The 72089-nt window shown below is 32.9% G+C and overlaps 6 protein-coding genes and 1 long non-coding RNA gene across 10 annotated transcripts; 4 read left to right on the top strand and 3 right to left on the bottom strand.

Annotated features, from left to right (window-relative positions):
* Positions 1–3900: 3900 nt before the first annotated feature.
* Positions 3901–8417, top strand: LOC146954636 (uncharacterized). The gene is made up of 3 exons (XR_015014303.1): positions 3901–4217; positions 6449–6499; positions 7682–8417. It is a non-coding gene; the product is annotated as an uncharacterized LOC146954636 (long non-coding RNA).
* Positions 8418–10189: 1772 nt separating this feature from the next.
* Positions 10190–13545, bottom strand: FSD2 (Fe superoxide dismutase 2). Of its 2 annotated transcripts, none has more exons than XM_085717403.1 (9): positions 13394–13545; positions 13244–13329; positions 12949–13023; positions 11964–12152; positions 11705–11876; positions 11459–11580; positions 10892–10918; positions 10762–10785; positions 10190–10659 (listed from the first exon to the last, which is right to left on the bottom strand). In XM_085717403.1, exons 1-9 carry the CDS (start codon positions 13497–13499, stop codon positions 10456–10458), a joined length of 1005 nt encoding a protein of 334 aa, XP_085573529.1. In that variant the 5' UTR covers positions 13500–13545; the 3' UTR covers positions 10190–10455. The 2 variants fall into 2 exon arrangements, with proteins under 2 accessions (XP_085573529.1, XP_085573535.1); XM_085717409.1 differs by having other exon boundaries at positions 13244–13305; positions 13433–13545.
* Positions 13546–15858: 2313 nt separating this feature from the next.
* On the bottom strand, positions 15859–19300 carry LOC146954634 (Transcriptional coactivator/pterin dehydratase). Its single transcript, XM_085717395.1, has 3 exons — positions 18872–19300; positions 16893–17085; positions 15859–16139 (listed from the first exon to the last, which is right to left on the bottom strand). The coding sequence occupies exons 1-3, from the start codon at positions 19214–19216 to the stop codon at positions 16048–16050; spliced, it is 630 nt and encodes a 209-aa protein (XP_085573521.1). The 5' UTR covers positions 19217–19300; the 3' UTR covers positions 15859–16047.
* A 1028-nt stretch (positions 19301–20328) lies between these two features.
* LOC146954633 (uncharacterized) lies at positions 20329–22768 on the top strand. Its single transcript, XM_085717387.1, has 2 exons — positions 20329–20504; positions 22317–22768. The coding sequence occupies exons 1-2, from the start codon at positions 20432–20434 to the stop codon at positions 22532–22534; spliced, it is 291 nt and encodes a 96-aa protein (XP_085573513.1). The 5' UTR covers positions 20329–20431; the 3' UTR covers positions 22535–22768.
* Positions 22769–26742: 3974 nt separating this feature from the next.
* Positions 26743–30613, bottom strand: LOC146954632 (histone-lysine N-methyltransferase, H3 lysine-9 specific SUVH5-like). Its single transcript, XM_085717383.1, has 4 exons — positions 30507–30613; positions 28420–29845; positions 28057–28330; positions 26743–27092 (listed from the first exon to the last, which is right to left on the bottom strand). The coding sequence occupies exons 2-3, from the start codon at positions 29828–29830 to the stop codon at positions 28059–28061; spliced, it is 1683 nt and encodes a 560-aa protein (XP_085573509.1). The 5' UTR covers positions 29831–29845; positions 30507–30613; the 3' UTR covers positions 26743–27092; positions 28057–28058.
* A 12886-nt stretch (positions 30614–43499) lies between these two features.
* Positions 43500–51877, top strand: KUOX1 (KAR-UP oxidoreductase 1). Its single transcript, XM_085717363.1, has 4 exons — positions 43500–43785; positions 44751–44955; positions 49878–49920; positions 51137–51877. The coding sequence occupies exons 1-4, from the start codon at positions 43552–43554 to the stop codon at positions 51717–51719; spliced, it is 1065 nt and encodes a 354-aa protein (XP_085573489.1). The 5' UTR covers positions 43500–43551; the 3' UTR covers positions 51720–51877.
* Positions 45187–49137, top strand: LOC146954631 (uncharacterized). Of its 3 annotated transcripts, none has more exons than XM_085717371.1 (4): positions 45187–45326; positions 47594–47952; positions 48046–48650; positions 48733–49137. In XM_085717371.1, exons 2-3 carry the CDS (start codon positions 47602–47604, stop codon positions 48646–48648), a joined length of 954 nt encoding a protein of 317 aa, XP_085573497.1. In that variant the 5' UTR covers positions 45187–45326; positions 47594–47601; the 3' UTR covers positions 48649–48650; positions 48733–49137. The 3 variants fall into 3 exon arrangements, with proteins under 3 accessions (XP_085573497.1, XP_085573504.1, XP_085573493.1); XM_085717378.1 differs by having other exon boundaries at positions 45191–45326; positions 47600–47952; XM_085717367.1 differs by lacking the exon at positions 45187–45326 and having other exon boundaries at positions 47584–47952.
* Positions 51878–72089: the final 20212 nt, after the last annotated feature.

Below are 72089 nucleotides of genomic sequence, written 5' to 3'. Positions count from 1 at the left end.
ATAATTTTATTGCTTCTGAAAAAATGATTCTCCTGCACAGATATTATATAACATCTTTATTCTTCTTCTTTGGTCAATTTTTCATATAGATTGCAACAAACAAATTAAGTCAAAGTATGAAACCCTTCATAATTAGGGGAAAGTAGTAAATCCACGGATAGTATTTATAGGATTGGTTAGATCGATGGAATTGTAGATGTGGAAATTGAATTATTGATGAGCTCCCTTCTATTGGTTGAATTTTAGCCATGATTGAATAATTAAAAGCAATTGCAAATTTGATTGTTTGATGTAAAATCAATCAATTTTATTGTTGAGATAATACGTTGTTCTTCAACGAGTTTGGTAAAATAAAAAACCTTTTAAAGTTGAATTGAATTGGTTGTTAGTTTTAGATAAACAAGAAATCATATGTTGTGTGGTTGAGATCAATGAAAAGAGAAATCGTTAGATTGTTGTTCTTTTAGACTTCGTTCTGTTAAAGCAGATCGAGCAGAAAAATGAGGGTGCAGCGTTAAGGAAAGCTCATGTGAGATAAACCATTGGATTAATGGAAATAGACAGTTAAGATTGGGTGTCAACGAATTCGTTAACACCTGGTGTCAACGGATCCTGACTATATATATATATATATATATATATATATATATATATATATATATATATATATATATATATATATATATATATATATATATATTCAGAATTTTTTATTTACTATGGAGAAAAGAGAGTAAAAATTGTAAAATCCAAAAATAAGATGTACTACAAAACTATATTTTAGTTTAAATAAAACAGAAAAATATTTTTGTTATTTTTTGAATAAGATAAGGGAATAAAATATAGCTAAACTAAAAATATGCAACGAAAATAAATCTAACCTAGAAACTAGAGTAATAAAAATGACCGTAATCTAAAATAGAGAAAGTAACCAATTTGACCTAAGATTGAGGAAAAACAAATTTAAACCTAATCTAATAAAAACAAATTCTAACCTAATAAATAGGAAAAAATAAAAAAAATAATGAATTTAAAAAGATTTACTTCCTAAAAAGACAAAACAAACTAAACTAACCCCTATTTCTTCTCTAGAAAAATCACTACCATAGTAACCAAGAAAGATAAAATATGAAGAAAATTTTAAAAAAACAATAAAAGAAAAACTTACACTTACCTAGACCTAATCATAATTTATAGAAATACATATTACCTTTCCAAAATATCAACAATCCCCGACAACGGCGCCAAAAACTTGATGAACAAAATTGACAAGTGCACCAAATCGTAATAAATAATAAGGTAATAAGTTTATCGTTCTTCATAGGGATTGTCATTCAACTTAGTAATTAATACAACTTATTTTAAAAGTGAAAGTGAATAAAAGTGAATAGAATTGCATGGTTGAAATGCCCTTCCCAATGCAAGATTAGGTTTTCGTCGGTGATTAGGGTTTCCTTGAATCACCTTTTCGTATTTATTGGAATTATCTTTTAAGAAACCAAACTATTTATGCGGTGCATCATTAATTTAATAAAACCTAACAGTAAAACTCACACTAGTTTCTTTTTATAACTTGTGTACGACCAACCGAGGTCGTGTACTACATTTTTCTAAAGAAAGGAAATCCCCATTATAAGAAGTAGTAATTAGAAAAGCCAATGAACTGATAAAATTTTGGGTTGTCAGTGCCTACTTTAATCCTACAGATAAATCCCCAAGGTTACACTCATAGTTAACCCATTGACAAAGCATTAATGAACGAGGTATTTACCGGTGTTTTTGGTAAACAAGAAGGGATGGTTTTGATTATTACAACCAGGATCAAACCAGAAATCATAGGACATGTTGTGCAAAGTTTTTCCAGAAAGTGAGTGACTGTTCATCAAATTCATAGGTTGGTTTATGAACAAGACGTATCCGTACGGTGTCTTCCGACAAAAAAGGGTAAAATAAAAGAAAACGCAATAAATGCAAGTAAAAAACTAAAAGTTTAAAATACAGAAACTTAAAGAAATGGTATATTGCATTACATTAAAATAAAGGTGGTTCGACAAATCAGATAATATACATTATGTATTCATCTTTTCTCTAGACGTCGGTACTTCGATTGCTTAGAATTTCTATAAATGATTTGTGACATGTTTTCCATATGGAAAACTACTATTTATATACATAGTAAAATAACTGAAAAAAGGCTAACTACCACAATCAGCACTTCTTCCATCGAAAACCGCTTGTCCCCCACGTCTTCACTAAGGAAACCACTAGTTTTTGAATTCAAATTCTTTCCGCTTCGACGGTAGCCTCTTGGCTTCGACCAACTTTACGCTCTGACTCGTGTCTTGTCAAACTTCAAGGTTTTAGACTCTTTCATACGCTAAGTCCAGACTCTGTCGAAATCCTCATGTTGAAGATAAAGACTTTGATTCCTAAAAAGTCAAAAAAGTCAACAAATGTTGACTGCATTAATTGAGTCTGTCGAAATTATAGGCTAACACGGGCATAATCTAATTTAAATCTCAACACAATAAAAGCAAGAACTAAATGAAAACTTTATTAGTAAATTCAATAAATAAGAAGGGGTTCGTCGTAATAGTTTTAGTTGCTCATGGAAACAAACATCATTAGAACACAATAGAAAAACATACCCTAGAGAGAACAAAAGAAGGAGAAATCCTGCCTTGAAACTCTGATGGTTGACCCTTGCCTTCACTGTCAGATGTTTCTGAATGAATAAAATAGTGTGCAAGGGTCTCTATTTACAACATTAGGTTACTTAGGGATTAAGAGAAAAAAAACTGGGCTTTATTCGCCGATCCAACTTGAAAAACAAGCAAAAAAATGGTTTTTACCCACATTCAGGCGCACGAGCGCATAAAATAGGGCGCACGGGCGTCTGAGGCATCCCCTCAGGTGCGATTTCTTGTGTTTTTGTCTCTTTTTCGATCGTTCTTCCTTCAGAAAACTCCTAGGAAGTCGAAATGAATTTTCTTCAGTTTGTATTGTCTTCAACAACCTTCTAAGAACCCTTGATATTCAATTATTCATCCTTGATCCTTCACGTGATGTCTTGATTTGTTGATTTACATGATTCCTCACTACAAAACACTTAAAACACCTATAGAGTTGCATTATCTAGGATAAAACTGAATTACAACGACTAGAGGGAAAACAATAAAATATTTTCCCCACCATTGACAACTCCTAGAGAAACCTTGAATCGATTAAAAATCAATTTTCATGAGTCAAACACCCGAGAGGTCGAATGAATTGATTAAAAATACACATTGCATATTGTGAATCTAAACATCACAACATTTCTAACAACACACTTGAGTGGAGTATGTGATCTAAACTGAACGGGTGCTTTACCAAACTAATGATATCACGCAACACATAGCTACTTAATCAAAAAGATAGAACAACTTTCACCCCCTCCTAGAATATCTCAGCTCCGGCGATAAAGAGCGTCAATTATGTTATAATTAGGTAACATTTTTCTCCTTTATATTTTCCCCAGATTTTATCCTTTATGTTATAAAATGTCAATATTGTATCGTTTTTATGACATTTTTTTTCAATGAAATATATATTTCTATGTTTGTATGATGAATATTTGAGTTTGTTTAATAGTTTGATGAATTTTGTATAAGTTTTGTTTTTTAGTGTTTGATTTGTTTATAAAATAAGATAACAATGTTGACATTTTATAACATAAAAAATTTCATTGAAGAAAAAAATATAAAGGATGAAAAATGTTACTTTATTATGACATAAAAAATTAAATCGAAAAAAAAAGACAAAAGTATTTCTTGAAATTAAGTTTAGGACGAATTGTGCTATTCTATTTTTATTTTTTTTGACAAATCTTAGTTTTTTCCTTTAAAAAAATTAAGATATGTCAAAAAAAAAAACTAAGATGTTGAAGTACTAAAATCTACTAGAATTCCTTAAAAAAAAAACTACTAGAATGGAAATAATAAATAAAAAAATATATATTCCTTTCCGGTAAAAATAAAAAATATTCCTTTCTTCTTTCGATTTTCAGCCTATATATATGCCTAGTGCGGTCACTCCAACAAACGCATCAAGAATTAGAGAAGAACTCTACCCCTAAAATTCCTCCTCCTTCTTCATATGTTACCTCTTTATTATTTGAAAGAGCACCACCACCGCTTCAACTACTGTATCCAATTGGTCCCATTCATCTCCAAAGGGTAAGAATTCTTCTTCGTTTAAATCATCATTTCATGTTTAAAAACATTAAATCCCTAATTTTATTTGAATCATTTGGATGGATACAAATGTTATACGGTTTTAAAATTTGCACACCACTCGGTTTATGTTTCAACATAAAAAAAGAGATAATTTCTATTTGAATACCAAATAACGATCTCAACCATATAATTAAGATCAGATGATAGTCTTGTTGTAGTGACAAAAAAATTATTGTAAACGATCTCAACCATATATTTAAGATCAGATATGCCTAGCCTGTTGTAACATCCTCTTATAACGGTAAGAAAACCTATATGTAAGATCAGATAATCCTGGTCTGTTATAACAATAAGAAATCCAAATCTCATAGATAGAGTAAGAAATCCAAATCTCATATATAGATTGGGTTTTGTTGCTGTAGAAATAATTTTGTTACAGTATCACGTTGTTTTGCATTTTTGCTATTAACCATGAATCAGACGATTTAGATTAACGTGATTAGAAAATTGTTATAAACGATCTCAGCCATATATTTATGATCGAACAGTCCTGGTATGTCTGTAATATCAAAAAACCCAAATTGCCTAGATGGATTGGGATTTATTGTTGTAGCAAAATATTACAGTTTCTATTTTTCATCTTGGCTATTAATTACAGATCAGACGGTTCACATGAACGCGATTTCAAAATTAGTATAAATGATCTTGACCATATATTTAAGATCAGACGGTCCTAATCTGTTACAGTGTCATACTGTAATAGCAGAAAATCTAAATCCTAGCCTAGATATTGCTTCTATTAATCCTATCATTCCTTCCTATTCTATAGGTACTTACTTCCTACCCTAGCCACTGCACTACTTTTTTTTTTTTTAAATTAGTTTTTATGATTAAGTGTGTTTGTGTGTACATATATAATTCAAATTATATTAAGTACTAGCCCGATTTGTGGGACTATATATAGAAAACGAATTTTATTAAAATCAAGAATTGGTAAAGGCAATAATTTCGGCAATAAAAATTGCTAAACTTATATGGGCAATAATTTCGGCATTGCTTGTCATTTACTTCACATTATGAAAATGGGAATAGGTGATTAGAAAATCATCAAATTTTAAATATATGACAAGATCAACTTAATTTAATTTTTTACAAAAATATGGCAAGATCAATTGACTCAGATGTCAAATATAATAAATGATACTTATGATCATTTTTAACTTTAATATGTATAATTGTATTATAAATTTCACCAAAATTATTATTATTCTTTACTGCAACATTGTATGACAAATCCGTTGGATTGATTAGTTTTTTGAAATCTATTGTTAAATGTTGTTAAATAGATTCTCTCAAAAAAAAAATTTGTTAAATAGATAATTATTTAAAGTATCTCAAAACTTATCATATCATATCATATGATCGCAGTGTATTATAGTTTATAGAATAGAATAATAAAAAAATAAAGTAATTAATTTTGTTTGAAGGAAAAAATAAATAAATTAATATACATGAAAATTGAAAGTTGTCTTCCTTTTCTTTGATAATTTATTTTTTTAAAATGTGTAGTTTATTTTACGATTGTTAGATGAAAGGTAATCATGTAAACTCATTTTAAAATTTAAATGTATGTGATTGCCTTTTCCTCTACAAACCAATTTTTGTCACACTACCAAAAAAAAGATATTTCACTACCAAAAAAAAAACCAATTTTTGTCAAATACAAACCAATTTTTTTTTTGAGAGCAAATACAAACCAATTTTTTAAAATGTATGTATATTAATATGTGATATGTAAATCAAACATAATAATTATAGAAAAGAAGTGAATATAAAGCACGTGAAAATCCCTTCCTATTTTAACTTCAATTCAAAAATATATTTACATGAATTTAATTGAAGTTGATTTACCAAAAAAAAAAAATTGAAGTTGTGTTGAGTTATTCGATTCAAAACTTACTGGGTTTTTATTGATTGATTTGATCTCTTTCTTCCTTTGTATATGTTATAGTAATATGTGTATAACAATAATTAAATAAACCAGTGACTATAAATTTATTTTCCTAAATTCGAAGTTTGGCAAACTGGACTGATGCTTAGGGTGCTGGTGATCTTGAAAGATTAAAAAAAATGTTATGAAGACGTGAGGGTGAATTAAAATCAACGTAAAGTTTCAATGTTCTGCTTTTGTTTAAAGAGTCATAACTTAGTTATGTGATTCCTTTCTTTAGGTGTTTGGTATGGAGCTATTTTCGATATACAAAGATAATCCACAATTTAAGGTAACTTGACAACTTTGTTATATTTAGGATCATCATGTCCTTATTTTGTTTTATTAATTTTCACATTTTCAATTTGAGTTCCTACATAGCAAAAAATTAGTAAAAAAATCATAATTATTTTTTATTCGAATGGTATTTGTACAGTTTTGAAAATTTAGCTAAAACTAGTAATAAAATTTACTATAAAATTTAATCCCTAAGTTCAATGGACAAAAATAAAAAACACATAGGTTGCATAAAAAATACAAGGATCACATCATTTCATATTAGTAGGGAGATACATGCAGTAAAATCAAATTTTGTTATGAGAACACTTTTGTTTTGGTAAATCTAAATATTTCAGTCATGTCAAAAGCTTTATAAGTTCACTTATGTGTGTTGCATGAACGGAATATATTAATTAGCAATTCTTGTTATTTATTGGGAAAAAAACTTTTTTTTGTGTGTTTCATATGAAATGCAACTGGATCTCAACAGCTTTATAAAGTAGTTCCATTAATGAATCAACTGGATCTCTACAAGGATTTCCAGGAGGAATTGGTGAAAATAGCAGGGAAATGAAATGCAACATCAATTATTTCTGGTGCCGCATATCTTCTTGTTGTTGGTCTGGTGATTTTCCACATAATTATTTCATAAATCCATTCCTCCACAACCAGTATACACCTTATCAATTCTTATACATTCTTATGTAAGACTACACTAATTTCATTTAGACATGTCCTTCTCAACCTTGTCATCTTGCCTAAGAAAACATTTAAATTATGATTGGTTAGAAGGGAAGGGAAGGGAAGAGAATGAGAAAGATTGGTTTAAACCTAATTTTTGGGAGGGGAGACTCAAAATCTCTCTTGGGCTAATCACAGATATCCTTTAAAGGTATATAAATTTGGAGAGAAGATAATATCCATGTTATTAATTGTGGATAATAGCAGTTTATTTAAATTCCGCAATGCAACAATGTTATAGCACCACTATATAATAATAGCTTGTACTATATTGATTATCATGGAACAATGGTGATTTGTTCAAATTATAATTCACAATAGTGGATAATATTTGTTTAAAATTTTGATTGAAACATCCTTAATATAATGTTAAATATTAGAAATGTGGAAAAAAGTAAAATATTTCCCTTAATATTTAGATTTTAATTTGAATTTCTTTGCGTTTATGTGACAGAATTTATACGCACTAGGAGCAAGGAAGATTGGGATAACAACGTTTAGGAAATATGGAATACTTAAGTCTTTGTTGACTTTGTTTTTTCTTTTTATGATTGTGGTATTCTATGTAACCAATGGAGAACCTCTAGTTCCAGCATTTTTCATGTTAGGAGACTTGATTGTGGATGTTAGCAACAACAACAACAACGCATTTTTCATATTCAGAGACTCGATTGTGGATGTTGGAAACAACAATAACAACATACAGAGTGTTGTTAAAGCAAACTTCTTTCCATTGGAAGAGACTTTGTGACACATAATCCAACCGGAAGAATGTCCAATGGAAAGCTTGCTGTAGACTATGCTTGTGATTTTTCTGCACCCTCAAAATCTACATTGTCAATTTATTTTATTTCAAATTGAAAATTTCAGTCGACTTTAAATTATCAGTTGTTGCAGGCTAGTAAGATTAAGATAGTTTAATGGTCTGAAGGCGATTGTATTATAAAGTCAGCTATAAGGATCCTAGTTTTTTCGGTCTAGTAAATGATCTTTTTTTACGGTCGAATTCGCTGGATTTATGTAACACCCATAATGAGGTTGTCTAGAATTTTCATACTAGCGTTAAAATTTCGTACTGGATATATTAAATTACAATACAAATAGAAAGTGACGGATAAGTAGCGCAGAAAGTCTTGTACATCACCATAAGATACAGATCCGTGATACATAAAATTACAACATATGCTTAAGTACGAGTAAACTACTGAAGGGTACACAATACATAATGTAAGACCCCGATATTTTTTAAACATTATATATGTTATTTTAGTCATTTTGTTAATTCATGATTTATTCAAACTTATTTCATGTGTAGAGAATTTAAGAAAAATGCAACACTCTCCTTTTATATAAGTCAAAAGTTTACTTACTTTATATGTGAAATATAACCTATCGGCATTTACTTTGTCAATTGGAGTTTTATTCTAGTCATTTTATTTATCTATTTGTTTTCAACCAACTTGGAGTAAGAATGATAAAGTAATTTTTATGAGTTTATTCTATCTTAATTATTTGACTATATATATCATTTTACTAATGAAGAGATAATTATATACTACATAATCATTGGTGAATTATTACATAATCATTGTTGAATTAGGAATATAGGTGTGACAAACGTAAATGCTGGATGCCACATTATATGTAGTAATTATTACATAATCATTGGTGAATTAGGAATATGGGTGTGACAAACGTAAATGCTTGATGCCACATTATTTGAATTAATTAAATTTGGGACTATTAGTAAGGTATAATATGAGTATTAGGAACAAGGACTAGGAAAACTTCATTGTCCTTTAATTCTCTTGATTCTTTATTTCTAGTCAAAGTTTACCAATATCTTTCCATCTGGTAAGCCACGACAATTTGTTAAGAATCAAAGTAATTATTTGCTTTTAATTTCTATCATAATCCATGAAGAGCTAGTGAATGTGTTTCCTTTTCCTTGCCTAAATAAGCGATGATTGACCCTTGTAATTGTATTATGCATTTTCAATTTCATATGCGTTTCAAGGAAAATAATATTTCTGTCTTAATTATTTATAAATGCGCCTATTATTTGCGTTTAAGCTTGTAGCGTTCTTCTCATCTACTTTCAGCATCTTTAAATTCTTTTTAAACAATCCATGCTGCATGAAAAATTAGGCCTCGCATGGCTCTCCCTTTCTTATCATATATTCAGATAGCAAATGTACGATCATGCAGTGATGTATATATTTATTCAGTTGATATTTATCAATTATATTGTCATTAATAGATATATTGTAATTTTTGAAAAACAAATAATCTAAAGAACATAAATATTGCTCTTCACTTACTCTAGTATCCACCAAACCTTAGCAACACTTTTCTGTTGTCAATGAAGTAAACTAGCAGAAGAGATGATGAAAAGGAAAAAGAGTTAGCTGAACATTTTTCTGTTGTCACATGTCAATGCATTTCTCACAAAAATTATTTCAAGATATTAAGCGACAAACATGTAGATCTTTGTGAAACTCTTACAGGGAAAACCATAACCTCAAGGTTGAATATCACATCACATTTTCTTTCATGTCGTTTCGTTCCCTGTTTTGTTAATAATAATAAAAAAAAAATCTAGCCATTTAAATTCAATTTTAAAAGCGAAATCTTATGACTAAGCCTCTGTTTGTGTTTTCCTAAACCAAAGGCACAACCAAACACTCTAAAAGAGTAAACTAATTACTTTATCGTCAAATGGCCAATTTGGTCAAAAGAAATCGTCAACGGGTCAATTTAATCAAAGAATTCATTAAAGGGTCAAATAGATAAATGGCCGATATTATGCTCAACTGAGTAAGATACTCTTTTCCAGAGAAATACAAGTTTTTTTTTACCAACATGGTGTTGAGAGGGTTAATAACACGACTCTCCTATGAAAAGAATTTGAGTTGATTCCTATCGTGTGTGAAAGAAGAAGAAGAAAAAAACTAGAATGTCATTATTGCAGGATAAGACTTCATATCATTATTGCAGGTTTGAACTATGAAGCATTAGTTTATTTAGAATAAAACGATGACCATTGAGAGCAAAATTTGCAGCTTGAAGCCGCTAAACCTGCTTGAGTTCGCAAAAATAAAAGGAAACACAACTTTTAAATTTATCCTGATAACATCAAAATATTGTACATACCTAACTGGTGCAAAATATAGTGCCATAACCATTTTGAACTCTATACTCTAGACCAAAAAAAACTCATTCTGTATTCTAGTCAGTATCACTATCTGCAAATATCTCCGGAGCAGGTTCAGCTTCTCCGGTTGTTGATTTTTCTTCTTCCTCTCTTCTTTTCCTCTCCTCCTCTTTCTCCCTCTCCGCAATTACAGCCTTAGCTTTCTCAAGTCTTGAGCTGACTGCTTCCCAAGACACAAGTTTATCCATGAACACTGATATATACTCAGGACGCCGATTCTGCGAAAATAACAGCTTATATTTATTAGTTTGTTTAATTGTTAATTAAACAAAACTCTCAAATATAGTGATCATTGTAGAATTCTGTGAACCACATCTCACCTGATAGTCAAGGTAGTAAGCATGCTGTATAAAAGTGAAATGTACATATCACAAAGTCAGTAATTTGGTATTGATGAAATAATAGTTTTAAATTCATTGAATCATTAACAGAAAAGTTTGATAAATATACCTCCCATACATCAATGGTAAGGAGTGGCTGCAAAAAAAATAAAATGAAATCACATTAGAAACTTCTATTGTTATCAAATAGAGACTCAAATCATGAATCGGAAGACCTATTTACCAAATCACAAATCAAATCTTATTTGAATCTTAAGCTACATTACCAATATAATCATGACATTTAGTATAAACAAGTGAGATAACAAATTCAAGCTTCAACTCATAAACCATATGACAAAAGAAAAATAACTGGCTAAACAAAGTTGACATATAAAAGTGGCTAACTGTACTAGGTTTAGATAGTGATCCATTAGAATGAATTAGGATTTAATAGTGAATCGGGATTCTTCATACTGAATCAGGATACAAAATGAGACTCATCCAAAATATATACACTCTAGAGATTAGTATAAATTGAGTTCATGTTTGCATCAAATTGAGATAAGACTCGTATGTATTATGAGATACTGGTAACCATTCTATCCTACCCCGGCATTCATGTTTCAAAACATTTAAAAACTAAATAAGCATGATGATTGATTATGTGACAATATAACTAGTCCTTACTACTTACATGATGATGGTTCCAAACAAGGGGGTTCACAGCATTAGGACTCTTCAGCACGACTAGCTTTTTGTCCTCCTCAGTTGCAAGAGGATTTACTGCATTTCCAACATCAAGTCTGCTTTCCTTATCTGTATTTCATAGATGACAAATAGAAAAAGAAAACAGGGCAAAGAGCGCTTTCTGAGTTAGATATACCAAAGAGAACAAAAATGCCAAAAAGTGAGCATATGGTGGAAAGGGTAAATTACGCACATGCGAGCCATGCCCATCCTGAACCAAATTGTGTTGAAGCAGCAAGCTTGAACTGTTCAACGAATTTTTCAAATGAACCAAAGTCTCTTTCAATCAGTTTTAGAAGTTCCCCAGATGGCTTTCCACCACCACCAGGTTTCATAGACTCCCAGAAGAAATCATGGTTCCATACCTGAAATAAATTGATCAAGAATTCAAGATTACTAAGCTATGGTTCAGAAACATGAATTAGACTTTATGTGTATAAGTATATGCATGCCTGTGCTGCATTGTTGAAAGCTGGAAGAATGTCGCCATTATTGTACGACATAATTATGGTTTCTTCTAGTGACTTCCCATCTAGATCTGTTCCTTCAATTTGCTTGTTCAAGTTGTCTACATAAGCTCTGTGGTGCTTTCCCCAATGGTACTCAAACGTATTCTGGCTCATAATTGGCTCCAAAGCATTCTGAGAATTTTCATCATCGAAATATAGGTTAATCATGCATTATCCGTCGAACGTCAACATAACAACAGCATGTGCATGACAAATGTTTAGGTGATTCCAATTAATATATGAATCTTTCTTGTTTAACCAGTTAAGGTTTCCCAACGAAGTAAACCGGAAACTAATAATATCACTCAAACGACAAAGACCCAAAGTGATATTATTTAATAATAGCTAGAGCATATTTTAAGAGAAAAATCATCATAATAAGTGTTGTCAACCAGGGATCGTGGAAAATAGAGGTTTGTTCAAACTCCGATATGCTACAGCAATGTAGCGCCAGGGTAGTGGGTGCATGACAACACTTTATACCAAAAAAGCAAATCGTGGAACAATAGCTATTTGTTCAAATTCCGTTATGTTATAGCATTATAGCATAGCTATAGCTAGTACTTGACAACACTGTTCAGTGCTCATTATAATGATAAACCATTTCAATGCTACTAAGATGATTCGGATCAAGACTTCAGGGTACTAGTTGGGTAAGTTTTTAAGTTAAATATAGGTTTCGCGGTAAGCTCCAAAAGTTTTAGTTATCTCAATATGTTTTAACATGGATTCCATCATTTCACCAATTCGAACTAAATAACGAGCTAATAAATCTCTTTCTTTTCGCCAGTGTCTAATGATGAAAGATTACAAACCAGAGTTTGGCAAAAAGTGAAGTTTGAAAATGGTAAAGCCAATTCCATTGGCATGATTCATAAGAAGCATAACAAACAGATAAACAGAATATTGGACAGAATTTAGATGTTACCAGCGGATATGGCGGTGGCTTCAGCTCAAACTTTGCAGTGATTTGTGTGCCTCCAGCTTTCCTTATGCATTTTCCCTGCAATATCAGTATGTTAACTTCTAAAGTTGACATGTTTTCCAATTAGTGAAACGAAGCGAAAGGTCTAATACAATTCGAAGCGAAAGATGTAATATAATTCGTTCGGGTTTGAAACCAGACCTCCTACTACTTAAACCCTTGGAACAAAACTAAAAACTTTAAAAACAAATAAATAAATAAATAACTCCATTTGTTAAGAGTTGGAGAAGCAAAGAACCTGTTTTTTAGAGAATTTGAAGGTGGTGGCAGAAGATGAACCAAGATTTTGGAAGCCTGCAACTGCAAAACAAGAAGAATCAGAGAAAGAAGATGCGAGAGAGAGAGAGAGAGAGAGAGAGAGAGAGAGAGAGAGAGAGAGAGAGAGAGAGAGAGAGAGAGAGAGAGAGAGAGGTTTTGAGCAACAAACCATTGGGAAGAAAAGAGGAAGATGACATGTGAGTAGAAGAGGTTGCGGAAGGCGATAACAATTTCATCTTTTTCCACCCTCTTTGCTTCTGCTTATGCTTCTATTGAGTGAGTGAGTGAGTGAGTGAAGAGTTTCAAATTTAACTTGAGCTACTTTACGTACCACTGTACTTTGAATGTGATAGTATTGTTTCTTTCGATTAAATTAGTGTGAGAGCATTCTAGTACAAATGAAACCATAATGTCGACATCGTTTACATTTCTTTTTGTTAATCTAGTATATGCGTAAATTAGGGCCGTTTGTTATAGATTCTAAATAGATTTTTTTGGAAATTTACTCAAAAAATAGTATAAGTTATTTCAAACTCATTTGTTATAAGTTAAAAAAGATATTTTGATATTTACTAACCTAAATATTCATTGTTCGAGATTTTACATAGTAAAAATCGTTTATTTTTTCAAAATGATATATTTCAAAAATGATTTTTATGAAAAGCTATTTGAAATGGATTTATTTTAGAGATTTTTTCAAAATTTTAGTATTCAAAAAATTTATAGCAAAATGATGAAATATCTAAAATGACATTTTAAGATAAGCTATTCAAACCGATTTTTTATTTGAAGCTTTCCTTAAAAATTTCCTTGTTAAAAAAACTTTAACAAAAACATATTACATTACAAAAATCTATTTTTAAAAAAGCTATAACAAACGGGGCCTTAATCTTTTTTTTGGTGATCGTCTGGGTTTGAACATCGGACATTACATATATTATGCATTATCCTTACCAACTGAGCTAAGTTCACGAGTACTGCATAAATTAATCTTTGAATAACCGATATGAGTGACAAAACTCTTCCTTTAATTTATTTGTTATATTGGAAGAACCTCTAGATAAGTTAAGTTGAAAGATATCTTTTTTTACAAAGTTGAAAGATATCTTTTAATATCTCGTTTTAGTTTTGTTCAAAAAATATCTCCTTTTAGTATTTCACAAATGAAAAATATGATATTAAAGGCAAATCGTTTGGAACCCAATTTAATTTTACAGGTGGAACAATTATTAATTAGACTTTACAAAGAATTAAATCTAAGTTATTTGATGTAATTTTAATTTATTTTTTTTTGTTTTTCATTGATTTTCTCCGTTAACGCATGTTGTACATTTGCTTTTATTTTTTTATTTGAAAAAATATTTAATCAAATTTTAAATAAATTATCATATTCTTCCTTCAAAAAAATAAGTTATCATATTCTAATATATTATCCGTGAGATTTATTGTGGTGTCTTTCAAAATGTCTACACGCTATGAAAAGTTTGTCCGAAAGCATCTCATTTGTTCAGTTCTACTAATTTACTTTTTTAAAAGACGAAATATTGTAAGACCCTAATCCAACCACAAGAATACAATGATTAGAGTAAGAAAATGAAATTACAAATAACTACAAAGTACAAAACGTGAAGAAACAGACAAAAAAACCTGAAAAATCTCAAAGCCACCAACGTTGATGCCTAACAAACCAACATATGATCACTCTCTAACTAAAAAATCTCCCAGAAGAAGGCAACACTTTCCACTGTCTAAAACTCATTTGGCCAAAAACCAAACCAAAACCATGAACATGGAAAATTGGGTAGAGCTAGCAACAAAATCACCCAAAACACCAATCCGTCATCATCCACAACGGCTACAAACCAGAAAAACAACGCTATACCAGTTCAGCCTCGAACAAAAACAACTCCTTTACCCGGTCTGCTAGAAGCATTGCCCCGTAAGTGAAGCCAGTTGCTCTCGCATGTAACCAATTCCACAAACGCATTTTTGACTGTTCTAAAATAGCTTCAACCGAAATAGATTTACCTTGGAATATCCCTAGGTATCTTACTTTTTAAATAGACCAAATGCTCCCAAACTCGGTGAAACTTGACACTATCGAGAATCAGAGAATAACCTTCATTGATTTTGAACCATAGTGATCTTGCACAATAATTCCACTTTCAGTTTTCAGTTATTTGTTTTATTTTGCCTCTGTATATTCAGTTCAAAATTATGCGACTAAATTATTAAATATTTAAATGGGGATTTAAGAGTAACATATTTAGATATTTAGATAAAAGGAGGGATCAGATATCTTATATGGGCTATAACAAAGAAGGATTTGTTTAAGAAACACAAAATAAAAGAGAATTACCTGCAGTAAATTCTGCAAAAACTGTTTCTAGGGTAACAGTTTAGTTAGCACGGTGTAGTTTGAAATGTCCCTTTTTATTCCAATGATGTAATTCCCAATTAAATGTAAATGAAACTGATCTTGTATGTTAAAGGAAGTGATGGTGTATGCAGAAATCCAGGCCATTTTCACACATAAATAAAATCATAATGATTAGTTCTTAGTTCAAAGTAACTTCATGTAGAAGTGTTGAAATGTATATAAATGGCTGGTATACAATATTTTTCTGATGCTGAGAATCATTATACTTAACAGACTTCAGGTAGAAGTAAGAACACTTGAAATGAGAACAAAGAATAATACATTTCATCAAATAACACAAATTAGTGGTAACTCTTTGTTGAACAAAAATTCATAACAAAATACTTTATGGAGCTCATGGAGCATTAAGCCCAAGCTCTTTTCCTTGGGACAAGATCTGATGTCTGTATTGCATCTATCTTTGCAGCTACAATGAAATCATTCATACTTAATCCACCTGCAAAATATCGAACCCTTTCAAATGTCATGCTTTAAAAATCAAGATGAGAACTTATTTGTAGGAACTAGAGCCTAGATGTGCCTATGAGGAGCCCTGCCACTAGAGTGGTGCCTAGTGTTCTCAAACTCTAGTGCTAACTCATAAACTGCCTAGTTTACGTTTTTGGGTGTGAATTTAGTGTCAATTCGTAAACTCGTTTTTACTGAAATCAGAGCTTGCACCGAGTTTGGTGCCTACATAATCTCCATTAGGGAAGGAGGAAAGAGGAATGATAAAGGGTTGTTCCATGATAGTGTGTTAAACCCTCTACAGAGAACTTGCAATCAATAGCAACTAAAATCAAAATTACTCAATGATATTAAATGTATTAGGTACTCCCTCTGCGAGATTATACAAATATCTTTTTTTTGTAACCATATTCTTGGTCCAAAGTATATGCCGGCTTGCAGATGATTATAATCAAAATTAGTGTGGTCTTCTGTCTCGACTACGTTTTTTCCACTCACAAGGCACAAACATGAGACTTTGCTCAAGGGATCTAAGTCTAGTTCTACTCGGACCAACAATTGGTAATACAAGTGTTTTTTAAGGTTTGCATATAAAATAAGTGTCTTTTAAGGTTGCTTTGCAAACATGGTTAATGTAATATTGAAATTTTAAAAGTATAAATAAACAAAATGTCTTTAAAAAAACTAATAACTAAGAATGATAGGAGGGAGAAGATAAGAAGGGTACTGGTGTAAGGCTTACCAATGGATGTTGTCCATAGTTCTGCTCTGACTTGATTTGGTTGTTCTATGTGGATATTGGGGAAATGTCCTGCAGTCTCTACAACTGTAGAGATTCTGTTAATGAGTTCAACTCCGCATTTAAAATCTCTCAATTTCCACAAGCATCGAAGTTTAAGTACTCCTTCATCGTTCACAAGTCTCCAACCCAAAACCTACATAAATGAAAAGAAAAACGTTTAAGAAGCTAGACAGTGTAAAATGGATTTCTATGAAATTTGCAGGGTAAAAATGTGTTGTAAATAGCTTCTAATGGTTGTAGCTTGTTTTAAATATGTATATCTGATTTGACTATCATGTCAAATAAACTCTACAAACAAAGAATTAAGTTAGAAAAGTGTGATTATTATGTATTAGCAACTAATGAATAGATGACAATAACGAAGGAAGATAAACATCTAAATAGTTTAGTTAAAAATAAAAAAATAATAGGAAAGACACTTCTTTTATTTTTTTGCTAATAAGGAAAGACACTATTTCAAGCATACATGCTCAATCTGAATCATAAAACAATTAAATAAACTCAAAGTTTTCAAATTTGAGGTGTCTAAACTAAATCTTATATCAAAACTTGTTAATGTATCAAGCAAATATCCTTCGGTGAACAGACTTTATCCGAAAATGGTAATAGTAACAAAAAAAATCCTGAACACTTTATATCATGTTATTTTCCAAATGAAAATACGGGTTCAACATTGTGTACAGCCTGAAAGCAATATCTTTGCAGTTATAAAAAGGTTACTTTTAAAGTTAATCAACAAAACCAAAACTGATAATCAAATGTGCATCTGAGGCAGAAAATTGATACACTTAACTGGTTCATCTTTCAATGTTTCAATATACGCACAAAATAAAATTTTCAGAGCAGAGTAGCATAAAAATGGTTGACTCGTTGATTTTGATCATAAACATTACATTCACCAGATTTTATGCACCATTCAAATGTTCAGCATATAAATTCAAAGCCCTTAGTGGTTCCTAGTTCATATCACTTTTTCTCAAGCAATCTATATGATGTACTTATACTCTATTGAATGGCATAGCATATACATCTTCATGGCATTAAAATTTCTTTGACATGGGACTAGTGTTTGATCCTCGTCGTCTTCTTTCTCTTCATAATCAAATTAACATTTTGGTCGAGGATCATTGACTCATGTTCAGGAAGTATATATTCTAAGCTTACATTTTCCACGTTTGGTAAAAGTTAAGATGAAAGGAAGTGACTCGATTCCAAGGTCACGGCTTTGAAGAGTACTCACAGATTACTTACAAAGGGGATTGCTCCTAGCGAGAATTGAACCTATGTCTTATAACATTTTTCTTTTATAGACAAATGTTAGTGGTTGATTTGTTACAGGGAGTGAGAATCGTTAGTAACAGATATCGAAACCTGAACCTCCTAATAGTACTCCTTCTGTGTTCCAACTCATACCACCAAACTAATTTTTCTGGGACCTAGTCTTTATAGCTTATATGCCAAGTGCTTTGATCCTTACTTGCTCCATCAACCTTGGTGGTTTTCAGCTACAACTATATTACCTTCCAACATGGAGAATGTAATCTCAGTGTTAAAGAGTCTCTAATCGGACAAAAGATGGCATGAACATGTGTTTATAAATGGGGGCAATCCTCACCTGACAGACCCATTTTATTGGGTTGTGGTAGGCCCGACCACGATTCTAAAACAGAGTAAATCAAAACCTGATTCAAACATCCTCATCTCTCATTTCGTAACAAAGCAATAATTTGTTATTATAAGTTATAACTTTATAACTGTCTAAAAAAGTGGCATTGACTCACTTTGTTACCAAATATTCTAACACTAACACGCGTGGTTACATTCAATCACATCCATTTTTCAAATTATTACAAGTGTCTACGTATCAATGTCGTGTGCTTTGTCCGTGTAAATAGTTGCTTAGAGAGAGTGTATGTTACCTTTCTTATAAGCTGGTTAGCATCATCTTGAGAAAGGGGGGACTGTAAAGGTGAAATGGGGGTACACTCCTGTTGAGAAAGAGAAAGAGCAGAGATATTTGGGATAAGGATTTTGTGTTCGGTGTTATAACTACCTATAACTTTCTCTCCGAATTGACTTTCCAACTCAGCTGGGAAAGGGTCTCTTGCTCCAAAATCCCCCAAGAAATCGTTGTTAAAAGACCGAAGTGGAGAGAACCCGTTTGGAGTACGGTTCTGAAAATTGAATGAAGGATTGAGTTTGGTGGTGGTGAGATTTATCTGTAACACAGGGAAGGATAATAATACAAGCTTGGTTGTAGCCATTGATTTTATTATACACTAACTACTGGATAGTGTATACTTCTTCCTCTGTGTTGCTTGGTGTTTGTTTATTGGGTTGTGTGGATTGAGAAGTTCAATGGAATAGGGTGTAGTGTTGTGTTGTTTGTGTGGATTGGATTTGCTTGGTGGTCAATAATAGCCTCTGGTGGTAATAGTGTGGTGGAAGAAGAATTACATGGGTCTTTTTTGTTAGAGCTACAAAATAATATAGGGGTGGTGACGGTTACTGTTTATCAAATATTTTGTGTGAGCTCTAAATACTAGGCTATTTGATAAAAAAAAGAAAGTGACAATGAGTTTTACCATCCGAAGATTTATCGTCCAATGAACTAAGACAAAAACACAAGTTTTAAAATAATTTTACTAATTCACTATACAAACTTTAATCCTCTTGTGTCGTAAACGTATTTCAATTGGTAACTTTCGTTGATATTATGTATAGAGGTTGAGGTTCAAATACTGAATTTCTCACTTCTTTATATTTAAAATATGTGAATTTAACCGCAATGTTATTTGACAAAAAAAAATTAATCCTCTTAAATGGAAAAGACTCTTTAAACTTTAATATATTATTTGTGGTGGCTTTGATTTGCTAAAAAAATATAAGGCTAGATGTGGCAACTTTTTTATTTACTTTGTTTGATTTACAAATTGATTATAGAACTCGAGAAACCATAAAATAATATTTTGTCGAGAGTACATATTATAAAAATACCAAAATACTTTTTTTTTATTTTCGTAATATTCAGTATTTAAAGTTTTGCAAATTAAACGAAACTTTGATTTAACAAAAACTCTCAATCATCACACATAACAACTAAATTAAATTGGGATTAAAAGGTCAACGTGATGGTTGAGATAAAAGAGTTAAAGAGTGAAACAACAAGAGTGGTCTCGAAATATAGCAATAAATAAATAAATTATCTCATCTTGTCCGTCAAAATAAAAGTTGTCCAACCTTACAATTTTAAAGTGGAAATTCATAAAAAAAAAAAATAAAAAAAATTAACATTGAAAATCATAATTTGCCCCTTAGTCTTACATTAATTCCCATTAAAAAAATCTTACATTAACTCAAATATTCAATTTGTTTTATTCGGAAACATTTTGTTAAGCTTGGCGAAACTAGGGTTGTTTGAGAAGAGAAACACAAATTTCTTTCGAAGGCGACAGAATCGAATCGAATTTGCGATAACGATGGCATTGAACAACGGTCTCAGATCTGCAGCGAAGCTAATTGCTTCTTCTGAATCCTCCATCTCCAAATCAGGTCAAATCCCTCACCTTTTCTTTCATGTTCAATCCGATTACTTTTGAGGAAGAATTTCTGATTTGTTTTTACTTTCAATTTCGGTTATATTAGGGTTTTTATTTGGGGGAAATGTTGAAAGAGATTTGATTTATTAATAAATGGAGGGTTAGAGTTAAATCTGATGTTTTAAATTGCGATTAGGTTGTGGTTTTGTTTATATTGTGGTTATTGAATGAAATTATTATGAACAATTGTTGATAAATGTGTTATTTGGCTCCGTCGTGAGTGTAATTGCATAACGATGTTGTTGAAGGATGTTTCCTCGAATCTTTGTTAGTAGACTATTCTAGTGACTGTTAGGTTTTTTTTATCTAAATGGATGAGAAGTGTTTGAGTTTGGTTCTTGTTGATTTGCTGTAGTTTTGATTCCTAATAACACCAACCTTAGAGGGCTTTTGTTTTGAAATCGGTGTGGAAGTGAAGGAGTCGGACGAATATGAAGGGGAAAAGAAGACAAAAAAATGTGACATTAATATAGCTTTGTTTCATTCTGTTAGGAATTGTTAAGATGATTCATATCCTCAAGTTATTGAGGGGATTGAAACATTCAAATGCATAAGTGAATAGCTTTGGAATAATCTTTCATCTTCTCCTTATTGCTGTCCATGTTTTCGCTGGATTTAAATGTTGCAATTTGAGTTTCATTTTTGCTTTCGTTATTTGACAATTGAACATATGGATGTGTCATTCCTGTGATTGAGTTTCATTTAGTTGAGGCTTCATTGTTGTTATTATGGACATAAATAAATTAAGGTAGGAATTTGGGTTTAATTAGGTCATTATCTGGTATTTTACCATAGTATCATTGATAACATTCACTGAACTCTAGTTTTATTTATGAATTACATGGGACATATCTTGTTAGAATGACCTTTTTATGTGAGAGTTAGAGGATTCCTGGTAGCCATTGGATTAACAATTAACGGCTTAGATTAAATGGTCATTTTATTAACCTCACATGACACTTATCTTCACAATTTTTTCTTTTCCTCCTGTTGCCATTGCCATCTTGGATCAAAATGTACAAAATACCATCCTCACGCAATCTCACAGACATTCCTTGGATGTTTCGCATGAATCAATCTTCATTTTCAAGTATTTATATATAATAATTATTGTATTTCATTTTTTAAACAAAAAACATAAGAACAACTATTCAATGGGTTCAGAATTAAACTCTTGGAAGGGTAGAAGTTAGAGAGTGAGAAAAAATGCATCAATGGTGGGGGCTTATATAAAGCTTAAACTCCATGATTTTTTTTTCTTTCAAATAAACTAAACCAAGATGTGAATGTGCGTGAGAGAGTTGTATGCTTGGCATCTTCGTTAGTGGCATAGTTGGTTGTGGTGGTGAAATCCCCATCAAGCGAGCAACAGGGTTCCTCTCCAACTACTGTTGAGGCTCCAAAACCAGCATCCCCATTTCAATGGTGTGGCATCGGCTGGAAAACATTCTATGCTGGTTGTGGGTGCGAAAGCTAACAATATCGCCATTGGTGGTAGGTGTGGCCCATGGGAGGGGATGAATCAGTTTCAGGGGTAAATGTTAACACAGTCCTTGATTGGGCATACAAAATATTGGCGCGTGAGGTTATGAAAATTACGCATTAATCTAAGCCATCTATTTTAATCCAATGGCTAACTAGAACCTCTTTCATTTCCACGTAAAAAAAGTCATTCTCAATAGATGTCTCTTGTTTTAAGATGATTAGGAAAATCATTGTGTAGTTTTCTACTTTCTAACAAGAAGACATTGTTATGTTGTGACAGTGAGTAGAGGTTTTCATTCAACTGGCGTGAAGAGGATGGGAGGTGGACATGGCCATAGCGAACCAGAGTATATGCATGCATATCACATGTACAACTTGGACAAGATGAAGTATCAGGGTTTGAAAATGTCTCTTGCTGTGTTCACAGCTTTCAGCATTGGTGTTGCAGTTCCTGTGTATGCAGTCATTTTCCAGCAAAAGAAGACAGCATCTGGCTGATTCATCTTAAACTCCATTTGTAACAATAATCAGATGGATTTGGGGATCCTAGACTAGCATATTGGTTTTGGTGATTATTGTGTCGTATTACTTTGAACTTTGTTCATGTTTAATTTTCATATGGATTTTCCATATATCTCTTGTAATAATCATTTTCTCTGTAATGTCAAATATCTGTGCTTGGACATTTTTATGTCTTGAAAGGAAATATAGACTTGGAATGTCCTGTTTTCAGGTGGTGGTTCTTCAGTAGTTTTGATCAAGTTGGTTATTGCAGGTTTGCAATCAACCCCTCTGATTTGTTTCTTTCCATATTAATGCAATATGATTCCAAAGAGTACCAAAACTTACAGACTAATCAGTTCTCAGTTCTTACTGGTTTGTCACTGTGTTAGGTTGTGTTCATTGTTTAGGATAAAATATAAATACTAGTCGAGGGAAAACATATTTTATTTTACGTAGTGTATTTTATGTCAAATAATACATGAAAATGAAGATTAAAAAAGTTTTGAATGTAGTAAATTTAACAACCAAAATAAAGTGTTTTTAAAACAAATGAGCTCAACTATGTGATTTAATTAACTGAATTAACTATGAGCTCACAACTTTTAGAGATATAAGGAAATAGCTCGTTCTAACACCACACATTAATACAAGAAGCAACACGTTGATATATTACTGGTGATTTGATTTAATGGGAGGAGCAAGTTTATTTATTTAATTTTTTTTTTAATGGGTCTTTTTTTGGATAAGCAAAGTTAAATAAAAACGAATGACAAATCATATGCTTTAACCCAAAACATGAGAACTTAAGGAACAGTTTGATAGAATTAGACAGGGTATAATAAATTATAAATTTATCATATTCATATCTCTTGTTTGATGTACCAATTAGACATGATACTTTAATCATATTATCCTTGCCTTTGTACTCTCTCTTCACCTTCTCCCTCCAATCTCTTATCTCTAATTTTTGTGATAATTGAGTTTACAGGGGTAATTTGCGATAATTGGATGATTATATACAATAATTGAATGCAAGGGTAATTTGTGATAATTGAATACAAGGGATGGGATGGATCAGTGTATCAATGGTACTGCATCAGTCTTTCAATGGTAATGCTATACGGTGCGATCTGATGAATGATTCTAGAATGCCTAAGAGCATATTTAATGGGATGAACTAAAATGGATAAGCCAAGTTATTTTTTTAGAGAAATGATATTTGAACGTCCATTTTGCGACAACTTTTGCTACAACTTTCTCTCATCATATTATTTTTTACTTTATCTCTCTATTGCTTTGATTTTCGTGCAAATACCTATTCTTTCTTTACAAATTATGGTTGTCCCCACTCCCCATAAGTTGTCAATTAAAGGTTGTTCAAATAACACTCCTCTTAATTTAAATATTGATGAAATTGAAATTTTCTGATTAAACTAGGCATTAATGATGAATTTTTCTATAAATCGTAATTTCAGCAAAGCTCTAGTTAAGAGGCAGCTCTCAACTTCCATTTTCAGGTTCATGATTTACATCCTCTCCCTGACTCATTTTCTGCTACTGCTATGCTTTTTCCATTTTTTCGGTATTCCCCTACCTCTGCGTCTCTGCCCTAGCCATAAATTTACACACACAAATGATGACATGGGGAAACTGACAACAAGATACTTTACCCGAATCCAAGGTAGAAAAAGGGGGAAGGGATTTGGTTATAATCCAATAGGTAACTAGGGCCTAGGGGAGAAGGAGTTCAGTCATTAACCAAGCAAGAGAACCAAAAAATTCAAGAGACAAAACAAGGGAGAGGGGAGAGGTGGTTGGTTGGTGGTCCAGTTCAATTCAATGCATACAATAGATACAAGTACTACTAGATATTTAAGATCAAAATCACAAACAATTGTGTAATCGACCGTAAGAAGTTTAACTAATTATTGTTAACTTGTGTCAACATGACACATGTTAAGAAGTCCAAAAGATAAAATATTTTTTAAAATTTGGTGCATTCAATTCATTAAAAAGTTAAAAGTTAAATGTAAAGTGCAAGTTTCAATAAATTATTTCTATATTTGATTCATATTAACGTGTACCTTGAGGGCACAAGTTATCATTTTCCTTTAATTTTAGAGTCTTGTTAACAAGTGCCCTTAGGACACTTGTTAAAGATTCAAAAAATAGAAATAATTGATAACTTTTATGCAGAAAAAGTTACTTTTTGATGTTTTAATGTGTTGAATGCATAAATTTCAAGACAAAAATTCCATTTTAAACCTCTTATCAAGTGCCCTAAAGGCACTTGTTAACATTTTCCTTAATTTTAATGTCTAAAAGTGAAATGTGTGATAACTTCATTGGTCTTGACTTGGTTTTTTTATAATGCTAGTAACACTCATTTTAACACATTTGATTTAACAACTACTCCCTCCGGTCCTTATTATAAGAAACAATTGACTTTTTTGGTTCATAGAATAATTAGTGTATCTTGTTATAAATATAGACTAGATACATCACTTACACAATGAACCTAAAAAGTCAACTTTTTCTTATAATAAGGACCGGAGGGAGTACTCTTTTATTAAATGAAGAGGAGTGATATTTGTACAACCAATTTTGTACAACTTTCGTAACAACTACTTTTCTCCTCTTTTTATTGAACAAAAACAATGGAGAGAGAAAAAAGAAGAGAGAGAATAAAAACACATGTGAGTATGAGAGAGAGAGTTGTTTCAAAAGTTGTCAAAAAGTAAATGTACAAATATCATTTCTCTTAAATTAATGAAGAAATTAGAGTGAACATAAAAAAAAAATAGAGTGAAAATTTATTTGGTCCCACACGAAAATATGAAACTTACTTGGATCCTATTAACAAGTGCCGCCGTGGAAACGAGAAAGAAAAACCTACTTTTAGTCTCTTAATCAGTAATCAGACCAAAAATGGTTAACCTACCTGTTCTTTTTTAAGGGATTGAAAATGACATTTTTCCCCTAATAGTTTAAGTGTCTATTTGGATAAACAACTTAATTGTATATTATAACAAAACACTTATCATGATAAACATTTATGTATATGTTTAGAATTATAATACAATTTATACCTTAATTTTGATTTTAATCATATGAATTAGCTCTTCATTGGTAAAACATAATATTCACTAAGGTTTTGTTTGCGAGTTTAGAGAGGAAAGAAGGAAAGGGGTTTGAAAAAAATGAAGGAGCAAGTGAAAGAAATAGAGAACATTGAGAGGGGAGGGTTTTCGGGGATTAACTTTTCTTCATAATACAAAACTTTTCTCATTTAGATGAAATAAAATGTTGTATGGGAGAGTTTATATGAATTCTTCAAATTTAATCTATTTTATTACAATATTTTTAATATTAAATATATATGAATCATTAATTTATCATTCTCTAAAAAATACTTTTGCAAAAAAATGTGAAATATTTCTCCATTTTTCTCTATATTTCTCACCCTCCAAAACCTTTCTTTCCTCTCCTCTCCTCTCCAAACTCCCAAACAAAGCCTAAACATCCATCATGATAGACACTTACTCAAGTGTCTATTTTATCAATTACTCCCTCCGTCCCAATTTATCTGAGCCCTTGGCTCATTTCACACAGATTAAGAAAAATATATAAAGGGGAAAGTGGAATATATTGTATTGGGAATGATAAAAGTAGTACTCCCTCCGTCCCGGAATAACTGACCCATTTTCTAAAAAAAAGTGTCCCAAAATAACTGACCCATTTCAATTTTCAATACAACTTTCATCATTCCCAATACAATATAACACTAAATAATACTACTTTTATCATTCCCAATACAATATATTCCACTTTCCCCTTTATTTATACACTTTTCTTAATCTGCGTGAAAAACCAAAGTAGGTCAATTATACCGGGACGGAGGTAGTATTATTTAGTGTTATATTGTATTGGGAATGATGAAAGTTGTATTGAAAATTGAAATGACTCAGTTATTTTGGGACACTTTTTTTTAGAAAATGGGTCAGATATTCCGGGACGGAGAGAGTATGTGCTAATTAGCTCTACAATTGTTTTTTAAGGAACGAATTAAAATTTACAAACCAAGTAAAATTAATAATTTTTCCTAACCATTATTGTTCACAATAAAAATTTTCCTAACCATTCAATCAAATGAAAGTGTTTTCGCAAATAATTTCCTACTTCCCTAAACTGTGCAATCAGACTTGTGACATTAAAAACCTAGGCATTGATCGAATATGTTTACTAGTAGGATTATACCAACTACTAAGGTATTATTAACGAGCACTTACCACTTTGAGCCCTTAACGGAGCACCCGTTAATATTTCCCTTATACTAATTATAATCTTTTTTGAGGGGTACTAATTATAATCCTATTACATAACAGTTAGACCCTGCCAACATTAAAACCCCAGCCCGTGTTAATCATAATCCATAAACAAATAAATAAAAATATGACTACAGTAATTAGACATTTAAATCAGCATTATATACACTCTAATCGCTGGTCCTTAAAATCCAAATTCTTCAGTAAGCGCACATCATACCGTTACCCTGAAAAATAACAATGATGAAACATAAATGTCAATATATAATCAAGGCTTGAATTTCGTTTTATTAATTACTACCAATATTAATATTTAATGACAGCTATGAATGCTATTAAAGAAAATAGTATATAAATACATTTAAGTTACAAGATCTACAAAAGTCAATGCTATTAAAGAAAATATATAAATATAATTTAAGTTACAAAATCTACTCAAATCAATGTGAATAATTTTATTTTTTTTAAGAATGTGAATAATATTACTATAAATATATACTATAATATCAAGAATGTCATGGTATCAGAGCCTATCGGGTCCATCGTTGGGCTGAAGCGTGAGGGGGTGTGTTAGTGGCCAACACTCGGTGGGATTTAGTCCCACATCGGATAGATAAGATTCCTGAGAAGAGTTTATAAAGAGGAGGCACTTCTCAATGTACAAGCCAGTTTTGTAAGTTTTGTAAGGATGAGTTATGTCTTGATTTTCATTACATACGCGACGCTCCATCTATCCATCTATTATACTATTATACAACTATAGGGATGATATTATACTATTATACAACTATAGGGATGAACGGGTACCCATTTTATAGGGATATACAACTATAGGGATGAACACTATAATGGGTACCCATTTTATAGGGATGAACACTATAATGGGTACCCATTTTTTTTACGTTTATATAGCTTCTAAAAACCCAAGAAGAGGGTTGGGGTTTGAGTAGAAATCCTGGTTCAAAAAGAATAAAATATTAATTTAACAAATTAACTACTAACATTTATCCTAAGATGTCATGTTAAGTATAAAAACAGGGTTGAGTCTCATTGGTCTATTAGTGTATTTAAACTTGAGTCAAATTACTGATTTAAATATGTTCATATGGAATAGATCTTTAAATTTATCCTAAGCTAAAATAAGTCAAAAAGAAGCACTTCATATATATTTAAACAATTCAAAATCAATACCTTCAAATGTAGATTTGTCCATTGCATTCCAATGAACCACAGTAGCAAATTTTACTCAAAACCTTGATGTTCACCTTGCAGCAATTGTAATCATAACTCAGCTCTCTACCTGCGGGTATGTCCTTTGTAGCAAACAACATTTTGTGGGGTAAACTCTTATCACTGTGATCATACATAACATCTTTCACAACTAGGTTAGGAGAACAACTATGATTTATAAACCTTCCAATGTTTCCATGTCGCGTTGCATCAATGAAGACCTTGCCAGAAGCACCTACAAAATGCATAAAACATCAATCAAATGAAGTACAAAACACAAACTGACAAAGATATTAAATATTCATCATCAACGAAAAACATTACCTATATTAATTGTATACTCATCAACATGTAGATTTGATCCAACTTTTTTGTTGTTGAGATGAACAACTTCTCCAATGAGCTCACACACAAAGCTTCCGGATGGAATGAAAGAGCGTGTTCGAACACCCCACCCCTTCAATTTTGTTTTGAAGATTTCAAGTTGGAACTGAATACCGGATTGACTCACTCGGCTGATGCAAGACGAGGAACACAAGCAAGAAGGGCCACACTCATATATAAAGGATGATTTCATTTGGGAAACAAGTTTTCTGTTACCATCATAGGCTAATGTCCCGCCATTCTTAGCTATGCAAACACATTCAAGACAATCAACACATGCATTCTTACAATTACATCCACCACCTAGTATTGAACGATTCGTCTTTGGATAAGTCATATTGACTAGGTAACCGAAGGGTTTAGGTATCTCCACATAGCTTATAGGTGTCACCACCCGAATAGGGAACTTTTCTTTGCCCTCCGAAATATCATTGATTCGAACAACATCCTTGGAGAGAACAAGACCTCTAGACATTTGTCTTTTTCGGAAAGTTTTGGTTTCCATAACATCTCGAGGAAAAACATTCTTTGGGAGAACATGGCCTTCAGAATTGTGTCTCTTCTGGAAAGTTCCCAAAACATCTCGAGGGGAAACACTAGCCGGTTGGTCCTGAATTTTCTTAAGCACAAACTTGAAAACAAGTTTTCCAAATTGTCCTCTTACTCGAGTCACATTGTCCACAAAATACAACCCATCATATATGTATGAATAAGAAACATTGTTGCTCAACTCTTCCATCACTTCAGATTTTTCAGAAACCTGCAATATAACCCTAACAGGACTCCCCGCATTCATACTATTCCACAAAGCAAGATTTCCGCGCGCCAATTTCTGATCATGAGGCGCGACACCGTCCCTTATATTAGGGTTACCACCATGACCTTCATAAAGCAAACAACCAGAAGACTTCATAACATTCGCATATCTATGAGTTACAACAATGCTGGTTGCCAAAGAACCCTCCCCTTTACCCAAATAATCGATACCACATGAGTGTTGTTGATGGAGACCGATTACAATAAGTTCGGCCCTATATTGAAATTGGTCACCAACTTCAATTCCATCTACATGCCCTATTCTCTTTCCGGTGTTTTCCCATTGACGTTTCGCCTTCATAAACCTTGTAGCTTCGGCTAAAGCCCTTAATTTTGCTTTCAATTTTACAGGTTGGTTTGACTTGTATTCACAATAGAGTTTGTGTGATAAGTCCCTAAAAATTGTTAATGCTTTATTCACCTTTCTCCGTTTCAAAACAGTGTCACTACTTATCTTGTCAGAAGATGAAAGGTTCTCAGTATATGACCATTCTTCACGCTTTCTCCCAAAAGATTTTGAACTTTGCATCTTCATCAGCAAATAAAACACCTTAAAAAAAACAAAATATTCATCATTAATACTATAAATCAAGGCACATTAAAGTGTTGACCCAAGAAAGTTTCAATTTTTAATACCTGAAGAACAAAAAATCAATTAAAACCAATCATTTATCATTATTATGGTGAAACAAGAAAAGGGGTTATAGATTAACATATAAAGAATCATAAAAACTAAAACTTTTTGAAAAATATTAAAAGATCAGAAAAACTACTTCATACATGGTAAGAACATTATTCAAGAAACAAACTTTACCAGTGAGTCAAAAATCACATTCACAAAAGGGGTTAAACAAAAGCATATAAAGAATCATAAAAACTAAAACTTTTGGAGAAATGTTGAAAGATCAGAGAAACTACTCATGCATAGTAACAACATTATTCAAGAACAAAACTTCTCCGTTAAGTAGTTGAAAGAGTGAGTCAAAATCAGAAACTATGCATATTTTCACAAAAGGGTTTCAACATTAGCATATAAAGAAACATAAAAACTAAAACTTTAGGAGAAACAGTGAAACAAACAGTAAAAAGATTAGACAAAACTACTTGAACATTGTAAGAGCATTATTGAAGAAAGAACCAAACATTTTCATGGAGTAATAAAAATCAGAAACTATGCATAAACTTAGTGAGAAGAAGAGGAAAAGACAAACCTTGTTTGTTGAGAGAGAGAGAGAGAGAGAGAGAGAGACTCTGGACTATAGAGTCAGACCAAAATGACAGAAAAACTACTCAGTGAACTGAAGAGTGTGGTTTGTGTAGTGGGAGAGTGGGAGAGGCGGTTTTATATATATAGGGAAATAAAATATATCAATTTTTTACGGTTTCTTTTTTTTTTTGTTTTTAAAAATGGGGCATGACTTTTTTTGTACTCCCTCCGTTTCAAAATGAGTGTCATTTTAGGTGTTTACACACATATTAAGAAATGCAATGATTAAAATAAAGAGAATGGTTATTTTACCAAATTATCCTTATTAACAATTGGTTAGTTTTAAAAGTAATACCTTGGAAGTAGTGTGTTGAGTATTAATTGGAGGGTAGAATTGAAAAGAAAAAGTTATTATTGCATTGGAAACTGAAAATGACATTCATTTTGAAACAAATTTTTTTGGCTAAAGCGACACTCATTTTGAAACGGAGGGAGTATGAGATTGGGTCTTGTTAACGAGTGTCCCGGGGCACTCTTTAAGCATTCTCAAATAAGCAATTATTCTTTAAAAAAGTTAAATATTTCGATTTTCTATACATTGATTACACACATTTTGATAAACACTTACTCCCTCCGTCCCGCAATAGATGACCCATTTGAAAATTTGCAATTTTGATCTAACGTACTTTGACCATATTTTTTTACTAATATACAAAGATAAATAATATCATATAAGATGTCGTTAGATTCGTCTCGATGAGTATTTTCAAAATATCAAATTTTCATAATTTTTTCTAACATATTATTCAAGATGTTTAAGCTCAAAATTATGCATTGAGATGCGTAATATGGTCAACTGTGTCATATATTATTGGATGGAGGGAGTACTACTTATGGTCCTTAAAGAGTGCCCCAGAGGCACTCGTTAACATTTCCCTATTTATAGGTGTAGAGTATGATTTTTATTTGATTTTAAAACGTGAGAATCTTTTAAAATATTTTTATTTGCCAAAGAATTGTGATGAAACTTAATCACTGTTGCGTAGCTGCGCAGCAGTGAATAGTTAATGGATAAAAATATGATATGACAGTGACGAAATGAATATTTGTTTGATGACATGACAATTGATATATATTACAAAATACAAGATATTTATTAACTTTTTTAAATTTATTCTACTAAAAAAATGTTTTTTACATTATTAAAACAATGAGAATCTTTTAAAATATATATTTTTTACTAAAGTATTGTGATGAAACTTAATCACTACTGCACAGTGAATATAAATAAACAAGTCATGGAATAAGAATATGATATAATAGTGACCAGATGAAAATTTGTTTGATGACATGACAATGACACATATTACAAGATACAAGAATATTTATTAACTTTTTTTTGAAGGATTTATTAACTTTTTTAGATTTAACTTTGATAAGAGATATTTATAAACCTATACTAACAAAAAATTCATATTTTATTTAAAAAAATTAATTAATATTCATTTTTATAAACTCTAATAAAAAACTATTTTTGAATTTACTATTTTCAATAAATTAATTATCAATATATTAAATTTAATATCAAATAAATTTTGCTTGTCCTCGTAAACTTAACTCAGCTGGTTGGGACAATGCATAAAAATATGCAAGGTCCGGGATTCAAACCCCCGCCACTACAAAAAAAAAAAAAACCCCGGCCACTACAAAAAAAAAACATTTTGCTTATTTTTTTGGTCAAATTAAATGTTAATTTTATATATTGTAAATTAAATTTATAGGAATATGTCAATACTTTATTTTTTTTCTCGTCAAGTAATTTATTTTCTTATATAAATAGTTTCCATATGTTTTATCTTTCAGAATTAGTCATATTCAATACACATCAAATATCGAATGTGGACACCTCGCTGTGTTTCAAACTTTAGTTTATTATGTTATGATATTCTAGCTCTTTCCGCTTGATCCAACATGTTTTTTTTTTAAAAATTTAAGAGATATAGCTAAAGATAAATTAAAAATCACTTAAAATACAAAATTTTAACTAAAAAAATAAAATGTGTAAAAAAAAATTGTAACTAAAAACAACCACAACAGTTCAAACATAAGTTTTTTTTCTTTTTTGTCATAGGACAAAACTTAGGTACGATTCTTTAAGTGCTTTTCATATAGTTCTTAACTAAAAATACAATTTTTTTTTAGATATAACAAACTTTGAGAATCTTGTCAAAAAAAAAAAACTTTGAGAAAATTATGGATTTAAGGAAATCATAGTGAATTTAGTTAAGAACCGTACGAAAAACACTCAAAGAATTGTACCTAAATTTTTTCCACTCTTTTATTTATAATTCTCTCAATTTCTTTCGTTTGAAGAGATAAAAATACAAATATGTTTCAAAAAACATAATAATTAATGGTGGTGGAACCCGCTATCTATTTTTTTTTATAGGTTTTTATATTTATATCTTTTTAAATGACAATATCTTTTTATTTTAAATAAATGAAGACGATTCTTACTCCATTGATATAACTCAATCATATTTTTTTTTTTGAATTATTTCAGTTAATTTCACGTGTTACTCACTGTAACTGCTAAAATAAATTGGAAGCAAACAATTTGGAGAATTAATAATAATAGTAATGATTAAATAGAGAGAAAAACCTATTGCATAATACTCACACTAATATCCTCGTGAACTTATCTCAATTGATAGGGATAATGCATAATATATACAAGGTCTGGAGTCCGAATCTCGGACACCACCAAAAAAATACTCACACTAATATAAGATAAAGAGACGATAATTTTTTTTTGTGTAATTTATAGTCACGGTATATTGATTTTCCATATGTTTTGTTATATGTTTATTTTTTTTATAATAATATACATGAGTCGGGATTCAAATATCAGACACCCCATTTATTCATTTTAAAAATTGAATTCTAGTCACTAGACTAACAAAAAATAATATCAATGTGGACACCTCTTACAACTTAAATTCAAACTTTAGTTATCATGTTATGATAATCTAACTCTTTCCTCTTTTTTTTATTTGGTGTTTGTGCACAGGGGTGCCGATGATCGAACCTCCAACAACTAGTTCTTATATGACCATTGCAGAGGTGCGACGATGGCCAACTAACTCTTTTCTCTTGATCCCAATAAATTTGTATTTATACCCATGATCCCAATAAATTTGTATTTATACTCATATTGTACTAGTATTATGGAAGAGGAAGACAGTTTCCAAGAAGGGGGGGAGGAGGACCAATTGCTCCTTTCTTTCAACATAGAAGACAAATCGCGCTCCTTAAGTTTGGTGAGTTTTGGTCATCAAAAGGGAGAAAATGACTTCCCAAAACATAGCTCAATCTAGCATTAAAGAAAGAGACATGAAATGTTCAGTAAAAAAAAGTCATTTGCTATTTTGGTGATAGTTCAACATAGTTGATTTGGAGAATTATTTCAAGTCCATGCTTTATTTACAAAAAAGCCATCAACATTTGACCCATGGTCTCCGTTCAATTTTTGCACTTTGTTTCACTAATAAAAGGAAAACCGGAGAAAGAAACTAAAGAAAATGAGAAGTATTTCAAAAGTGTTGCTCCTCCATCTTTAATAAGTTAGACTTTTCTCCTTCAAAAATAAAAGTTAGACTTTTATTTTTAAAGAGATTAAAGAGATATTCCCTCCGTCATAGAATATGGACTAAATAAAGAGTATTTCAAAAGTGTTGCTCCTCCCTCTTTAGTAAGTTAGACTTTCTTGTTTTAAATAGACTGAAAAATACTTCCTTCATCTCAAATTATAAGTCATATTGAGAAAAAAAAAATTTGTATCAACTATAAGTCACTTAACAGTACCAATAAAATATTAATGTTATTTTTTCTATGGTTAAATATGTTTTTGGTCCCAATAAAATTAGGACATTTTAAGTTTAATCCTTACTTAATTTTAATAGTGTTTTTAGTCTCTATAATTTTTTTTGCACTTAGTCCTTACTAAATCTAAATTTGTTTAATTATGTTTAAACTTTTAAGATTTTGAACAATTTTTTGCACAAGTGTTAAGAACATTATGAAAAGTTCATCTTCACAAAATTATCTCAAAATTTTATTTCTACGTCATTTTTGTTACTTTTATTTTGAACTTTTATCTTTTCAACAAATTCATATTTAATTCATTTTATATTAAAAAATACTAAATTTTAGTAAACGAACCTTTTGTAATGTTCTAAATTTGTCTAAAAAAAAAATCGTTAAAATTTTTAAGAGTTTAATTAGAAAAACTTTGTTTTAGTAAGGGCTAAAACTACATGTAAATTATTTTTACAGGGACTAAAAAAACTATTAAAATTAAGTAAGAACTAAACTTAGAAGTTCCAGATTTTATAGGGACCAAAAACATATTTAACCCTTTTTTCTATTATACCATTAACTATTTATTACTATCACTTTTTTCAATTCTTTAATTTATCTTTTCTACACCATTTAATATGGACGATTTTGTAAAAGAACTTATAATATCTCTTACCTATAAAAAATTAATTATATTTCTTAATACGTGTAAAATGCCTAAAACGTCATATAATTTAGGATGGAGGAAATACATATTAAACCATACCAATTGTTATACCCTAATTTTGGACCTAAAAATACAAACTCAGTCTTTCTTTTCTTGTATTTCAAGTCATGTGAACAGTCTCTGATCAATTACATCTTTCTCTGCATTTTATTTCAATATTATTTGCAAAATTCATGAAAAAGGGCATTTTAGTCATTTCCTATGTTAAAATTTCTTTCAATCTTTGAAAAATTGTTTGAGTCTTTTCAAATAGTTTGAATAAGCCCTTATTTCAATTCTATGACAAAATCCATTTCAAAAATTGCATTTGAAGTCATTTTGAGTCAGTTTAGCCCCTAGGGGCATTTTAGTCTTTTCATGTGTCAAAACTCTGTTCAAATCTTAAAAATTGTCTCTGAGTCTTTCAAATTGGGTTAATTAAACTTTTGTTTCAATTCTCTATTAAAAATCCATTTTTAAATTTCATCTGAGTCATTTTTAGTCGTTTTAGCCCCAGGGGCATTTTGGTCATTTCACATGAAATTTCGGCATAGAGAGGTTACTTTAAAGTACCTCATTTAAGCCATTGGTTCATTTTAGTCCGTTTTGTCAAATTTTAATCGTTTCACTTTACGTTTAGTCAAATTACCATTTTTATTCCAATTTTATTTTTTAATTTTTTTTTAGTTCAAAACTTCCAAAAATTGCATCCAAGTCCTTTTTCTAATTTCAAGTTTTATTTTTAAGTCCTCTTTTGATATTTCGAAACTTTATTTTATTTTTTTTAAATTGCAGATTAGTCTTTTTTAAATTTACAGATTGGTCCTTTAGTTTTTAAAAATTGCAGAAAGGCCCATGTCCAAGTCATCAGTCCAGCACAGGTGTCAAAAGCTTATTGGGTCACAAGTCACAAGCTGGCCTATAAATACCAGCCAACTCATCCATGTGTCAGAGATCACCATTCAATTTCGGCCAACTCAACAAACACAATTACATTTTCTCTCTCCCAGATCAAAAGGATCAAACCCAGAAATTTCACAAGAACACGATGAAGGTTTGAACAATCTTCAAACCCTAACCGTTTCTCAACAACACAATCCAACACAAATTCACGCAAGATTCATCACCAAATACACCATTCAACAACAAATTTCACCAGAAAACGAATCAACAGCTCCAAATTTCCCAATTAAGTTGAGAATCATTTCGATTCTCAGATATCTTCAAACGAAGACTTCATCACTGAATCGTGTCTTCTCCCTGCAATTCGAACAACCAAGTGATCACAAGAAGAAGACACAGAGAGAAGGGAAGAAGAAAGAACGAAGAATCTCCAGACCCTGCAATTCGAACAATCAAGTGATCACAAGAAGAAGACACAGAGAGAAGAGGAGAAGAAAGAACGAAGAATCTCCAGGTAAACTCATCAAATCCTCTCGCCTTTTTGTTATAAATCATCATCGAAGATTTGATAACGTAAATAAACGGTGAATCGAAGCAAGAATCATGAAAACATTCGAAAAACATCAAAACCGAAACCCTAAAAGTGCAATTCGTGAGGATTCACCGTTTATTTGCGAAAATTGAGTCCAAATCCATAATCGGTGAAGAAGATAGAAAGATTAGGGTTTCGTTTCATGAGATTCAAGAAGCTTTGAAGATATAGGACCGAACGATTCAATCCTAGATCTACTCTGATCTAAGCTCTTTTTCAAGAAAACGTTTTCGAAATCATAAAGAGGATAGAAAGAGCTTCAAGAAGATGTGCTTATTTTTCAGATCGGAGTAGGTTGAAACTTCGACGCGGCGGCGCCGCCATGGGCCACCACGTCGGAGGAGGGAGGTCTCGTCGGAGAAGAGAGAGTCATTTGCAGACTCTCTCTCTAGTTTCGTTTTAGAGAGAGAAGTGGAGAGGGGAAGTGAACCAGAACCGGTTCAAGGCCTTATATAGGCCAACGAACCGGTTCGACCCATGGTTCCAACCCTAACCCGCCTCTTAAGCCCATTTCCCATGCCTGTGTGACTTTCTGCTATGCACACCCCCCCCCCCCTTTTCTTGCATGCTTTACTGATCTCTTGCTAATTGCACCCCTGCATGTTCAAAAAAATCCTTTAAAATTTCTAAAAGATTTTCCATGCATTCTTGATTGTTTTCTTGACATTTCTGTGGTATTGTTATGTGCTAAACCTTGATCAAAAAAATAAGGAGTATTTTCTTGTAAAATGTTTACCATTTTTGTCAAAAATTGTGAAGTTCTTGAGCCTAAAACCTTTAAAAATTCTAGAGAAATTTTCATATACATTTCTTGATAACTTTGTAGTGTTTTTGTGATGACTCTTGCATATTAAAATGGTAAAGGGTAATGTGTTAATTTTCTTGCTATTTTGTGGTGTTTTTGTGTAAAAAATTGATGAAAATTTGCTTGATTCCAATTCCAATTTCTTGATGAATACTTGTGACCTATACCACTTGATTTTATGGAGTTTTAGCCACTGTTTGTGTTTGATATTGCTGCATGAGTGTGAACCTTGATTAGTTACTTAGTTTACAAGTTACTTGTGTAAATAAATAATGCAAATATGCCTAAGTTTGCTTCCAAAATGACAAGTTCACCATGTTGCCTTAATTCCCATTCTAAAATCTGATTCTAAACCTTTAAAAGTGTGTTGGAATGTGAGAATTATAGGTCATATGGCTCTTGCATTTTATGGGCAAATTTTAGTCATGTTTTAGCACTCATTTTGCCCTTGTTTTGGTTTGTTTTCTATGCTTTATGTTATAGTGTTTCTCTTGCTTTATTTCTTTTAATAATACCATGTGTTACTAACCATTTCATTTCATGTCTCATATATTTCATAAGCATCCACATTCCATCCCATATTCATCTCCATTTCTCTTGCGATTTAATTTGTACCAAGGCTTAGAATGTAAAGACTTAGGAGCTTTTGTAATATTTTTCTTATGCATTTTTAAATTCTTGCAAGACCATAGAATGTATCTAGGCCAATGATGTAAAGGACAATGGACTCTAATAATGTACACCGACACAAGCACCGACACATGCACACACCTCACTTTAGGTATATAGCTAGATATATGCATGTTTAGATGTATGTTTAGGATTGTATGTTTAGATGAATGTTTAGGCTTTATACTTAGAAAAATCAATTTTTCAAAAAATATGAACAATATCACTCAAACCATTTTTTAAATAAACCTTTGGGATCAAAATCCCATTGAATTTTCCTTTTCTTAATCAAAATCTTAATGAATCTTAATATTACTTAGACCATATTTTTCCAAAATAACTAATTCCACCTCACCATTTCTAAATCTCATGCCCTTGAGGCCTCCCTCTTATTCTTCAAAATCCCATTTTCAAACTTAAAATCAACCAACAAAAACAAAAACATTTTTGGAAGAGAACTACGGTGGATTTGATCCCTTAAACGGGTACGTAGGCAAGGAACAAAATTCCTTCAATTCAACTAAAATAAAAATTCAAACACATTCTTCTCCCTCCAATTCTTCACTTAGAATACTCTTAGGCTTAATATTTTCTTTCAAAATAGCATTTAAAATAAAGTGCGCGCGTAGAAGTTAAAGACGGTTCCTATAGGATACTATAGTCGTTATGGGTGCCTAACACCTTCCCGTAGCGAAAACAATTCCCGGACCTCGATTCTCAAGGGTTTTGCTTATTTTTTCCCTTCCCAAGAAAAAATGAGATATCACCGGTTTAAAAGGTTCAAACGTAATCAATGTTTGACACCCGAAAACCAAGATAAAACACCAATAAGCTCTTTGAGTACAATATGTACCAAAAAGAACTTATGAAAGTATAGTTAAATCAAACAAATTCCAAACAGTAAAAGAGAGAAAACAAAACTAAATTACAACAGATAAGCAAGAAAATGGGTTAAGTCTCCAATAATGAAAATCAAAATCGAAAGAAACATATATCGATTTCAACCACTAAAAAGCCTGCAACTAAACCTTTTGACTCAAAGATTGCAAGTGTTTTACCTTCTGTTTGAAAATGTGACTATTTATCTCCTTCCAGATTATTCAAATGACTGCAAACCAAATGATATTAAGAGCCAATGTAGTCTATCTCGAGCTAAACCACCAAACTGAACCAGATGATCATATAAATTTCCACGAATTGTTATTCAAAAACCAAGCCAAGCTAGAACTAGATAACAAAGTCTACCAAATTAATTCACCTTTGTAGGAATGCAGTTAAAAAGCATGCGCCAAACAAATATATTAATTTTTAACGGGGACTTTTTTAACTACAAACACATGAGGGTTGTCCGAAATAATAATATTATCCTCCACTTTCGTCAAATAAGAGTATGCGCTACTAACATTATAACAATGAGAAGAATGTAACTTCCACCTCCAACGGTCCCAGGACCGGCCCTATGCATAGGCCAGGGGTGCGACGGCCTAGCTCGGTATGGGCCCAAAAAAAAATTTGTAACTAGGGGGTGTATATAGCAAAGCTTTATTTTCTGGGGGTGTAAATAATAAAACGTATAAAAAGGCCCCAAAAGACTTAAGTCCAACAACTCTTCTCACTCTGTGTTCGTTTTTTTTTTTTTTGCAAAACTACTTCAAAAGGCCACAAACCCTAATAGACTTAAGTCCAACTGACCTTCAATTTTATTTTATTTTTTGGAATTTCTTTTTTCACCCTACTCGCTTCTCAAGTGCCTTCAAATTGATCATTTTTTCCGTTTGGATTTTATAATTCGAAGCTTATTTGTTGTATTTCAAATTTTTTTAATCCGAATTATAATTAACTAGTTTTTTCAATACAGGGACATAAACTATTAAAATGTCATAAATGAAAATGACAATTTAACGATAAATAATTCAAATTGTCAAGAATTGAACATATTTGACAATTTGACCAAGAATTTATAATACACTTAAATTAACATAATATTTATTACAACAAAATATTTGATCAAGAATTCATAAGAATCAACTATTTTTTTAGATTGTTAACGAAAATCAGTCTCTTGTTTCCATCAATATATATATACTTTGTGGTATGAATCAACTAGATGATTAAACCCTTCCTAATTAGATTGTTATATAATCCGCAATGTGTGGCCCCACAATTTGGTCTATTACAACACATCCATCTCTCTTACCCTAGTTATGTTCCATGAATTACTTGGGGATCTATTACCTTAATTGCTGATTTACAAGTATGTGAATGTGGTTTGAAGGGGATCCAATCTTTCTCTTTGGTAGCTTTTCCTCAGTTACCTAGAGAAACCAATGTATTTGCCAATTGGTGGATGGTATGAACAGCAAGGTGTTTAAGAAGAAAAAAACCTTCTTGGTTGTCAAAATCGCGTGAGCAAGTTCCTTAACTGAGCAAGCTCTTCATTCCCGTCCCTCCTCCCTGTAATTCCCAATGATTTTAGATGAGGGTCTGGATAAATATTGATTCGTATCATTTGAGTTTTCTGGTCTTGGTTCTTGGTGGTCACGTCATTATGAACCGTTTCATGAATATTTTGATTCGTATCATGCTTGAATCGAATCAAAATTGTTTGATTCGTATCATTTGAGTTCTTTGGTCTTGTGATTTGCCTAAATGAATCGTATCACTGTTCTTTGATTCATATCAATCTTCATCTGAGTCACTTTGAATCGATTCATTTCCTTGCATGTACTCTTTTGAATCGTATCAACCTTCCTATGGAAAAACAGCTGATTCGATTCAAATGTTCATTGAATCGTATCAATCTTCATAGCTTCAGATTTCTTCTTTTTCACATGTCTGAATCGATTCATACTTAGTATGATTTGAATCAAGCCGTTGTTTTTGCCACAAAAATTACACTTAGCACTCATGTTTATATATAGCTATACCCATACACCTTCCAACTTACTGAATCAATTGCAAATATCATTCTAGATTGTCTAAACCTCTCTCTCCACTTGTTCTTCAGATTAAATACTTTTTCTAAGATTCTTTGTGGATTTTGAGTCATAGATTGCTAGAGTGCCACAAATATTGCACATTGGTTTCTTTAAAGGAACTTGGATGAGGATCAAGGGTTCAAAGGTAAAGAGGGATTTCTTTCCACCTCCAAGGTGAAATGCAAGGGTATTTCTAACTTCTCAAAGGTTCAAGGGGATCCAAGCTTTAGACATAGCAAAGAAGAATTCAAGGTGAAGGAATTCCAACGATTGCATGGAAGCTTGAGTTTCGAAGACTTAGAGGATTTCCAATTTCAAGAGTACTTGAAGATTGGTAGTGTTGTGGTTTTTTAGGATTGAAGATTAGGTTATCAAAGGAATAATTTGTAATCATAACAATTTGCAAACATTTTTCAACATAGTGGAAGTCCTTGATAGAGACGTTTTCTATTGAGAAGAGTAGAGGTACCCCGAAGCGAGGACGAAATGGGGAACCACAATAAATCCTGGTGTTCTTCTCTTCCATATCCTTTTAGATTCCTACAATTTTAATTACATATGAATTACTTGTTAAATACAACTTAATTTGATTGTGAACCTATCTTTTACTTTACTTAATCTCAATTACTTTAATTGAAATTCTTTCAATTTAAATTCTCATAATCAAGTTTCAAGTAATCTTCAAACAAGTTGATTCATATGTTTTGTGTTCATTAGGTGTTAGTTTTCTTAATTGTTATTAAGGTTTGAGATTGTTTGGTTTGCAATTTGGACGAATGTGTTGATTATTAACTTGCTATATAAGATTCATTATTTGAGCCTCTCAATTCATCTTCCAATCTTATTTGATATTCATTGTCTTAATCTTCTTGTCACCAAGACTCACAAATTCAATAGTCATACTCTTATCAATCCACACTTTCGCAAAGTCTTTTGAAAAATGAAAAATGCTATTCACCCCCCTCTAACGTACTTTCTAGCTCATCATATAGAATAACACTAAGAACATCTTTGATTCTCTTTGCTCAACTTATGAAGGAAATCAACAAGTGAAAGAAGTCTAGGCTAACCTTCTGGTTCAACATGCACCCTTGCGCTTTTGTGCGGGCAAAATGCAGTTTTAGCTTGTCTTTCAAGCTGGATCAGTGGAAAAAGCGAATTTTCATCTCTTAATCACCAAGTAATCTATTAAGTAGTTGATATGACAATATTAATGAAACATTTTAACATGTGGGACTATTTTGATTAAGGAAGTGTACAATCAATGACTATTTTAAAATTTCGATACATTTAAAAACTATTATGACTACTTGTTACACATCTAGAGATCAAAATGACTATTAACCAAAAAATAAGCATAAAATCAGATAGCTACAAACACAATCCAGTAACTATCCTTAAAAAAATTCCTATAACAAGCCAATCAAGAACCAAAGTGTTATGGTATCAACGATGGTCAAATTAATTAAAAGCAAAGAAAGAATTGCTCATTTTCTTGAGAAGAAAATTGCTCATATTCTTTTTATGTAGAGCTAAATAAAAGAAATATATAAAAGTTATATATCTATAACATATATAAAATTAAATAAAAAATTTATATTTTAATTGTAACATACTGAAAGAGTATAGTAGTTATGTAGTGGTATAAACATATTCATTCAACAAAACAATAAAATCCCTTTAAAAAAACAATTAAAATAGGGAAATGTTAACCTGTGCTCTTAAGACACAAATTAAAAAGTCAATAAAAACTTATTTTTGTGCATTCAATGTTTTGAAAGGTTAAAAATTTATATTTTTAACACAAAGTTTATGTTTTATTTTAGCATAACTCATAAAAATATACATTTTTTTTTAATTTCCTCCTGATACAAACAACAAAAGAAAAAAAAATGTTTATTTTTCAGATCCACTTCATAACAAAAGAAAATTAAACTTTGGATAAGCATAAGCATATGGCAGAGGTGTTGGATTCTAATGCCGTCATACAACATTTTTTTTTTTTGAGAGGCCGTTATACAACATTTAAGAACTCTATCCTTAAAAAAAAACATTTAAGAACTCTAATAATAATAATAATAATAATAATAATAATAATAATAATAATAATAATAATAATAATAATACCACCATCGTATTTTTGGTCAACGATCTAATACCACTATGAGCTCACTAAATTCAGGCTTTGGTTTTAACAACATACTGGGCTAAGTGGTTTTGGCCCAATTGCATAGTATTTGACACAACATGAATGTTCTCTAGCTAGTTCAACATTGAACTAATTAATCTTGTTAAACAACCTAGACCAAATTCAGATCAATTTATTACAAAAGTCACTTCTTGTATTCTAGCTCTTATAATAGATTATCACAATTTTGCTAACGGTTTCAATTCAAAGCATTAACTAACTTCGTCATTAAGTATTGGCTTCAAACTTGTGTTATAAAAACCCTACGTAGTTTGGAAAAATGTTATATATATTTTTTCATTGCATTGAGCTTTTAGGTAGTGCTGAGCTCTAGAATCACAATTTCACAAATGGAGAATGGTGAAGACCTAAGTTCATTCTATACTTTAGACAATGCTCAAGAGAAGAGTATCTCTCATGTCCCTCAAAATTTTGTAATTCCAAGCATGCATAGGCCAAATTTGGAATCAAAATATGCTAGTCTTGCTGTTGTTGATATGGCTGCTCTTAAGAATGGCTCAGCATCAAGGTCTCGTGTCATTCAAGAAATTCGAGATTCATGTCGTCGTTTAGGTTTCTTTCAAGTAAGTTTCTTTATTTAATTTTATGAGCCATACCAATTAATTAATATCTTATAATAGCAATGTAGACTTTGGTAATTGATTTAGGGTTGTACATGGGGCACCCTATATTTTTTCAAGAACAGTTTCTTTTTCGATCCTCTAAACTTCTTGCGCATCCTATGATATTTCAATTATATAATTCGAAAGTTGTTAAAAAAGTTCAAAAATCTCCATTTTTTCCGAATTTTGAAATCCAAAATAGAATGTGCGAGAAACTCTGAATATGGGAAAATAAATTCTCTTTTTCACATCTTGGTGTGTGTTTGAATCCGCGGTTCTCTAACTGGGTGATCCACTTCTTAAATTTGTTGTAAACATACACTGAGCATAAAAATACATATTCAAGCACATGCTTAAATATGTGTCAGCAACATTTTTTTCCACCCTTTATTTTTTTCTTTGAAGAAATTTTTTCCACCCTTTGTTTTTTTTTTTGAAGATTTTTTTTTCACCCTTTGTTATTATACTTTTTTCAACTTTTTTCCCCCTGCTTCCTGGTAATACAAACTTTCCTTTTCATTCCGTCGGTGCTAGCATAGTATTGTCTTGTTAACTCTTTTTTTAGCAATCTTATTAACTTTCTTAATCTAAATTAATATACTTTGAATTTGTAGCATAGAAAATTTATAACAATATAGTGTCTTGTCTTCCCTTTTTTGGTGGTGTATTGTCTTCCTTTAAATAAATAGTGATATTTCTCTCTATCTATTTTTAGGAGAAAACAAAAATACACCTTTGTCCTGATTTTGTGTGCATGCCAAACTTTTGTATAGTCGGTTTGTGTACAAAAATTAATATACAAAGCCTTTTAAATCTCAACTATTAATTTTTGAATTAATCAAGTGGTATATGCACTTAAGCTTCTAAAATACAATATATATATATATATATCGATTCTCATTTGGTTGAATTTGGAAACTTTTCAGGTTGTGAACCATGGAGTGAGTGAATCAGTGCTAGAGGAAGCTTTATCTGTGGCATCCAAATTTTTTGATTTACCGACAAAAGAAAAAGTGAATTTGATGTCAAATGATGTTTACAAGCCAGTAAGATATTGCACAAGCATAAAAGATGGAGTTGATAAAGTTCAGTTTTGGAGGGTTTTTCTCAAACACTACGCTAACCCCTTAAGGCTATGTTTGGATTGGTGGTGAGTGGTGGAATGGAATGGAATGGGATGGAATGGAGCCACATTCCATTGTTTGGTTTTGCAAAAAAGGGATGGAATGGAATGGAGTGTGATGGAACCCATTCCATCCAATACCACTCATTCCTTCAATTTTCCATTCCACCCAATTTGGGGTGTATCCAATGGAATGGAACCACACTAATGATATAATTACCATTTTGTCCTCACTTTTCATTCCCCAAAATTTCAATGGCGCGCTTCTTTCCCTCATTTTTTTCACATTAGCCTTTTTATTCCATCTTGTCATCTTCTCCAACTCTCATTGTGTTCACTGCCTCTGCTTCTATTGATTGCAACTTTTCACTCCAACAAGGTAACCCAAATATCTTCTTCTTTTTCTTGTAATTCTTCATCTCTGTTATCATCTATTGTTATTTCTCTACCCATTTCTTATTTTATTTTTCCCAAATTAGTAGTTATGCTCTTTTTCTTCCCCAAATCAATAGTGATTGTTCTTTTCATTTTTATTCTTCTTCTGAATTGTATTAGATCTATTGTTATTTGTGAATCCATATTTCTAAATCTGTATATTTATTTATGTGCCCTAGAAAATGAAAAACCTGTTGATTTTTGTGAACTCAGTTTAACTCAATTTAGATGTTGAATATTGATGAGAAAATCTATTCTTTATGTGCCCTACAACTGGAGTTTATAACTATTGGATAATATTACCTTTGACTAGCCTCACGTGAATCAAGCTGTTTCTATTCCCTTCTCATAGTTGACTATAATCATTTACATTAATGTATTTAATCATGTGTGTTAATGCTTTTGAATCTCATTCATTCTGTACAGCAAATACATATCTTGCCTATTAATGTAATCAATCATGTCTCTCCCTATATAAAGAGATGATGATAAACTTTATCAAATAGTTCAATATATAATATCATAACCTTTATATGGTATCATCAGCCTTTTAGCTTAACAGCCATACAATCCTCAAACCTGTGATTTTTTTTCTTTCACATGTGCACACAGTATATGTTTAAATTCCCATGATTTTATTCGAGTTTATGCTAAAAGTTGATTTTATTCCTGAATTTTTATAGATGACCAACGAAGACATAAGAGCCAAATATGCGAAATTATGTCAAATGATGATTGTTCAATTATCTATCATTATTGTTCTAATATGTTCACTAAAAAACAAGTCTAGAAGAGCCCAAATACATTCTAGAATCACAGAGCATAGGGAGAGAGTTAGAAATGAGCTAATGAAACATATTATAGGAAGTGATCGATCTTATGATATAATTCGTATGAGTCCCGAAGCTTTCTTAAACTTGTGCACCTTATTACGAGATCGCGGTGGACTTACACATACACGAAGGGCGTCTATTGAGGAACAAGTAGCAAAGTTTCTTTACATAGTAGGACATAATGTGAGAAATCGTGTGATGTCTTTCTTCTTTAGACGTTCTGGTGAAACAGTTAGTCGTCATTTTCATAGAGTACTAGATGCTTTGATAGAGGTGGAGGGGATATTTCTGAAACAACCTGATGGTACACAAGTTCCTCCGGAGATACTTAACAACAATAGGTTCTACCCGTATTTTAAGGTAAATAGAAATTGTGTCTTACACAAATATTAACAAGTTATGTTATACACTTTTAATATGTTAATTGAATGTCAGGATTGTATTGGAGCAATTGATTGTACACATGTGCGTGTTAAAGTACCAGCACATCTTGCACCTAGATATCGTGGTAGAAAAGATTACCCAACACAAAATGTCTTGGCTGCATGCACATTTGACTTGAAATTTACATATGTCTTGGTTGGATGGGAAGGAACAGCATCCGACTCTAGAATAGTTAAGAGTGCATTGACACGTGCATATCCTCTTAAAGTTCCACAAGGTAAAAAAAAAATAAGAACACACCAGAATTGTACAAGTATCTAGATTAGCCAAACTAATAAACTCGTTATTTTTTATAGGAAAATATTATTTGGGTGATGCAGGATTTCCTTTAAAGGCATGTCTCATCACACCTTATAGGGGAGAAAGGTACCACTTACAAGAGTATTCTAGGAATCCACCTCGAAACCCTCGTGAATTATTCAACCATAGACATTCGTCATTACGAATGTCGATTGAATGTGCATTTGGAGTGTTGAAGAAGAGATTTCCAATTCTACAAACTTCAACTGAGCCCACATTTGGTATTAAAACTCAAAATAAAATCATCACTGCTTGCTGCATATTACACAACTATTTGATGAGTGAAGACCCCAACCAAACTCTAATAGATGAGGTGCAGAATGATCTTGCAAATGAAAATGATTCTCAAGAGGGTCGTCAAGATCAAAGAGAAGACAATGTTGATGCAGTTAGTGGAGAGCCAATTAGAGATGGCGTTGCGGGTTCTATGTGGATAGAGTACTAAATAGTTTCCTAATGAGTTGTTATTCTTATGAATGATGTTTTTATGTTTTGAATGAATTTTATTTGTGGATTGTATTTTTGAGTTTGTAATTTTTGGATTAAATATGAGTTTGTAATTTTTGGATTGCATTTGACTTTAAATGGAGTACTTCTGTTTGAGTTTATTATATATGTCATTTGATGTGTTTAGTATTAGATATGGATGCAAATTCAAAGAGGCCAAGGAAATCAAAAGGCCTAGAAACATGCAATTGGACTACTGCTATGGATGGGGTTTTGATTGATGCATATTTGCATCAACTAACAATGGGAAATAAAAATGGAAATAGTATGACATCAAGCGCTATGGACAACATTCTGGAAGAGTTGAAGAATCACTTCCCGGACAAACCAATTTCTAAAGAAAAGATAAAAGATCACATGAAAAACATCAAAGCAAAGTGGACTCCTTGTTATGACCTTTTTCAGAATGGTTTGAGTGGATTCGGATGGGATTCTACGACAAATATGTGGACTGCTGAAGATGACGTTTGGGACAGGCTAATTGAGGTAGTATTTACTTTTAATGGAATAACTTTTATTTCAGTTTACTCATTACAAACTTTATATGTGATACTTTTGTTTTATTTATTTTTCACGTAGAAAAAACCCGAAGCTGCTGAATGGAGACACAAGCCTATACCGTTTTATTATAAATTAGCCAAACTTTTTGGAAAAGATCGAGCAACAGGAGATCATGAAGATACAGGCTTTGAAATGAGAGCAAGAAAGGCTGCAAATAGCAGGAGTCATGGTGCTACCATAGAGGAAATAGATCATTTGGTTGAAACCAATGAAGTTATTTTGGAGAGGTTTGATGTTGATGACGAAATATATCATTCCAGCAGTTCTCCGAAAAGGCCTTCTATTTCTACTTCTCAAGATGTGTCATCATCTAGGACTAAAAAACGAGCAAAAAAGGTTGTTGAAGATGATACAAGCATGAGAGAAATTTCTAAGACTTTAAAGACAATGGTTGAGGTGTTTAAAATGAGCTCAGAGGAGTTGGTCAAACAGAGTAAGAGTGCTAATGGTGGAGATATTTGGGCTGAATTAGTCGAAATTGGTGTTGACCCAGCTTCCTTGCCTAAAGTATACATGTACCTTGTTAAGAATGATGATGCATTGAAAGCTTTTAATGGAATTCCAATTGATAACCGCAAGGAAATGTTACATCTCATTGTGCCCGACTATCCTTTTTATTAATGGTAATATATTTATTTATCACTTTTATGCAATTTTATGTGTTTTATCAACTGAAATTGAGTATCTGTATATGAAAATTTGCAGGTATTGTGGAGTCCTTGAAGAATAGTATTGTCAACTACAATGAAGTGGTGTCTGGGAGCTGTCATTGTGTTATGAGGAAGGTCTGTTGTCTGGGTTTGGTAATGGGAAGTAGCTGCTGTCCTACTGTTTTGATGTTGGGAGCCTGTGTAATTTTGTAGGCTGTTTCTGTGCTTTGTTTGGAGCAGCTTCTGCTGTAGCAGGTTGGAAGTCTGCGTTTTTGGGGGTTGATTTTTGTATTTTCGGTTTGCTGTTTTGGATTGCAGCTATTTTATGGGCTGTTTTTGGTTTTTGCTTTGCTGTTATTGTGAAGATAAAAACAATGTACTCATGAATGATGGTATTGTAAAGGTTCATTACTTTTCTCTGTTAGTCAAAATTTGAAATCTGCTACTGTTAGCTCTAAAATAGGGGGAATCATCAATATTTTCTCTCTTTGCATAAATGTTCATGCTTCCATTTCTTTCCACATTGGTAGCAGAAGTTACATTTACACTTGAAGAAAATGGAGCTAGTATAGTGTTTTGTTTTTGATCATATGATATGATGAAATAATGAAGGTGGTTTGTTTTTTATTAGTTCTGATATAGGCTTCTGTTGTATTTGTTTTAGCTGTTATGGAAGGTTTTTTTTTTATTGCGCATCAATCCTGTATGTTGGGTGGGTTCCTTTGTATTGGTGTATTAATTTTTGGCTTGCACATGTTTTCTGTCTTGTAACAGTTTGGCTGTTTGCACATATTAATGTGCTAGCCTATATAACTTTTCTATATTATTATTGTTTGGTATAGTCTGCCAAAGGAAGATACACTAGTTGCAACTTATACAGGATCAAAATTTAAGCTGCTAATGTTTATTCTTGTGCTACTTATGAACAATATCAAAATAATCACATATTGATTGAATTGAGTTATAAATTCAACATAGTGAAGTTTTCTAAGCAAAGGGTAAAAATGGAACAAAAAAGTTATAACTAATTCCATTCCGTCCACTTTCCAAACAATGGAGTGGGAAATTAGTTCCATTCCGTCGTATAATATCCAAACAATGGAATGGAATCTTTGTTCCACTCCGTTCCATTCCATTCCGCTCCATTCCGCTCCATTCCGTTCCGCTCCGTTAGTTTTAGGTTATCCAAACAGAGCCTAAAGGATTGGATTCACATGTGGCCAGAAAATCCATCAGATTACAGGTATATTACATTCACTCAAATTAATTGTGTAAGATAATCCATAAGGGAAAACGAAACGGGTCGGGTGCAAGCATGTGTGTTGTATATAGTTTTGCATAAAAAAACTATTTTAGTATATTTTCCTTAAAAAAAAAAAAACTATTTTAGTATATTTAAAAGGATGGGTCAAAGGTGGGCCTTTTTGATTAATTTATACCATATATAGCACATGTGTATATTTTGCATAAAAGTAACTTTTATGTATTCTAGTTGAACAATGGAACTCTACTAGACTAGATTGCCCATGTTACGTTTACTCTAATAAACACTACTAGAAAAAGCAAAATTAGAGAGGAAAATTAGTGACGGAAAAAATAAAATCCCTCATAAATTTCTTGGTCGCAAAATTTAGTGACGGAATTTGAGAGGGATTTCATGTTTTCCCTCACTAAATTTCCCTCACTAATTTTTGTTTTTTTAGTAGTGAAATATCTAAAAGTAATCGTATACCGTGACATCACTGCAATTCCCTCTTATACATCATCATATCATATCCATAACCAAATGTCACGAGTTAGTTTTGTGGACTTCTAATATTTCAAAGTATTTTACATTAACATTCAAGCATGTGTTATGATATGACATTTCAAAGCATTATTGTCAAAATTCCGACTTAAATCCTAAAATCTAGGATTTTGCGACTTTATTCACCTTCAACGACTCAAATTCATAACAAAATTTCAAAATAAGCAAAATCCTAGTAAAATCGCATCAAAATCGCACAAAATCATGAAATCCGTACGAAATTGCAGGATTTTAAAGGGTTTTGAAGTATTTTGTCCAATTTTTTTAGTCATTTATGTATAAATATTTTGTGGACTTTAAACTGAGTCATTTATGACTATATATAATTTATAACATATATTTAGCATTATTTTTGTTTTGGTAAAATTCATCGATTTTGATTGCGATTTTACTATTTCTTATATCGATTCTACAAAAGTAGTTGAGTAAAATCCTTCAATTTTGAATGCGATTTTACGATTTTCAATTTTGTTCTTCCCTTTCAACCTGAAGTAAAATCCCGATTTTGATAACATTGTGTCAAAGTGTTTGACTTCTCAAACTGTTGTAATATTATAGTTAACTCTTATAAGATATATACTACAATAAATTTGTTGTTCAAGATAAAAAAAAACTATTGAATTAATTAAACAAAATCGTTCTAAATGTGCAGGGAAAAGATGGGAAGATATTGCCAAGAAGTGAAGAAAGTGGGTTTAGAGGTGATGTCAACAATAATTGAAAGTCTTGAAATAAATCCATCATATCTAACAAAAAAGCTTGAAGATGGAATGCAAGTGATTGCAGCGAATTGCTATCCACCTTGTCCACAACCAGATATTGCATTAGGCCTCCCACCACACTCTGACTACAGTTGCCTTACCATTCTATACCAAAGTTGTGAAGGCCTACAAATAATGGATTTTGAGGACAAAACTTGGAAAACAGTACCACACATTCCTGGTGCACTTCAAGTGCATGTAGGTGACCATTTTGAGGTATTAAGCAATGGTTTGTACAAGAGTGTTGTCCATAGGGCTACCCTTAATAAGGACAAAACAAGAATCTCTATTACTAGTTTATTCAGTTTGGGAATGGATGATAAAATGGAGACTGCTAAAGAGCTTGTGGATGATCAAAACCCTAAGAAATATAGGGAAAGCAGCTTTAGAGATTTTCTTGATTTTCTGGCTACCAATGATATTTCTGAAGGGAAGAGCTTCATTGATATCCTCAAGAACAATAACTACAACTAAGAGTGTGGTCTTTCAGTTTCAGTTATGATTGTCTCCCAATAAATTTGAGTGCATGGTTTTTTTTTTTTTTGAGGGACTGAGTGCATGGTTATGTAATAAGCAAATTATATTGTCCATTTTCAAGTGAGTGATTATAATATAAATTATCCTTTAATATATATGTGCTATAGTATTCATCATTGCAAAACACATGGATTTGATGCATTGCATTCGCTTCCACAGCAATGCTATTTGTAGCGAGAAAATTTATAGCGAATTTCTCAAGAATACCTTCCAGCCAATGAAATTTCATACTTTCCACAATACATGGGGTAGTGGGGTATAATTATGGTTTGACTTTGAATTATCCTGCACTGTTAAGCCTTCGGGATCTTCTCGGGACAGTGTTTTTCGCTTGATTAAGCATTTCCCTTCCAAAAATTGTGAGGGACCATTCCATCATTTTCACCAATATTTCCGTCACTAATATTTCCGTCACTAATTAATGACAAAATTGTTTTTCCCTCTCTAATTGTGAGGGACCATTCCATCATTTTCACCAATATTTGCGTCACTAATTAATGACAAAATTGTTTTTCCCTCTCAATTTATGGGGTATATTCCGTCACAAATTGCGACGAAAGTGAATTTCCTGACAAACTACAACATATGGTTTAATGGCGATTTTATTTCCGTCACTAATTAGTGAGGAAATTCAAACAATTAATGACGATTTTATTTACGTCACTAATTAGTGAGGAAATTCAAACAAAAAATTTCATTTTTGGTCTAATATTCAATTTTCTGCCAGATTTCAGTAATTATATAAATATTGCAAATGCATTTACTATATTTTGAGTCATAAGGAGACACTCAAAATAAGTTTCATAAGAAACACTTTTCAACATTTTTAATAGGACTAGAAGTCGCACATTGTTCTTGAAACTAAGTTTGCAACCAAACTATCAAAATAACCATATACTATATATCTATATATCAAGTAGATGAAGGTGGAGGTGGAGGTTGTAACGCCCTCCTTTTTATTTAATTATTTTAATTAGTTTTAGAATATATTTATATATTTATATGATGTATATGAGGGATATATGATTTGTTGAGATTAGATGTCTTTTTATAATTTAGTTAATATATTTTGTTGAGCGATATTTTGTTATGTTATATGTTGGTATTTACTAGCATAATATATTTGTTAATTGTTATAGATATATATTTGTTATTTGGTGTATTATTATATATTTAGTAGAGAAATATTATTTATTAGAATATGAGGATTATTAGTGTGAGTAAAATTGGAGGTTAGAATAGAAAGAAGAATAAGTTGTTGGGCCTAAATAGATTTGGGAAGAATATTTTAGTATTATAACTAGAGAAGCTTAAGTTAGAAAGAGTTTACCAAAAACCGCTTTTTGGAAAAGAGGAGAACAAGAAAGAAGAGAAGAGAAGACAAAAGTCAAGAGAAGAGGAGAAGACCTTAGGAAAGAAGAACGCTGCTACTGATTCAGGAATTAATCTAAGGTGAGGGTGAGACTATCTTGCATTAATATTATGTTGTTAAATCATTAGATTACATCTAACAAGTTGGGGAGAGTTTGTGAGAATTTGAGAATTAGGGTTTTGAGAGAGTGTTATACCCTAATTTTGGACCTAAAAATACTTGCTCAAAAATGTTTTTTTCTCTGATATGTGTCAATTATTATTGAGAGATTGTCAATTTGCTAATGTTTTACACTGATATTTTACTCTGCTTTATCTGCATATTTCTACTGCCTATGTTTAAAAACATTTTCAATTGTAATTTTGTCTATGTTTTCTTGCATTTTAAACCATCCAAAGGGTCTTTCTTGCATTCCAAGTTATTTGAAGTTGCCTCTGATCAATTGCATCTTTCTCTGCATTTTATTTCAATCTTATTTGCAAAAATTCATGAAAAAGGGTATTTTAGTCATTTCCTGTGTTAAAACTCCTTTTAATCCCTAAAAAATTGTCTCTGAGTCTTTTTAATTTGCTTGTATAAACTCTTGTTTTAATTCCCTGTTAAAGACCATTTTTAAAATTGCATTTGAGTCGTTTTGAGTCATTTTAGTCCCCAGGGGCATTTTGGTCATTTCACACAAAATTTTGACAGAGAGAGGTTACTTTGAAGTACCTCATTTATGTAGTGGGTTCATTTTAGTTCTTTTTGTGTTTTTTATTGGTTTCACTTTACGTTTTGTCCATTTTACCAATTTTATTCCAATTTTTATTATTATTATTTTCATTTTGGTCCTTTTACTTTCAGAAATTGCATATTAGTCCTTTTTCATTTTAAGTCTTCTTTAATTGCAGTTTCGTCCTTTAACCAGTTTTGCATTCTAGTCCTTTAAGTCTCAAACTTTTGTTTTTAGTCCTTTTTCCATAATTGCAGTTTGGTCCTCAAGTTTTAGTTAATTGCAGATCAGTCCAAAGAGTTTGTTATGAGTCCAGGTACACGTGGCAGATTATGACAGGCCAGGATATCACATGTGTCAGCTATAAATAAGTACACAGTGTCAGAACCATTCATTACAAGACACATCACACAAACAAAATTCACATTCTCTCTCCAGAATTAGAAATCAAACCCAGAAAATCACCAAGAACACGATGAAGTTCATGAAGAACTTCATCCCCAAATCATGAACCCTAACTTTCCAGAACACAATTCCACATCAATTCCTCGCAAATCCACAACAATTTCATCACAAACAGACTCAATCCAACAACCACGTAATCAAATCAGTTCGAATTAAAGCAATTTTTTCGCAGTTCTCAGAGATTCGAAAGTGAATCTTCATCATTGAACTACGTTCTCTGCAATTCCAACACCGATCCATCTCAAAGACGAACCAGTGTGATCATAGAGACGAAGAGTGAGAAGAAGAGGAATCGAAGAAAAGAACCAGTTCGACAAATTCACAGAGAAGAAGCATAAGACGAAGAGTGAGAAGACGAAGAAACTTCGATTTATTTTCGAAGGTTGAATCAAAACATTCATCAGAGACGAAAAGGAAGCATCAAAATCTTTCTCACCGTTCTCTTTGTTTGAATCTCCAATTTCCAACAGGTAAACACGTAAAACTTCTCAGTTTTTCTTTAAACACATCAACGAAGTTAGATCGAAGTAGATCGGTGCTTTCTGGAAAACATATGTGAAAAAGATTCAGATCTAAAAAGTTCTTGGGAAAAAACCGTAAGTTTAAACTTCGATCTACTCTGTTTTGATCACAACTTCACAAAAGTAACCTCAAAACCTTAAAGAGGAGAAGAAGACGAGAAGATTCATGTAAAAAGATTTTGAAAAAGAGTTCAGAAAGATTCCAGTACGGTGGCGCCACCGGCGAGCCGCCGTACTGGAGCTTTCTCCAGTCATCTTCTCCGTTCCATCTCCGACGGAAGGGTTTAGAGAGAAGTGAGAGCTTCTCTCACTAGGTTTAGTATAGAGAGAGAAAGAAGAGGAAGAAATGAATTGGACCGGCCTCTGTATGTTTATATAGAGGCCTGGACCGGTCCGGTTTATTTTTGGTTCACCTCTTCTCCATCTCAACCGTTGGATCTAGGTTTGATCCCATTGGATCAATCCAACGGTCTCTGTGCTTCCCTGATAATAAAGATCCATTTCCCTTTGGGCCTGGGCTTCTTTCTTCGTTTTCCTTTGTTTTTTTTGCTATGTACATCTGCTCTCTTGTTGTTTGCACCCCTACGTGTTCAAAAACTTTGATAAAAAATTCCTAAAAATTCCTAATGTTTTTCTTGATATTTTATGTTGATTCCTGGTGATTTTTACCTGTTAATATTGGCTAGAAAAATATAGGTGAACATGTTGATTTCTTGATTAGTTTAGTACTTTTAATTTTGTTAAAACCTTATTAAAACTTCTAAACAATTTTGTGAACTTCTTTGTAACTGTTTTTGACACTTGGAATTTGTTTCTCATGATATTTTGGTGTGTTGAAAATTGATAAAAATATATGTGGAAGTGTTCTTGTGATTTTGTGTTGTTTTTTTTTTGTCTTTGTCAAATTTTGTGGAGCTTCTTGCATGTTTTGATTCCAATTCTTTTGCTCATAATAATTGTTGCTTGTTGAGTAATTTTGAGGTTTTGTTTGTTGATTCAATTTGGAATATTTGGTGCTGTTTGTGATATGTGATAATTGGTTTCTTATATGGCAAGTTACTTGAATTTTAATATGTGAATTAGTGCAAAATAGACTTAAGAATATACCATAACTCGTTGGCTTGTGATTTCCTTGTAACTCTCATATTAGGGCTGAACCTAAAACTCTTTGAAAAATGTCATAATGTGAGTGTTATGAGCCTTTTGTTTGCTTGGGATTTTGGTATCTTATTAAGTGTATTTTGTCACTTTTTCTTGCCATTTTACCATGTTGTTATGCCTTTTTCCTTGCCTATTTTTCTATCATTCTATGCTTATTATTACTAACCACTTTATTCATTGTTTCATAAGCATCCCTCATCATCTTCATCTCACTTTCCATTTCTTTTCTATTGCACTTTATTTTTGGCTTTAATTCATTTTATGTGAGATTAAGTTCTCACAAGAGAAGTAGTTTGTATTTAGGCCAATGATGTAAAAGGACAATGGACTCTAATGATGTACACCGACACAAGCACCGACACATGCACACACATCACATGGATACTTTAGATGTATGCCTAGGGAATGTATGCTTTAGATGTTTGCTTAGGAATCACGATACTTAGAAAAATTCTCTTTTCCAAAAAAAACATGAACAACTTCACTCAAATAATTTTCCAAAGAAACCTTGGGATCATAATCCCATTGAATTCTCCCTTTATTTTCTTAAACAAAAACTTTAATGAATTCTAATAGTACTTAGACTTTCTTTGCAAAATAACTAATTCCACCTCACATTTTCCAAAATCTTATGCCCTTGAGGCCTCTCTCTTATTCTTCAACATTCCATTTTTAAAATTAAAATCAACCAACAAAAACAAAAAACATTTTTTGGAAGAGAACTACATGGAGTTTGATCCCTTAAAAGGGTATGTAGGCAAGAAGTCAAAACTTCTCCAAGTCCAATAAAACAAAAATTCAAACACCTTCTTCTCCCTCCAATTCTTGACTTAGTAAACTCTTAGGTGTAAATATCATTTTTCAAATAGCATTTAAAAATAAAGCGCGCGTGTAGAAAGTAAAGACGGTTCCTATAGGATACTATAGTCGTTATGGGTGCCTAACACCTTCCCGTAGCGAAAACAACTCCCGGACCTCGATTCTCAAGGGTTTTTCTTATTTTTCCCTTCCCAAGAAAAAATGAGATATCAAAGGTTAAAAAGGTTCAAACCTAATCAATGTTTGACACCCGAAAAACCAAGATAAAACAGAGAGATTTGATGATTAGATGATGAAAACTTGTTGAATTGATGTAGAAATTGTGTACAGACCTTAGATAATCCATAGGATGATTATTGGAAGTAGTTTTGAGGTTAGCACCATGAGATTAGGTGAAACTTGGAGAAAATCTGCATTCTGCCCGAATTTTGATGTTAAAACTGGAATTGATTGGTGCCGAATTGGTCTTAGGTGTAAACATGAAAGTTGTAGGTATGGATGTTAGATTTCTAATGCCGTTGGTCTCGCATCAAAACGATATATATAACTTGAGTTATGGTCAAATTACTGTACGTAGGTCACAGTGAATTTTTATGGACTTTCAACACAACTTTTCCGAATTTAAAATGAAAACTGGTATTGATAGGTACAGAATTGGTCTTAGGCGTAAACATGAAAGTTTTAGATAATTTTGTTAGCTTTCTAGTGGCTTTGGTTTGACGTGAAAATGATGTTTGGTCTTTGAGTTATTATTAAAATACTACAGGGAGGTCTTAGCGAAATTGTACGGTGACAGCATTCTCTGTTTCATGTTTTTGCGTTTTGTTCATATGTTTCTGTTTTGAATTGATCTTTGTTGTAAACATGAAAGTTGTTGATATTTGTGATATCTTTCCAGTAGCTTTGGTTTGACATGAAAATATGTTGTGGATAATTTATTATGTTTTTACAAAGATACATAGTGAATTATTCTCAATGTTTAAATACGATGTTATATGAAGTTGTTTATGATTGATGAATATGATGTTTTAAGATGTTGTTTATTATTATTTGAAATTGTTATATTATGATATGACATGAATTATTTATGTGATCCATGTGTTGTCAAGATGCTAAGATGTTAAGATGTTAAGACGTTAAGATGATAAGAGTGGTTAAGTCGTCGAGTCGTTATGAAGTCATCAAGTTGTTAAGATGTTATGTTGTCAAGATGTCAAGATGTTAGGATGTCATAGATGTTCATGATGTTGTTTAAGTTGTAAAGTTGTAGGAAGATTGAGTCCATTGCATACTCATTAAAGATGGGGGCTTGAGGCCCGGCAGCTTAATGCTCAAACTACGTTGGGGACTTTAGGCCCGGCAGCCTTGTGCTCAAACTACGTTGGGGGCTTTAAGCCCGGCAGCTTTATGCTCACACGTTGAAGAGCCTAATTACGCTCATTTATGTTGTTGATTGGTACCACATACATTTGCATATCAAGAGGTTTTTAAGATGATTTAAGATGTTAAGATGTCAAGTTGTCGAGTTGTCAAGTTGTTTAGATGTCAAGATGTCACGTTGATAAGTTATTAATGAAGTGCTATGATGAATGAAGACGAATGATTATGATGTTTATGTTGATGATTGATTATGATGTTATATGATTTATGATAAGATGTTACGTGAATTATGATATGATGATATGTGATGTTTTATGAATATATTTATGACGATACATGATAACGTTGTGTTTGTACTTAGGATGCTATAAGTTGATGTTTATAATTATGTGGATATATGGAATTGATTACGAATTTGATTATGAAGTTATTTTCGGTAATGCTATGTTTTGATAATGATACTTATGTGAATTACATGTTGATGCTTATGATTGATATTGATGCTATGTGATGATTGTTGGTGACTATTATTTGATGTTATATAATGATGTTTAAGATTAGTAATTGATGATATATGAAGATGTTTATGATTAGTGTTATGATAGTTTATGACTAATGTAGGAAGATTAATGATACTAGTTAAGGAAGTTTAAGTTGTTAGATATGATTAATGAGTTATAAGATGTTTAAGTTGTTGAATGTACTTTATATGATTTATATGTTTAATATTTTTGTTTTGAGAAATCTCACCCCTCTGCTTGGAAATGTTGCTCTTCGTATGGGTAACTTGCAGGTAATCAAGATTAGAGGCGTCGTGAGTGGACTCCTCACATGTGTGTCTAGGTGCTCTGATACGTAACGGGATGGGACTTGACTTTACTTCTATTCCTTACGTATTGTTTATGAACTTTTATGAATAAATATTGAACTAAGACTTATGAGATTTTCTGATGAGGCCTGCGTGCCAAAGACTTTTTATGTTGAATGAACTAATTCCGCTGCGAAGTTTTGAATTACTTATGTTCAATGATTTTGAAGAATAAATTGTTATTTATTCAGTTTATGAATTTTTAAGAAGTGTAGCATTCCGTTTAAAGTTGAATTACTCTGATTTTTAATTATGAAATTTTTACGTTGGGAAAACGGGGTGTTACAGAGGTGGATGGTGAAGGTGAGAAAAACACAAGAGGGGGGGGGGGGGGGGTTGAATTGTGTTAGCTTTTTCTTCGTTTTCTCCTACTGAAATCACTGCTCAGAAGTAGATAAAGTTCAGCTTCTGAAGTGATGTTCAGATTCTAAATGCAGCGGATAAAAACAGAGAGATAGAGAAAAGAAAGACACAAAGCAATTATACAGGTTCCTTCCACAAACCGGAAGTAGTCCTGTCCCCATTGCACTTCAAATGAGAGTTCACTAAAATGTAATATCTGATTACAACTGCTCACTGCTAAAACTAGCAAGAGACTTCAAACTACTCAAGCACAACTACAAGAGATTTTCTATGCTCCTGAACACAATCAAGAGACTTCTTATGCTCAAGCACAACTGAAAGAGACTTCTATTCAAACAGAATTACAAAGAAAAATGTTTGAGATTGAACACTTGATATACAATCAGTGGTGTTCACAATACAAATCAGATACAGACTCTTATGACTCTAGAATTTCTAACATATGAACTTTGATAAGAAATTCTAAGTGAACTTTTGATGCAGAGCAATTTTGGTAGAGTTTTCGCACTTGTAAATTGTTGTATGAGTCTTGCCATTCTCTAAGTCTTCACTCCTTTATATAGATGTGTGAAAGAGACGTTGTGAATTACCAGCACATCAAAAAGAGTCGTTTGAAGCTTTGATCAATCATCAATGATATTTTGCCTAATATGGTTATTGTCCTATGAAGGATCAATTTCAAATCCATTCCAAGTATGAAGGAACATCGTTGCAGGCATAGCTGTTATTCTTGTCCTGTAGCAGAGAAAAAAATAAAGTAGTGGAGGTAGTGGTTGTAGACTTCGTACAATTGTACTTTGTCAACGCTCTTCAAAGAACAAGCATCCAATGCCTTCAAATTCATTTGAATTAGTCGTTGTTTCACCCTTCTGGTCTTCTGCAATGTTGGGCGTGATTAAATCCTTTGAACAACCTTTGAAGCTTTAAGTCTCTCATCTTCTAATGAACTTCAGCTTCTGGTGATATATTCAAGAGTGTTTTCTACCAAAGGTGGAGGGGTAGATCAGTTGTCATTAGAACACAAGGTGTTCTTACACTTCTTGGTTACATTTGAGAAGGTAAACCTGCCAAGGTATATCCTTCATCACATGTTATGGGTACTGAAGAAAATCCAGGAGAAGAACATAAGCTTTATTCTTTATGGAAGACTGTTGTCAGAGATCTTCCATCAAGGAGGCATCTTAGAGGCCATCAGATTGTCTTAAGCTGTCAGTGACGATCAATTGGGCTTAGTTTGTGGCAAGTACATCAATGCTAGCACTTTGAAGAACAAGCTTCTAATTAAAAAAGTCACAAAGCTAGACACTGACTTGAAGGAGTCAATGATTTTATTGAACCTTATGGATGATTTTCCCCCTATTTCAAAACAAGATCCTCCTGAATGAAGGTGAGAAAAACACAAGAAGGGGGGGGGGGGGTTGAATTGTGTTTTAAAAATTCTTCGTTTCTTCTAAGTTGAAACACACTGATCAGAAGCAAAGTGAGACTGCTTCTGAAGTGAGATTCAAAACTAAGATGCAGCAGAAAAAAACAGAGTGGGAGAAGAAGAAAGACACAAAGCAATTATACTGGTTCCTTCCACAAACCGGAAGTAGTCCAGTCCCCCTTGCACTTCCAAGGAGATTTCACTAAAAATGTAATGTCAAATTACAACTGCTCACTGCTACAACTAGCAAGAGACTTCAAATTGCTCAAGCACACAAGCAAGAGACTTCCTATGCTCAAGCACACAAGCAAGAGACTTCCAATGCTCAAGCACAACTGTAAGAGACTTCTAATCAAACAAAATTACACAGAAAAATGTTTGAGATTGAACACTTGATATACAATCAGAGGTGCTCACAATACAAAACAGATGCAGACTCTTAAGACTTTAGAATTTCTAAGATATAAACTTTGAAAACAGAAATTCTAAGTGAACTTTTGAAAGCAGAACAATTTCAGCAGAGTTTTGGCATTACCAAAACTCTAAGTCTTCACTCCTTTATATAGAGGTGTGAAAGAGACGTTGTGAAATTGCCAGCACATCAAAAAGAGTCGTTTGAAGCTTTGATCACTCACCAATGATCTTTTGCCTGATATGGTTGATGTCCTATGAAGAACCAATTTCAAATCCATTCCCATTGTGAAGGAACATTGTTGCAGGCAGAGCTGTATTCTGGAGCTGTTTTCCTTGTCTTGTAGCGTGGACAATGCAGAGTAGTGGAGATAGTGGTTGTACACTTCGTACAATTGTACTTTGTCAACGCTTCTTGAAGATAGGCATCCAATGCCTTCAAATCTTCACAAAATGACCGTTGCTTGATATTCCCAGTCTTCTGCATTGCTTTCGAATCCATTGAACAACTTTTGAAGTATTAAATCTTGAATCTTCAGCTTCTGCTGAGGTTGCTTCTGAACTTGCTTCTGATGATGTCATCACTTCAGGAGCGCTTTGTCTTCAGGAGCACTTTTGTACTTCAGGAGCACTTCTCTTCAGATGCTTTATGCTTCTTTTTTGTTGATTTCTAAGCTCTCTTTTGTTCTTCAGAACCCATATATGATGTAAAATTTTTAACTATGGTCCTGTACACTTGAACAAATATTAGCTAGTCCAATTGACAATTTTTAATACCTTGTTATCATCAAAACTCTTAAGTATTATTGTTAAACACATTTTGTTCCAACAATCTCCCCCTTTTTGATGATGACAAACAATAGTATTTAAAAATGTGCAATTGTTGTTAATCTAATTAACAAGTTGACTTTAAGGGTTTGAGGTTTGCAAGCTCCCCCTGAGTCTAATAGTCCTTAAGGTGAGTTTTGTAAGCTCCCCCCCTGAGTTCTATCCAAGTTAATTAAATTCATCATTAAACACGTAATAACTTTCAGAAATATTCTCACATTGAAATAGACTAAGAGATAAGAAGATGGTCCTATTAATTGAAATTTTTTAATTTTAAATTAATGGGGCTCAGTGCCTATAAATACTATACATACTACTCCCCCTTTTGTCATCAACAAAAAGTTTTTAAAGAAAAAAACCAAAGACAAAAAGAAAGAAGTAAAAAGAATAGTGAGAAAAACACACAAATTGAGAGCATAAACACAATCAGAGCATGAACATATATAGATATATCAAAGCAAAACAAATATAAAAGACATTGCAATATGAATTCAGAAGCATATAAATGGTCAGAAGCAAAAAAAAATGTTCAGAAGCGTAAAAAAAATGAAGTCAGAAGCATAAAAATATTAAGAGCTAAAATAGAACAAGATATTTAAACTAAACAAGCTAAATATGTGCAACTAAGGTTGGACTTGTTTGTTCATCATGTCCATCATCTTTTGTAACATCAAATTGGTCTGCTCTTGCTGCTTCTGCATATCCTCTTGCTTCTTTTGCATAGCTTCCTGCTTACTCTTCATTTAAAGCTTGAATTCCTCATTGCTTTTCAACAGATGCTCTTCCCTAATTTTAGCTTCTCTTAAGGATTCTCTAGCTTCTTCCAGCTTTGCTTCAGTAGAAGACCTATATTCAAGCATAAGTAGCTTCTAATCCAGGAGCTCTTTCTTCAGTTTTCTGTTCTCTGATTCTAAAGAAGCATTCTTATGCAATAAGTCCAGACTCCCAGATGCTGACTTGAAGTTGATCTTGCTCAAGAAACTCATGTCCAGATCCTTAGGATGCACACTAGATGGAATGAAGTCTGTAACTTCCCTTCCTTTCAAACTTGGAGGACTCTGCACCTAGGTTCTGAGAATCCTTACTCTTTGAAGGTTATTGACAATGCCTCTTAGCCAGTCTTGGTATTGTTGTTGAGCTAAGTCTTGTTCATCCATGCAAGTCTTTTGAAGTTTTGACAAGACAAAGTCAACTCTATCTTTGAGTCTGCTCCACTGCTTCTCATATCTTTCCTTATGGACAAGATTGTTTCTTTCTTCAATCAGCTTAAACATATCCTGTCCTATACTCTCACACACATGTTGCAGTAAAGTAGAATCAAGGAATATGCTTGGCGGTGAGGGTATCTTTGTAGGTTTAACAGGCACTAATTTAAGATGAGAAGTTGATGGTTGACTTTTTGTAGGGTTTGGAGTTTGAGTAGAGCTAGTTGACGGTTGATCAGAGACAGTCTTAGTAACTACAATGGAGAAGGAATGATCAATCTCCATATCAGTTGCCTCTGATGTGGTTAAGTTTTCAGGTAAGTTTAATGAAGATGGTTGATCAGGGTTAGGTTGTGGATTGATTTGGTCATCTTCAGAGTCAGAATCCATAGATGTGTCTATGGAAACTGTTTTATCAATGCATGTTAGTGTAATGAAGGTTGGTTTGATGAAGGTTCTTTGAATGGTTTTCTCAGGTAAGTTTTGGTCAGAGTTGGTTGAAGAGGCCATTTGTAGGTTAGGTGTTTGTTGTTGGGGGTTTTATGAAGCAACTTCTTCATTAACAATTGCTTCAGAAGAGACTTCAAAAGCTTTATGTAAGTTTAGGCTAACCTCTGGTAATTCACCAGAATAGTGATTTACCAGATTGTCTAGGACAACTGTGTCCTTTGTTTGGTTGGTTGAGGGTGGTTGTTGAAATGAGGGTGAACTTGATCCTACATCTAAAACAGACTTAGAGTGTGAGAGATCATAATTACCTTGTGCATTAGCTTTTGAGATAGACTCTGAAATGGCAGATTTTGGAACAGATCCTGAAGCACCAACTTCTGATGTTCCTTGAATCTCCTCTAGACCTATCTGAGCTTCCTCCACATCATCTTCAGCAGCTTCACCAGCAAGTGCCTTAACCTCAGCAATCTTCTTTACAAAGAACTCATCACAATTCTCCAGCCCAATAGCCTTGAGCTTTTCATCCCTTTCTTGAATGTATTGGGCAGCCTTGTCCTTCTTCTCTGCTATTAACCTGTTAGCATGTTCTTTAGCCATTCTGGCCATAGCAGGAGTCACAACAGTCATTGGAGTGACAATCTGTTCAGAAGCTTGCTTCTTCTTCATTGGTTTTTGTTCTTCTGCTTCCATTTCTTCAAGAGCTAAATTCACCTTTTCCTTGGTGATTGAGGTATCTTCTTTACCTCTTCTTTTCTTCTGAGTAGAAGCAGGAGCACTGTCATAGTTAGTTGCTTCAGGCTTGGCAACCTTCTGTTTCTTGGCCTTAGCACCAGCAGCTTCAGTATTGCTCCTGGTCCTTTTACCCTTGACTCCTTCAGAAGCATAATGAACAATTTCATCCTGAATGTTGGCACTTGATTCTTTGGCATATGCAGCTACATATCCAGCCAAGACTTCATGATTAGTCTCCTTTGAGATGGAAGGAAAATCCATCGTCAGTTCTGATTCAGCTGTGGATTTTTCCAGACCCTTCTCATCGAGAGAAACTTCCTTGATAATATTCATGTAAAATAGAGTCCTGCTGTTTATAATCTTCTCAGAAGTAGTGATCTTGAAGCATCTGTTAGAAGCAGGTTTGAATCTCCTCAGAATATCTAGCAGTTTGCCTTGATGGAAGATTTCAGAAAGCAGCCTCCCACATGGTACTTGCTTTCTTTGCTTGTTGAGTCATTCTTTGATAGCCTAACACAAATGATGCATGAGGTATCTTGAAAGGTTTATCTTCTGAAAAGCAGCCAAGAAATACAGTATCAGTTTGTGGTCCAAATTTGGTTGGTCAGATCCTCACCCTCTCTGAAAGAAGCAGTCAGTGATAAACTTCAAGAGCATCCTGTGATTATCCTCCATGTCCGCAAACTTTGCATCTGGTTTTCCCTTCAGCAGCAGATTAGTGAAGCTTTCCAACAAGACATCCTTCTTGCTGACCTTCCACTGAAATCTGCCTTCAGCATCTACTTTGCATGCTTTAGCAATCACTTCTTCTGTGATGGTTATAGGAATACCCATCATTGCGGATCTGATTTCTATACCCTTGAAAGGTTCAAGACCCATTTGTTCTCTAGTCTTCCCTTTCAGACTTGAATTACTTGACATAGCTTGTCTTTCCTCCAACTTAACAGCTTCCAGATCGTAGACTTCAGCCCTTAACCAGAAATCCTTGACCAGATTTTCATATGTTGGTCCATTCAACATACAAAAGTAACCAGACAACTTCTGAGCATTTATCCATGCCTTCATGTCCACTTTGTATTTCTTGAGTAAAGTGAAATCCACTGGTGATTCCTTTTGTACAATCAGGGATTCAAACGGAATGGACATGGTCTTTGGTTTGATTACGTAACCAGATTTTGAGTTGAGTTGTATGCTAGAACCACTTGTTGAAGTTGCCATTGAAGAAGATGATGATTTTAGGGTTCTAGGTTTGAGTTGCAGAGAGTTTGCGCTTACTTAGCAAAGGATGGTTTGAGAATAGAAAGTGTTTGTTGTGAAGTGAGTAGTGTGTGAATTGTCTAAGTGTTTTGAGTAAAAATGTTTGCAATTCAGAAAAACGACAAACAAACACAACATTAATGACAAGGGGTGGGGCGCGTGTTAGTATATTCAAAGCATATAATCATCATTGCCCTTTTTAAGTTATACACCAATACAAATCAGCCACATTAGAAGTTCTCAGAGCAACTGCCAAGTTAGTGGGTCAGTTGCTACCAAAAAGTAACTTCCAGCGTTTCCACTTACTCTACTATTCAGAAGCACAAAATCCAGCTTCTGGACTTCCGATGCCGACGTCATCATCAGAAGCACATTTTTCTCAGAACCTCAATAAAGAGCTTCTGATGGAGCACAGCTTCTGAACAGACTTCAGAACCTAAAATCCTATTCAGGAGCAAGCAAGCTTTTAATCAGACACAAAGTGCATGTTCAAATTTTTCTTTATAAAATCAAATCTTTCAACAGTTAAAGGCTTAGTAAATATATCAGGCCATTGATTCTCAGTATCAATGAATTGTATATCTAAAATTCCTTTTTGGACATAGTCTCTGATAAAATGGTGTTTGATTTCAATATGCTTAGCTCTTGAATGCAAAATTGGATTTTCAGACAGACAAATAGCAGCAGTATTATCACAATAAATGGGAATACTGTTAGCGATAATCTGATAATCTTCCAACTGATGTTTCATCCAAAGTATTTGTGTACAACAACTTGCAGCTGAAATGTATTCTGCTTCTGCTGTAGACATAGCAATAGTTGCTTGTCTTTTGCTAGTCCAGGATATAAGATTATCACCCAGAAATTGACAATTGCCACTGGTTGACTTTCTTTCAATCCTATCACCAGCATAATCAGCATCACAGAATCCAACCAACTTATAATCTAAGGATTTCCTATAGAGGAGTCCAAGATTAGTTGTTCCTTTCAGATATCTGAAGATTCTCTTAACAGTAGTTAAATGAGATTCTCTAGGATCTGATTGGAATCTTGCACACAAGCATACACTGAATAAATATCTGGCCTACATGCAGTGATGTATAACAAAGAACCAATCATACCTTTGTACAGATTCTGGTCTACTTTTGTTCCAGTATCTTCTTTGCTTAAAGTGCAGGTTGGATGCATTGGAGTGTTCATCACTTTACAATCTTCAAGCTTGAACTTCTTCAGAAGCTCCTTAGTATACTTTGTCTAATGAACATAGACTCCATCCTTAATTTGATTGATTTGAATGCCCAGGAAGAACTTCAGCTCTCCCATCATGCTCATTTCAAATTCATCCTACATTAACTTAGAAAATTCCTTGCAAAGAGATGCATTAGTAGAATCAAATATTATATCATCAACATATATCTTCACAACAAGAATATCTTTCCCAAGAGTCCTTCTGAAGAGTGTTGTGTCAACTTGACCTCTTTTAAAGTAATTTTTAATCAGGAAATTACTTAGTCTATCATACCAAGCTCTGGGAGCTTGTTTCAAGACATATAGTGATTTCTTAAGTTTGTAAACATGGTCAGGATACTTAAGATCCTTAAAACCAGGAGGTTGTTTGACATACACTTCTTCTTCTTCTAAGACACCATTAAGAAATGCACTCTTGACGTCCATTTGATATAATATTACGTCATGATTAACTGCATAGGAAAAAAGTAACCTGATTGCTTCCAATCTTGCAACTGGAGCAAATGTTTCAGTATAATCAATGCCTTCTTGTTGACTGTAACCTTGTGCAACAAGTCTTGCTTTGTTTCTGGTTACTTCACCTTATTCATTCAAGTTGTTTCTGAATACCCATTTTGTTCCAATAATGTTTTTATGCTGAGGTTTGGGTACCAGATCCCACACATCATTTATTTGAAACTGATTAAGCTCTTCTTGCATGGCAAGTATCCATCCATCCATCATCTGAAAGTGCTTCATCAACTGTAGCAGGTTCAATCACTGATAACAGTCCTATCATAGACTCTTCATGTCTGAAATATGATCTTGTTCTTGTAGGACTATCTTTGTTTCCAATGATTAGATCCCCAGGATGTGAAGACTTGTGCTTGAATGTGTTCCTGGATTGAATAGCTTGCTGAGAGCCATCTTGAGCTTTATTAGAAGCAACTTCATCTTCTGCTTCTGAGGTGGGTTCAGCTTCTGGACTGTCTTCAGATTCAGTTATCTGATCAGGTTCTGGAGTATCTTCAGGAACCTGTATCTCTGCAAAACTTTCGTCTTGCTCTGGAGTTTTACTTCCAGGCTCTTTGTCATCAAATTTAACGTGCATTGATTCTTCAACACATAGTGTTTCTGAATTGTACACTCTGTATGCCTTTGACCTTTCAGAGTAACCTAAAAAGATTTCTCTTTGGGCCTTGGCATCAAATTTCTTTAGGTAGAGCTTGTTATTTAGAATGTAACAAGTACATCCAAATTCATAAAAGTAAGAGATATTGGGTCTTCTTCCCTTAAAGAGTTCATATGTTGTTTTCTCCAAGATAAGTATGATATAGATTCTATTTTGGACATAACATGTTGTATTCACTGCTTCTGCCCAGAAATGTTTAGCCAAATTGTTTTCATGAATCATGGTTCTAGCCATTTCTTGTAAAGTTCTATTCTTTCTCTCTACAACCTATATTGTTGTGGAGTTCTAGGAGAAGAGAATTCATGGACAATTCCAAGTTTTTCACAAAAATTTTCAAATGGCTCATTTTCAAACTCTCCACCATGATCACTTCTGACCTTTAAAATTTTCATTTCTTTTTCAGACTGTATTTGAGTGCAGAAGTTACTGAATACATCACAAGCAACATCCTTACTTTTCAGGAATTTTACCCAAGTTCATTTGCTGTAATCATCAACAATAACCAATCCATATTTACTTCCATATAAGGATGCAGTGCTAACTGGTCCAAATAAATCAATATGGAGTAATTCTAAGGTCTGGAGGTTGAGACAATGTCTTTTGTTTTAAAAGATGATTTCACAATCTTCCCCTTCTGGCATGCACCACAAAGTGCATCTGAATGATAGTCAATGTATGGTAGGCCTTTGACAAGTTGTAACTTACTAAGCTTAGAGATTAATCTCCAGTTAGCATGTCCCAACCTTCTGTGCCACATCTATTTCTTATCATTCACTAACAGAAGGCAAATTACCTTCTGGTCAACCAGTTCAGAGAAGTTAATTTTATAGACATTCTCCATCCTCTTCCCCTTGAATACTATGGATTTGTTTTCTTTGTTGATTACAGTGCAGTTGGTTATAAATCCATCTATATCTGTTATTGATAATGATATGCTCACGACGCCTTTCTCTAAAGCCGAGTTCCGTGACGCTATTTTTTCCATGCATCCGGACAAATGTTCAGGCCCTAACGGCTATAGTCCGGGTTTCTATCAATACTTTTGGAATTTATGTAATGATGATATTTTCAAGGAATGTTGTAGTTGGTTAGATACGGGACAATTTCCCCCTGATTTAAATATAACTAACATTGCCCTTATTCTTAAAGGTTGCCCGCAGGTTAGCATGAAAGATTGGCGGCCTATTGCACTGTGTAATGTGTTATATAAAATCATTTCAAAGGTTTTAGCCAGCAGGTTGAAGAGGGTTTTGTCGCAATGCATATCCGACAATTAATCCGCTTTTGTTCCTAGTCGTTCCATCCTTGACAATGCTATGGTAGCCATCGAGGTTCTTCACTTTATGAAAGCCAAGACACGCGGGGGAGGATAGGTATGTTGCCCTTAAACTTGACATTAGTAAAACATACGACCGTATGGACTGGAATTACTTAATGGCTGTATTACAAAAAATGGGCTTTCATCTCATCATCGATGGATTCACTGGATGCGTATGTGTGTTGAATCCGTAGATTATTCTGTGCTAGTTAATGGTACGCAGGTTCGTCCGATTATTCCAGGGCATGATCTCCGTCAAGGGGACCCTCTTTACCCCTACTTGTTTATCCTTTGTGGAGAGGGTTTATCATCACTTATTAGGGATGCAGAGACACGCAGTGTTCTCACAGGGACAAAGGTTTGCCGCCAAGCACCCTCTATTTCCCATCTTTTGTTCGCTGATGATTGTTTTCTATTTTTCAAAGCTAATCAAGAGGAAGCACAAGTTATGAAAAATATTTTATCCACTTATGAGCAAGCCTCGGGTCAAGCGATCGATTTGCTAAAATCGAAAATATATTGTAGCCGAAATGTCCCTGCCGACCTTCAAACTCTAATCACTAATGATCTTGGTGTTCGAGTTGTCTTGGGTACAGGTAAATATTTGGGCCTACCTTCTTTGATAGGTCGTGATCGCAAAGCTACATTTGCATATATTAAGGATCGTGTATGGCAGAAAATCAATTCCTAGAGTGGTAAGTACCTCTCGAAAGCGGGTCGTGAGGTAATGATAAAATCCGTTTTGTAGCCTATTCCCACTTATGTGATGAGTATTTTTCAGCTTCCTAGTACTTTAATTGACTCTATAGAAAAGATGACGAACTCTTTTTGGTGGGGGCATGGCAAAATGACGCAAAGAGGGATTCATTGGATGAATTGGGAGAAGCTGTCGGCACCAAAAATTCATGGAGGTATGGGTTTTAAGGATCTCTCTGGTTTTAATTTAGCTTTGTATGGGAAACAGGGATGGAAATTCATTACCGAACCGGATTCTTTGCTAATAAAGCTCGATATTTCCCGTATGGCTCCTATCTTACGACTACTGTTGGACATAATCCGAGCTATGTTTGGCGTAGTATCATGCGCGCTAGATTTATAGTGCGTGGGGGAGCACGATGGAGCATAGGCTCACGTGCTACCATTCCCATTCTCAACGAATCTTGGTTGTCAAATGGGGAGTTCATTAGCAGTGATATTCCAGGTGCCCACTTTGTCCACAATTTTACTATTAATAGTCTGATGAATTTACATGACAAAAGTTGGAATGAACAGGTGGTTAGACAGGTATTTAGCGTGGATATTGCAGATATAATAATTCATACGCCACTTATTTCACAGGTTGAGGAAGATAGAATTATTTGGAAATCAGAAAGGCACGGACACTACTTTGTACGTTTACAGGTTATGTGTAACAGATTTAATTGATTCCTCCTATTTATGGCGGCCGGGGTATTGGTCTGGTATTTGGAACCTTAAAGTTCCACCGAAGGTTAAGAATTTAATTTGGCGTATGTGTCGCGGATGTTTACCGACCCATGTCCGTCTGTTGGATAAGTGTGTCGTATGTCCCACTAATTGTTCTAGCTATGAGTCTATTCATGAGGATCTTTTGCATGTTTTTTTCGACTGTCCTTTTGCTATACAGGTGTGGAACAGGACCGGCCTTTGGAGCTCGGTACAACATGCTCTCATTCATACTAATTCAGCTATGGATGCAATTTTCCATCTTTTAGAGAATTTGTCTGCTGAGTTATCTCAACGTCTGTCAACTGTCATGTGGAGCTTATGGAAACACCGCAACCTTTGAGTTTGGGACGATGTTACCGAAACAAGTGCTGTGGTTGTAGAGCGTGCTAGGAACATGGTTACGGACTGGCAACTAGCGAATGCGCCAGATATTCCTGCCTCCTCATCGCCTTCTCAGCATCCAGTGGCCGTGAATATGGGGACCTCCACCTCACACCAACACGACAGAATTTTGTGGCAACCCCCTTTGTCAGGTAGATATAAATGTAATATTGACACGGCTTTTTCTTCTCGCGACTCGGAAGGAATTTTTGTTCTAGCTAAGACTTTTATATACCCTTGTATTGTTTCGGTGTATGTGGGTGAAGCTTTAGGGCTGCACGCTGCTTTGCAATGGTTGAGTGATATGCAGTTTGATTACGTGTGTTGGAACAAAATGTGTTTAACAATGAACCTTAAAGAGTTTTGATGATAACAAGGTATTAAAAATTGTAAATTGGACTAGCTAATATTTGTTCAAGTGTACAGGACCATAATTAAAAAGTTACATCATTTATTGGTTCTGAATGAGCAAATAAAGAGCAAAAGGAATCAACAAAATTGAAGCTTAGTGCTTCTGAAGGCAACTCGCTCCTGAAGAGAAAAAGCACTCCTGAAGAAAAGCCGCTCCTGAAGTTAGTAAAGTGCTTCTGAAGACAAGAGGTCCAGAAGCCACATCATCAGAAGCTGCGTTATCAGAAGCTGCATCATCAGCGTATTTATACCTCACTGCATCCAGGCCAGATATTTTGTTCAGCGTATGCTTGTGTGCAAGATTCCAATCAGATCCTAGAGAATCTCATATGACTATTGTC

This window comes from Medicago sativa, chromosome 1 (genome assembly GCF_051527215.1).
Source record: "Medicago sativa cultivar Bolivia chromosome 1, Bolivia_mono, whole genome shotgun sequence".
NCBI classification, from domain to species: Eukaryota; Viridiplantae; Streptophyta; class Magnoliopsida; order Fabales; family Fabaceae; genus Medicago; species Medicago sativa.
This window is presented reverse-complemented; position numbering and strand designations above follow the sequence as displayed.

Coding starts and splice junctions, on each gene's coding strand:
- LOC146954633 (XM_085717387.1), top strand. CDS start 20,432: ATGGCATTGAACAACGGTCTCAGATCTGCAGCGAAGCTAATTGCTTCT. Junction 20,505..22,316: donor ATCCTCCATCTCCAAATCAG/GTCAAATCCCTC, acceptor ATGTTGTGACAG/TGAGTAGAGGTTTTCATTCA.
- LOC146954632 (XM_085717383.1), bottom strand. CDS start 29,830: ATGAAGATGCAAAGTTCAAAATCTTTTGGGAGAAAGCGTGAAGAATGG. Junction 28,331..28,419: donor TGAGTATACAATTAATATAG/GTAATGTTTTTC, acceptor TGCATTTTGTAG/GTGCTTCTGGCAAGGTCTTC.
- LOC146954634 (XM_085717395.1), bottom strand. CDS start 19,216: ATGGCTACAACCAAGCTTGTATTATTATCCTTCCCTGTGTTACAGATA. Junction 17,086..18,871: donor CTAACCAGCTTATAAGAAAG/GTAACATACACT, acceptor TCATTTATGTAG/GTTTTGGGTTGGAGACTTGT. Junction 16,140..16,892: donor ACTATGGACAACATCCATTG/GTAAGCCTTACA, acceptor GATATTTTGCAG/GTGGATTAAGTATGAATGAT.
- LOC146954631 (XM_085717367.1), top strand. CDS start 47,584: ATGTGTTTAGTATTAGATATGGATGCAAATTCAAAGAGGCCAAGGAAA. Junction 47,953..48,045: donor TTTGGGACAGGCTAATTGAG/GTAGTATTTACT, acceptor TTTTTCACGTAG/AAAAAACCCGAAGCTGCTGA.
- FSD2 (XM_085717403.1), bottom strand. CDS start 13,499: ATGAAATTGTTATCGCCTTCCGCAACCTCTTCTACTCACATGTCATCT. Junction 12,153..12,948: donor AGCCACCGCCATATCCGCTG/GTAACATCTAAA, acceptor GAAAATTCTCAG/AATGCTTTGGAGCCAATTAT. Junction 11,877..11,963: donor CTTTCAACAATGCAGCACAG/GCATGCATATAC, acceptor AATTTATTTCAG/GTATGGAACCATGATTTCTT.
- KUOX1 (XM_085717363.1), top strand. CDS start 43,552: ATGGAGAATGGTGAAGACCTAAGTTCATTCTATACTTTAGACAATGCT. Junction 44,956..49,877: donor ACACTACGCTAACCCCTTAA/GGCTATGTTTGG, acceptor AACAGAGCCTAA/AGGATTGGATTCACATGTGG. Junction 49,921..51,136: donor GAAAATCCATCAGATTACAG/GTATATTACATT, acceptor CTAAATGTGCAG/GGAAAAGATGGGAAGATATT.